The sequence below is a fragment of the Dermacentor silvarum genome, chromosome 5, assembly GCF_013339745.2.
Source record: "Dermacentor silvarum isolate Dsil-2018 chromosome 5, BIME_Dsil_1.4, whole genome shotgun sequence".
Classification (NCBI taxonomy): Eukaryota; Metazoa; Arthropoda; class Arachnida; order Ixodida; family Ixodidae; genus Dermacentor; species Dermacentor silvarum.
Genome location: NC_051158.1, coordinates 147063925 through 147136013, shown reverse-complemented (window position 1 = coordinate 147136013; position 72089 = coordinate 147063925). Strand labels below are relative to the sequence as shown.

The window sequence follows — 72089 nt, the reverse complement described above, 5'->3', positions numbered from 1 at the left end:
GAAACGGAAGTGGAAACGGAACAGGAACGCCATCTAGTGAACACTTCATAAAACTACAGGTGGCTACATCCTACTATGACTACTACTACTACAGAGGATGGAACGACCCACACCCTAAGGAGCTTCGCCCCTAAAAGAAGTTTTACAATCAGAAATATCGTATTTGTTCGGTCTCACTTTACGGAATCTCTATATAAGGGGTAAATGAAAGGTCACTTTCGCGGATTTCATGACCTCCGTTGACAACAACAAACTGACCGTGGCCCAAAACACTTTGAACATACGCGTAGGTCTAATGAAAAAAAGAAGATATAGAATCGAAAATATCGTTTTTGTTTGTTCGGTCACAATATATAGAATCTCTATATAAGAGGACAATGAAAAGGTGGCTTTTGCGGATTTCATTACCTCACCTGACAACAACAAACTGATCGTGGCCCGAAGCATTTTAAACATACGCGTAGGTTTAATGAAAAAAGAAGCTATTGAATCGAAAATATCGTATTTGTTTGCTCGGTCTCAATATATGGAATCGTTATATAAGCTGTAAATGAAAAGGTGGCTTTTCCGGATTTCATGACCTCTGCTGACAACAACAAACTGACCGTGGCCCGAAATATTTTGCACATACGCATAGGTCTAATGAAAAAAGAAGATATAAAATCAGAAATATCGTAGTTGTATGTTCAGTCTCAATATATGGAATCTCTATATAGGGCCAAATGAAAAGCTGGCTTTTGCGGATTTCATGACCTCACCTGACAACAACCGAGTGTCCGTGGCCTGAAACATTTCGAACATACGTGTAGGGCTAATGGAAAAGGAAGCTATACAATCGAAAATATCGTAGTTGTTCCTTCGCTCTTAATATATGGATTTTTTATACCACGGCAAATGAAAAGGTGGCTTTTGCGGATTTCATGACCTCACCTGACAACAACAAACTGACCGTGGCCCGAAACATTTTATTCATACGCGTACGTCTAACGATAAAAGAAGCTATAGAATCGGAAATATCGTATTGGTTTCTTCGGTCTCAATATATGGAATCTCATTATATAAAGGGTGAATGAAAAGTTGGTATTGGCGGATTTCATGACCTCACCTGAGAACAACAAACTGATCGTGGCCCGAAACATTTTAAACATACGCGTAGGTTTATTGAAAAAAGAAGCTATTGAATGGAAAATATCGTATTTGTTTGTTCGGTCTCAATATATGGAATCTCTTATAAGGGGCAAATGAAAAGCTGGCTTTTGGAGATTTCATGACCTCACCTGACAACAACAGAGTATCCGTGGCCCAAAACATTTTGAACATACATGTAGGTCTAATGAAAAAAAAAGCTATAGATTCGAAAATATCGTACTTGTTCCTTCGTTCTTAATATATGGATTTTCTATACCACGGCAAATGAAAAGGTGGCTTTGGTGGATTTCTTGACCTATACTGACAAGAACAAACTGACCGTGGCCCAAAACATTTTGAACATACGCGTACGCTTAATAAAAAAGCAAGCTATAGAATACAAAATTTCGTATTTGTTTGTTCGGTCCCTATATATAGAATCATTATATAAGGGGTAAATGATAAGGTGGCTTTTGCGGATTTCATGACGTCACCTAACAACAACAAACTAACCGTGACCCGAACTATTTTGAACATACGCATAGGTCTAATAGAAAAAAATTACAGCGTATCGAAGAAGTGATTGATGATGAGTGGGCGAAGCACCGGGGGATCATTCGGGCAAACCACAGCTACGAACGAGAGATAAAGAGAGCGCGCGTCGGGAACGAGAGAGAAAATTACACCTCAGGTGAACCCTGAGTAGTATGCGAAGCAGCCATGGGATCGACTCAATGTATATTTTTATCAGCTGTATAAACTTGGACATGCAGCAGCACAAGCAACGCGCAGAACTGTTGTCGACGCCGTCGACGTTTTGCCCACGCTCACAAAAGAACGCGCGCAAAGTGGAACGGGAACCGGAAGTGGAACCGGAAGTAGAACCGGAAGTGAAACCGCAACCGGAAGTGGAACCGGAAATGGAAGCGGAACGGGAACGCCATCTAGTGAACACTTCATAAAACTACAGGTGGCTACATTCTACTATACTACTACTACAGAGGATGGAACGACCCACACCCTAAGGAGCTTCGCCCCTAAAAAGAAGTTTTACAATCAGAAATATCGTATTTGTTCGGTCTCACTATATGGAATCTCTATATAACGGGTAAATGAAAAGGTCGCTTTTGCTGAGGTCATGAAAACCGCAGAAGCCTCCTTTTCATTTGCCCCTTATATGAAGATTCCGTATAATGAGACCGAACAAACAAATACGATATTTCCAATTCTAAAAATTCTTTTTTTTATTAGACCTATGCGTATGTTAAAAATATTTCGGGCCACGGTTAGTTTGTTGTTGTCAGCTGAGGTCATGAAGTCAGCAAAAGGCACCTTGTCATTTGCCCTTTATACAGACATTCCGTACAATGAGACCTAACAAAGGAATACGATATTTTCGATTCTATAGCTTCTTTTTTCATTAGACCTTCGCGTACGTTCAATATGTTTCGGGCCATTGTCAGTTTGTTGTAAGCTGAGGTCATGAAATCCGCAAACGCCATCTTTTCATTTGCACCTTATATAGAGATTCCGTAAAATAAGACCGAACAAACAAATAGGATATTTCCAATTCTAAAACTTCTCTTTTCATTAGACCTACGGGTATGTTCAAATTGTTTCCGGCCACGGTCATTTTGTTGCTGTCAGGTGAGGTCCTGAAATCCACATAAGCCACCTTTTCACTTCATCCTTTTTTTGAGATTCCATATATGGAGACCGAACAAACAAACACGATATTTTCGATTCTATAGCTTCTTTTTGCATTAGACTTACGCGCATGTTCAAAATGTTTCGGGCGATGGTCAGTTTGTTGTCGTCAGCTGAGGTCATGAAATCCGCAAATGCCACCTTTTCATTTGATCCTTAAATAGAGATTCCGTATAATGAAATCGAACAAACAAACACGATATTTTTTATTCTATAGCTTCTTTTTTCATTAAACGTACACGTATGTTCAAAATGTTTTGGGCCGCGGTCAGTTTGTTCTTGTCAGGTGAGGTCATGTAATCAGCCAAAGCCACCTTTTCATTTGCCGTGGTATAGAAACTCCATATATTAAAACCGAAGGAACAAGTACGATATTTTCGATTCTGTAGCTTATTTTGACATTAGGCCTACGCATATGTTCGAAATGTTTCGGGCCACGGTCAGTTTGTTGTTGTCAGGTGTGGTCATGGAATCTGCAAAAGCCACCTTTTCATTTGCCCTGTTATAGAGATTCCATATACCGAAGAAAGAAATACGATATTTACGGTGCTATAGCTTCTTTTTTCATTAGACCTACGCGTATGTTCAAAATGTTTTGGGCCGCGGTCAGTTTGTTGGTGTCAGCTGAGGTCATGAAATCCGCAAAAGCCACCTTTTAATTTACCACCTATATAATGATTCCATTATATATTAAGACCGAACAAACAGATACGATATTTCGGATTCTATAGCTTCTTTATTCATTGGACTTACGCATATGTTTAAAATGTTTCGGACCACGATCAGTTTGTTGTCAGGTGAGGTCATCAAATCCGGAAAAGCCACCTTTTCATGTGCCTCTTATATAATGATTCCATATATTAAGACCGAACAAACAAATACGATATTTAGGATCCTATAGCTTCTTTATTAATTGGACCTGCGCGTATGTTTAAAATGTTTCGGACCACGATCAGTTTGTTGTCAGGTGAGGTCATGAAATCCGGAAAAGCCACCTTTTCATTTGCCCCTTATATAGAGATTCTGTATAATAAGACCTAACAAACAAATACGATATTTCCAATTTTAAAACTTCTTTTTTCTTTAGACGTACTCGTATGTTAACAATGCTTTGTGCCGCGGTCAGTTTGTTCTTGCCAGGTGAAGCCATGTAATCTGCGAAAGCCATCTTTTCATTTGCCGTGGTATAGAAATTCTATATATTAAGACCGAACAAACAAATACGATATTTCTGATTCTATAGCTTCTTTTCTCATTGGACGTACGCGTATATTTAAAATGTTTGGGAACACGATCAGTTTGTTGTTGTCAGGTGAGGTCATGAAATCCGCAAAAGCAACGTTTTTTTGTCACTTATATAGAGATTCCGTAAAATAAGACCGAACAAACAAATAGGATATTTCCAATTCTAAAACTTCTCTTTTCATTAGACCTACGGGTATGTTCAAATTGTTTCCGGCCACGGTCATTTTGTTGCTGTCAGGTGAGGTCCTGAAATCCACATAAGCCACCTTTTCACTTCATCCTTTTTTTGAGATTCCATATATGGAGACCGAACAAACAAACACGATATTTTCGATTCTATAGCTTCTTTTTGCATTAGACTTACGCGCATGTTCAAAATGTTTCGGGCGATGGTCAGTTTGTTGTCGTCAGCTGAGGTCATGAAATCCGCAAATGCCACCTTTTCATTTGATCCTTAAATAGAGATTCCGTATAATGAAATCGAACAAACAAACACGATATTTTTTATTCTATAGCTTCTTTTTTCATTAAACGTACACGTATGTTCAAAATGTTTTGGGCCGCGGTCAGTTTGTTCTTGTCAGGTGAGGTCATGTAATCAGCCAAAGCCACCTTTTCATTTGCCGTGGTATAGAAACTCCATATATTAAAACCGAAGGAACAAGTACGATATTTTCGATTCTATAGCTTCTGTTTTCATTAGACCTACGCGTATGTTCAAAATGTTTTGGGGTGCGGTCAGTTTGTTGTCAGCTGAGGTCATGAAATCCGCAAAAGCCACCTTTCCCTTTACCCCTTATTGAATGATTCCATATATTAAGACAAAACAAACAAATACGATATTTCTGATTCTAAACCTTCTTTATTTATTGAACCTACGCGTATGTTTAAAATGTTTCGGACCACGATCAGTTTGTCGTCAGGTGAGGTCATGAAATCCGGAAAAGCCACCTTTTCTTTTGCCTCTTATATAGAGATTCCGTATAATGAGACCGAACAAACAAATACGATATTTCCAATTCTAAAACTTCCTTTTTTTCATTAGACCTATGCGTATGCTAAAATTATTTCGGGCCACGGTTGGTTTGTTGTTGTCAGCTGAGGTCATGAAGTCAGCAAAAGGCACCTTGTCATTTGCCCCTTATATAGAGATTCGATATATAGAGACCGAACAAAGAAATGCGATATTTCCGATTCTATAGCTTCTTTTTTCATTGGACCTACGCTTATGTTCAAAATTTATCGCGCCACGGTCAGTTTGTTGTTGTCAGCTGAGGTCATGAAATCCGCAAATGCCACCTTTTCATTTGATCTTTAAATAGAGATTCTGTATAATGAGATCGAACAAACACGATATTTTGGATACTATAGCTTTTTTTCATTAAACGTACCCGTATGTTCAAAATGTTTTGGGCCGCGGTCTGTTTGTTCTTGTCAGGTGAGGTCATGAAATCAGCAAAGCCATCTTTTCATTTGCCGTGGTATAGAAATTCCATATATTAAGACCGAAGGAACAAGTACGATATTTTCGATTCTGTAGCTTATTTTGACATTAGGCCTACGCATATGTTCGAAATGTTTCGGGCCACGGTCAGTTTGTTGTTGTCAGGTGTGGTCATGGAATCTGCAAAAGCCACCTTTTCATTTGCCCTGTTATAGAGATTCCATATACCGAAGAAAGAAATACGATATTTACGGTGCTATAGCTTCTTTTTTCATTAGACCTACGCGTATGTTCAAAATGTTTTGGGCCGCGGTCAGTTTGTTGGTGTCAGCTGAGGTCATGAAATCCGCAAAAGCCACCTTTTAATTTACCACCTATATAATGATTCCATTATATATTAAGACCGAACAAACAGATACGATATTTCGGATTCTATAGCTTCTTTATTCATTGGACTTACGCATATGTTTAAAATGTTTCGGACCACGATCAGTTTGTTGTCAGGTGAGGTCATGAAATCCGGAAAAGCCACCTTTTCATGTGCCTCTTATATAATGATTCCATATATTAAGACCGAACAAACAAATACGATATTTAGGATCCTATAGCTTCTTTATTAATTGGACCTGCGCGTATGTTTAAAATGTTTCGGACCACGATCAGTTTGTTGTCAGGTGAGGTCATGAAATCCGGAAAAGCCACCTTTTCATTTGCCCCTTATATAGAGATTCTGTATAATAAGACCTAACAAACAAATACGATATTTCCAATTTTAAAACTTCTTTTTTCTTTAGACGTACTCGTATGTTAACAATGCTTTGTGCCGCGGTCAGTTTGTTCTTGCCAGGTGAAGCCATGTAATCTGCGAAAGCCATCTTTTCATTTGCCGTGGTATAGAAATTCTATATATTAAGACCGAACAAACAAATACGATATTTCTGATTCTATAGCTTCTTTTCTCATTGGACGTACGCGTATATTTAAAATGTTTGGGAACACGATCAGTTTGTTGTTGTCAGGTGAGGTCATGAAATCCGCAAAAGCAACGTTTTTTTGTCACTTATATAGAGATTCTGTATATTGAGACCGAACAAACAATTAGGATATTTTCAATTCTAAAACTTCTCTTTTCATTAGACCTACGCGTATGTTCAAAATGTTTCGGGCCACGGTTAGTTTGTTGTTCTCAGATGAGGTCATGAAGTCAGCAGAAGCCACGTTGTCATTTGCCCCTTATATAGAGATTCCGTATAATGAGACCTAACAAAGAAGTACGATATTTCCGATTCTATAGCTTCTTTTTTCATTAGACTTACGCGTATGTTCAAAATCTTTCGAGCCATGGCCAGTTTGTTCTTGTCAGCTGAGTCATGAAATCCGCAAATGCCATCTTTTCATTTGCTCCTTATATGGAGATTCCATTAAATGAGGCCGAACAAACAAATACCATAATTCCGATTCTAAAACTTCTTTTTCAATTAGACCTACGGGTATGTCCAAAATGTTTCGGGAGAAGGTCATTTTGTTATTTTCAGGTGAGGTTATGTAATCCGCATAAGCCACCTTTTCATTTGCCCTTTATATAGAGATTCCATATATAGAGACCGAACCAACAAATACGATATTTTAGATTCCATCGCTTCTTTGTTCATTAAACGTACGCGTATGTTCAAAATGTTTTGGGCCGCGGTCTGTTTGTTCTTGTCAGATGTGGTCATGTAATCCGCGAAAGCCACCTTTTCATTTGCCCTGATATAGAGATTCCATATACTGTAGAAACAAATACGATATTTCCGCTTCTATAGCTTCTACTTTCATTAGGCCTACGCGTATGTTCAAAATGTTTCGGACCACGGTGAGTATGTTGTTGTCAGGTGTGGTCAGGTAATCTGCAAAAGCCACCTTTTCATTTGCCCTGATATAGAGATTCCATATACCGTACAAACAAATACGATGTTTCCGCTTCTATTGCTTCTATTTTCATTAGGACTACGCGTATGTTCAAAATATTTCGGGACATGGTCATTTTGTTATACTCAGGTGAGGTCAAGAAATCCGCAAAAGCCACCTTTTCATTTGCCTTTATATAGAGATTCCATATATTGAGACCGAACAAACAAATACGATATTTCCGATTCTAAAACTTTTTTTCGTATTAGCGCTATGCGTATGTGTTCAAAATATTTCGGCCAGAGTCAGTTTGTTGTTGTCAGGTGAGGTCAGGAAATCCGCAAAAGCCACCTATTGATTTGCATCCTATATAGTAGAGCACTGCACGGGCCTGATTTCTCGGCCCGAGCCCGGCCCGGGCCCGCTTTACGAGGCCCGAGCCAAGCCCGGGACCATAATACAAAGCCCGAGCGCAGCCCGGGCCCGGGCGTACATGACCGAGACCAGCCCGGGCCCGGGCGTTCATTACTAAGCTTAGCTAGGGCCCGCGTGTGCATGACCAGGCCTGCCTGTAATAAAAAAAATCTTTTTTTACTTAGAGATTGTGCCGTATCTGTCAGCCTCACCTTCTGGAGGTTTAATAAGCTGCAGTATATAAGCAATAAAAGGCCGAAATCTTTGTTTCTCCGACGGGAACATAAGTAATCCGGCCCTTTGCCTGTGCTACTATTTTTCTGGTGGTGCGCATGCACTTACCTTGATTTGTACGATATAGTTCTATGATGTAATTTAGCATGCAAATATACAGGGCGTTTCATTTTAGCTGAACCAAATTTTTAAAGATTGCCTCTGGCAGATAGCGCAATTGTAATCCTTGATCTAAACTACTCGATGACGTGGCCATTATTTCCACGAGAAATCAAAGCGCCTAATTGAAGAATTAACATTACTATGTTAATTACGTTTCAATTATTTATTTTATGGCACATCTTTCAATCTACGAATTATAGCCGCCGAGTTCGCAAGGCATATCCACCTGGAACAAATTCTCAGGACTAAACCAGTTTTGAGATAATAATTTTCAAAGTGTCCGACGAAATCAATCGAATCAAATCAAGTTATTGTCCAGTTTACATGCTGGACGCTCATTTTGGACTAAAAGCTACATATGTAGCTGGGCACGCCATGTATTGCGTAGGATGGATAACCGGTGGACCATTAGGGTCACAGAATGGATACCTAGAGAAGGAAAGCGCAGTCGAGGTCGGCAGAAAACCAGATGGGATGATAGAGTTAGGAAATTTGCAGGCGCAAGTTAAAACAGCTAGCGGAAGACCGGTGTAAGTGGAGATGACAGGGAGAGGCCTTCGTCCTGCAGTGGACATGAATAGGCTGATGATGATGATGATGATGTAGCTTGACGTGACCCAAAAGACCAGGCAAGGCAATAGTACAGCAAACAGTGTGCACTCATGTCCAAGAATTCACATATATTTCCAGCTCTCGCTGGAATTCCTCATAGACGAAATAGCTGTGAACGGAAAGACAAAGAATATTTGCGTCACGGCGAGTTAACAAAATTGGAAAAACTTTTAACACAATGCCTTTTAAACAACACTACAATAACAATACTAGCTATACAAAACAAAGGAACACCACCTATACAACATAGCATGAGACTGAATTTTACAAGATCAACATTTGCTAAGAAAACGAAACAGGATTTGCATTATACACTGAGAGCCATACACAAAGGCAGAATAATAATCACATCAGATACACTACAAGCGACCAAAATGTCAGCTGAGTTCTTTCTTACTGAAATTACCGCCATTTTTGTATCTGTTTAAAGTGAATGGTAAGTAATGTATTAACGACTGAAGCTTATAGAGTGTTCTGAAGTATGAAATGGACCATATCTCAGGATTTCTTGTGTTCGCATTAATGCGACGATGCTCTAAGGATGCTAATTGTTTTATATAGTTCCAAGCTAATTTTGACATTAATGGCCTAATTTAATATTGAACAATTATGCGAATTAATTTTTAATTAATTATTTTACGGCACATCTTTCAATCTACGAATTATAGCCGCTGAGTTCGCAAGGCATATCCACTTCGAACGAATTCTCAGGACTGAACCAGTTTCAATATACTAACTTTCAAAGTGTCCGACGAAATGCATGGGCGTTCCAGTTAACCTTTTGAGGAAAACGCTGTTCTATGCATTGAAGCACAAAAGTAACTGGCCTTAGCGCTAAAATAATGCCATAGTATTAAAACTGGTAATAGTGCGATCGCAAAAGCGGTAACATGGAAATGGTTTCAGGAGTAGTTCTTTGTATAATTCTTTCCTTACGCGGAAACAATGTTCGTTTTTGCAGAAAAGAAAAAAAATTAGCGTAGCTTGCACTGGCGGCGCAATGCTAAAGAGACAGCAGAGATGATGGGCACCTAGCTAGTCCTGGCTTCTGGGCTAGGCTAAGCACTACCAAGTCATCCCCTGTATTTCCTGGAGTTGATTTATTATTGATTGATTATCGATTAGCTATTGATTGGCTATCGATTGTCTATTGCAAGATATTGGCCATGTATTTGGCATACGTTAAGCACTACCAACTTATCCGAATTTATTGATTATTGATCAATTATCGATTAGCTATTGATTGGCTGTCGTAAGGTATTGGCCACGTATTTGCGCTAGGCTAAAGTCATCCACAGCATGTTCGGGAATTTATTGATTATTGATCGATTATCAACTAGCTATTGATTGGCTATCAATTTCCTATCGATATGCAATTAGTCCCCACCAAACTTAGCTAGACTTAACCAGGCTCAGCTTCGCTAGTTCACAGGTGTATGTGCTAGTGCGCTTGGACCCTTTCTGCACTGCTGCCAGGATCGGCCGACATTTTTGGATTCAGCGGACACATTAGACCCGGCTGAAACACCTCCGCTGTTAAAAATGAGAACTCCATCTGTTTTACTATTTTCCTTCATAAGATATAGTCATCTGATAAGATATACAGTCAAGAGAGCGGTGTGGATCTGAGAACAAACGGGGATAACCGATATTCTAGTTGACATTAAGCGGAAAAAATGGAGCTGGGCAGGCCATGTAATGCGTAGGATGGATAACCGATGGACCATTAGAGCGACAGAATGGATACCAAGAGAAGGGAAGCGCAGTGCAGGACGGCAGAAAACTAGGTGGGGTGATGAAGTTAGGAAATTCGCAGGCGCAAATTGGAATCAGCTAGCGCAAGACAGGGTTAATTGGAGATCGCAGGGAGAGGCCTTCGTCCTGCAGTGGACATAAATATAGGCTGATGATGATGATGACAGTCATCTTGCACGTGTCACTTCTGCTTGGCACAGAATGCATTGAAACATGCAATGCATAACGGTCGCGTGTGTTCGAAGGCCTAATTAGGCCCTTCAATGAGCGGGCCCAGTCTGGCCCGGGCCCGTGGCTTCAAGCCCGAGCCCGGCCCGGGCCCGCCGCCTCAAGCCCGAGCCCGGCCCGGGCCCGCTCTTTAACGCTGCTTTAAGCCCGGGCCCGGCCCGAGCCCGCCGACAAACGCTTCGGACGGCCCGGCCCGCCCCGCGGGCCGGGCCAGGCCGTATAATGAGACCGAACAAACAAATACGATATTTTCGGTTCAAAAACTTTTTTTTTTCATTAGACAAATGCGTATGTTCAAAATATTTCGGGCCACGGTCAGTTTGGTGATGTAGGTGAGGTCATGAAATATGCAAAAGGCACCTTTTCATTTGCCCCTTATATAGAGATTCCTTTTAATGAGACCGAACAAACAAATAGGATAATTTCGATTCTAAACCTTCTTTTTTTATTAGCCCTATGTGTTTGTTCAAAATATTTCGGGCCACAGTCAGTTTGTTGTTGTCAGGTGAGGTCATGAAATCCGCAAAAGCCACCTTTTCATTTGCCTTTTATATAGAGATTCCATATACCGAATAAACCAACACGATATTTCCGATTCTATAGCTTCTTACTTCTTAGACATGCGCGTATGTTCAAAATGTTTCGGGCCACGGTCATCTTGTTGTTCTCAGGTGAGGTCATGAAATCCGCGAAAGTCACCTTTTCATTTGCTTTATATAGAGATTTCATATATTGAGACAGAAGAAACAAATACGATATTTTCGATTCTAAAACTTCTTTTCCATTAGACCTATTCGTATGTTCAAAATCTTTCGGGACACGGTAATTTTGTTATGTTCAGGTGAGGTCATGTAATCCGCATAAGCCACCTTTTCATTTTCCCTTTATATAGAGATTCCATATATAGACCAAACAAACAAATACGATATTTTCGATTCCATCGCTTCTTTGTTCATTAAACGTACGCGTATGTTCAAAATGTTTTGGGCCGCGGTCTGTTTGTTCTTGTCAGATGTGGTCATGTAATCCGCAAAAGCCACCTTTTCATTTGCCATGATATAGATTCCATATACCGTAGAAACAAATACGATATTTCTGCTTCTATAGCTTCTACTTTCATTAGCCCTACGCGTATGTTCAAAATGTTTCGGGCCACGGTGAGTATGTTGTTTTCAGGTGTGGTCAGGTAATCCGCAAAAGCCACCTTTTCATTTGCCCTGATATAGAGATTCCATATACCGTAGAAACAAATACGATATTTCCGCTTCTACTGCTTCTATTTTCATTAGAACTACGCGTATGTTCAAAATATTTCGGGACATGGTCATTTTGTTATATTCAGGTGAGGTCATGAAATCCGCAAAAGCCACCTTTTCATTTGCCTTTATATAGAGATTCCATATATTGAGACCGAACAAACAAATACGATATTTCCGATTCTAAAACTTTTTTTCGTATTAGCGCTATGCGTATGTTCAAAATATTTCGGGCCAGAGTCTGTTGTTGTCAGGTGAGGTCAGGGAATCCGCAAAAGCCACCTATTGATTTGCATCCTCTATAGAGATTCCATATATTGAGACCGAACAAACAAATACGATAGTTTCGATTCTACAGCTTCTTTTTTCATTCGACCTACGCGTATGTTTAAAATGTTTCGGGCTACGGTCAGTTTCTTGTGTTCAGCTGAGGTCATGAAATCCGCAAGCGCCACCTTTTCATTTACCCCTTATAAAATCATTCCATATATTGACACCGAACAAACAAATACGATATATTCGATTGTATAGCTTCTTTTTTCATTAAACCTACGCGTATGTTCAAAATGCTTCGGGACATGGTCAGTTTGTTGTTGTCAGGTGAGGTTATGAAATCCGCAAAAGCCACCTTTTCATTTGCCCCTTTTATAGAGATTCCATACATAGAGACCGAACCAACAAATACGATATTTCCGATTCTAAAACTGTTTTCGTATTAGCGCTATGCGTATATTCAAAATATTTCGGGCCAGAGTCAGTTTGTTGTTGTCAGGTGAGGTCAGGAAACCCGCAAAAGCCACCTATTGATTTGCATCCTATATAGAGATTCCATATATTGAGACCGAACAAACAAATACGATAGTTTCGATTCTACAGTTTCTTTTTTCATTCGACCTACGCGTATGTTTAAAATGTCTCAGGCCATGGTCAGTTTGTTGTGTTCAGCTGAGGTCGTGAAATACGCAAAAGCCGCCTTTTCATTTACCCCTTATAAAATGATTCCATATATTGACACCGAACAAACAAATACGATATATTCGATTGTATAGCTTCTTTTTTCATGAAACCTACGCGTATGTTCAAAATGTTTCGGGCCATGGTCAGTTTTTTGTTGTCAGGTGAGGTTATGAAATCCGCAAAAGCCACCTTTTCATTTGCCCTTATATAGAGATTCCATACATAGAGACCGAACCAACAAGTGCAATAGTTTCGATTCTAAAACTTCTTTTTACTTATTTATTTATTTCTATTACAAAATACTGCAGGCCCATGCGGGCCCAAGCAGGAGGGGTAAAATTACAAGAGCACTCATGACTACAATACAATACAAGCGTACAAGCATTCAAAAGAAAACAACCCAACACGTCACATCTCTTGTGATAATAAGAGATTAAAAATTGATCAGGTCTATTGAGTCAGTGCTCTTTAGCAATGATAATGGTACTGCGTTCAATTCTTCAATAGTACGGGGGGAAAATGAAAATTTAAAAGTGTTAGTTCTTGTTTGATAGGGAGTTACAGATTCAAAGTTGTGATGTCTGGTTACTCTTGTAGTTAATGTGCGTACATATGGAGCAGGATCAATCGACAGTTTGTTATTTTTGAGGAGGAAAAGAAATTTAAACCTTAGAATTTTCCGCCGTAGTTGTAATGTCTGTATACCTTGATTGCGCATGATAGTGGTTGGTGAGTCGCTTATACGGTACTTAGAAAAAATAAACCTAACTGCTTTCCGCTGAATCATTTCTAGTGCATTATTACTGTGTTTATTATGTGGATCTCAGACTGTGCATGCGCATTCCAATTTCGGCCGAATGAGTGATTTTTTTGCATGAAGTTTAGTTTCCGGGGGCGCTTGTTTTAGTTTATGATGCAGAATACAGAGTTTACGAAATGAGGGAGCACATACATTAGAGATATGTGAATTCCAACTTAAGTTGTAAGTTATTGTCACACCTAAATATTTATATTCATTCACTTGAACGAGATGATTAGTAGGAAGATTATACGGAAACTTACACCTATGTTTTTTCTTGGTTATTTGCATGTATACTGTTTTTTCTTCATTCAGCTGCATGTCCCATTGTTTACACCATGAATAAATGCTGTGAAGGTTAGTATTCAAAAGTTCCTGATCCTCTTGGAAAGCAATCACATGAAACAAAATGCAGTCATCCGCAAATAAACGAACTTGTACTGGTTCAGTGACAACGTTAACAATATCATTAATAAAAAAATCACAGCATATCCACGAAGTGAATGATTATGAGTGGGCGAAGCACCGGGGGATTATTCGGGTAAACCACAGCTAGGGACGAGAGATAAAGAGACCGCGCGTCGGGAACGAGAGAGAAAATTACACCATCTTCCCGTAGGGGAACCCTGAGTAGTATGCGAAGCAGCCATGGGGTCGACTCAAGGTAGTTTTATCAGCTGTATAAACTTGGACATGCAGCCGCACCAGCAACGCGCAGAACTGTTGTCGACGCAGTCGGCGTTTTGCCTGCGTTCGCACAGAAGGCGCGCAAAGTAGAACCGGAACCGAAAGTGAAACAGGAAGTAGAACCGGAACCGGAAGTGGAAGCGGAACCGGAACGCCATCTAGTGACTTCTTGTCCGTGAACTGGAGTTTGTATGTACTTCTATGAGACAGCGCCATCTATTGCATTATACGGGAGATACTGCCGTTTACTGCCGGGAGATACGCCGGACAACGGACACGTGACAAGGTTAGACTAAGAGGAGCTTCGCCTCTAAACTCAAAAACAAGAGTGGTCCCAGTACGCTACCTTGTGGTACCCCGGAAGTAACTGGCAAACTACGCGAGTGGTTACCATTAACAGAAACCGACTGTGCGCGGTTTGGCAAGTATGCGGAAATCCAGTTTAATATGAAAGGTCAATGTATCTTAGCTTGAAAACTAATTTTTGATGTGAAACAAGCTCGAATGCTTTTCGAAAGTCCAAAACAATTACGTCAGTTTGACCAGACTTGTCGATAACACTTGGAAAATTGTGAATTACTGTGGTTAGTTGTGTGACTGTAGAAAAGCCCTTCCTAAACCCATGTTGAAATGAAGACAGAATGTTGTTATCTGTTAAAAACGTGATTACGTGATTAGCAATAATATGTTCAAGCATCTTACAGCATGAAGATGTCAGAGATATAGGACGATAATTTGAAATCAGCGCAGTGTCACCTTTCTTGTGTATGGGCACCACACGCGCCGTTCGCCAGTCAACCGGTAGATCCCCAGAATATGTCGATGCGCGAAAAATGCATGCAAGGAATGGGGCGAGCACTTCAGCGTAACGACGAAGGAACGCATTCGGAAGCCCATCACGACCGGGTGATGTTTTACTTTTCAGGTTAAGAAGCATAGCCACAATACCTTGTGGCGACACAATATCTTCGAGATAAGAGCAAGATACAGGGGTAAGACTGACACTTTCAGAAGGGATGGAAAAAACGCTGTGGAAATGCGACTTAAAATGTTCCGCAATGGCCTCCTTATCAACAATTTGAACACCATCAATTTGTATCTCGTCAACCGACTTTTTATTCTGATTCAAGAAGTCCCAGAACTAACTGAGGGGATTCTTTTAAAAAATTTGGTAGGGTATGTTGAAAATAATGCCATTTGGAACGTTTCAACGCCTCATTAAATGCCGTTCGAGCGGCCTCAACAATGGTTGCGGCTGCTCCTCTTTTTCTGATGCGCTTAAGTTTTCTTTTTAGGTGTAAGACCTCTCTCGTGATCCAGGGATTCGATTTTCTAGTTTTCTTTGTTTTGTTTTGTATGAAATTGTCAAGACAGTAAGTGCATATCTGTTTAAATTTATCCCAAAGTATATTAACATCCGAGCCTTGAAAGCTGTTGAATTTTATTTCAAGATAGTCCAGAACACTTTCATCCCGGGCACGAGAAATGTCTTTTACAGAAACTATTTCGGAGGGAACAATACAAGGTTTTTCAAGGTTACATGATAACAACACCATTGCATGATCAGAAATACCGGGATTCACAGAGACTGTACATTCCTCAATTGTCCTAGTAACAAAAGCAAGATCTAATATTGAAGAGGACGCATCACAAACACGCGTAGGCTCTGTTACAACTTGTTGCACATCCAGGTTTAGCATAATGTCAAGCAAGAATCCAACATCAGAATGTCGATCTGTATTTGAGAATGGATAGCGCCAGTCAACAGAAGGTAAATTAAAATCGCCAACTATCATTACTTCTTTACAAGAAAATGACCCTAAATGATCGCGTAGATCTTTCAGAAATCGAGGTGGTGCATCCGGTGCTCTGAAAAAGCAGACAACAATAAAACGCGCCCTGAACAGAACAATTTCAAGGTAAGACTTTCGTGATTTTCTGTCTGACGTAGCAATGATGTTCGAATGCCATATTTTATCAAGACAGCCACGCCGACGCCTCTAGTAGGACGGTCACGGCGAAAAACCTGATATGAGGGCGGAAAAACATCAGCATCATCGATATCGTCACGAAGCCAGGTCTCCATGATAACAACAACATGGGGATCATAATCTAACAGGATGACTTCAAGTTCTGTTGATTTATTAACGACGCTACGCGCATTTACGTTAATAATCTTCAGTTGACTACTAGAGGAATGTACATGTCAGTCCATTCTAGAATTACCATGAGACAAGGGAGCCTTTATTCTGATTTGCGCGTCATCGTCCCAAATGAAGAGCTCCCCATTTACTCGCAGCTTATCATTAATGAGCGAAACAGTCTTTCGCTGTTGTTTTTCCCCCTTAGCACTTGCCCATAACAACTTTCTTTTCTGCAATGTCTCACGTGAGTAATCATGTTGAATTGATATTTTTGACCCTTTAAGCTTGTGTACGTTCTTAAACACTGCATGCTTCTCATTATAGTCCTGAAACTGAAGTATAATTGGTCTAGTATTGCCTCGTCTGCCTAAGCAGTGAATTCTACCTACAGATAGGCAGGATACCTGTAGTTTTGTTGAGAATAAGTTTACAACTTTCTGCTTTAAATCCGAGTCTTTCTCATTGGGATCTTCCTGCATGCCTAAATAACCAAATTTGATCGTCTACTGCGGTCTTCCAGATCGGTTAGTTTAGACTTCAAGATCTTCATAGATTTTTCGAGTGATTCGACCTGGGCAGTCCGTTTTTCTATTTCAAGAAAGCGTAAAGCGAGATCCGACATGATTTTTTCTATGCTGTTCTGTTGTTCCCTTAGTGCAGCCATTTCTTCAGCTAGTTTATTTTGCCCTGCCAACAATTCCTTCAGCATTTCTGCTGTTGAAGGACCTGGATTAGTCTCCTCATCACCACACAAAAGTAGTGCACACACAGAGAATACGTCATATGCAATCATAATACACTGTTGAGGGCACGGCAGGACCAGAAGGCTACGATAATCACTACGAAAGCTCTTGTAGCTGGGACTAACCTGCACGAAGTAGAAAAGGTGATTTCGTGACCACATGCCGCCTTCCGGTCCGCCGTACCCAATGAAGGTGTAGCTCTGCGGATGATCCTTTATAGGCAGGTCCGATGACGTAGTTGCAGTAGATGGCGCTGTCGTCCCGATTTCAGCGAAGGCAGGGGTTGCACCGTGAACTAGTAGAGATACCTTAGCACACGTGTCAGCAGAGACAGACGTGTTAGTGACGCGGCAAGATTCCGGATCGAGCCTTCTGGCGAGACCGAGCAGAAGAGCCTGCACGAAGTAGAAAAGGTGATTTCGTGACCACATGCCGCTTTCCGGTCCGCCGTACCCACCCTCGGCTACGGGAGGTTGTGGGTTCAATTCCCACTGCCGCCGGGCACCCACTGGATCAAATGGGTACAAGCGTACCCCGGCCTGGCGTTCGGCTTCCTTCAGGGGTGATACGCTTGGGAAAGGAGCCTGCGCCCTGAATTCCTGTCGAAACCCTCGTGAGCACGGAAAAGTGATGTCTGGGCCGCTCCTAAGGACCTTTGCGTGTGCTCAAAATAATTCGGGCCATGGTTAGTTTGTTGTTGCCAGGTGAGGTATAGAAATCTGCAAAAGCCACTTTTCATTTGCCATGATATAGAGATTTCATATACCGAAGAATCAAATACGATATTTCCGATTCTATAGCTTCTTTTTTCATTAGACCTACGCGTATGTTCCATATGTTTCGGGCAACGGTCTGTTTATTGTTGTCAGGTGAGGTCATGAAATCCGCAAAAGTCATCTTTCATTTGCCCCTTATATAGAGATTCCATATATAGATACCTAACAAACAAATACGATATTTTCGATTCTAAAACTTCTTTTTCCATTAGACTTATGCGTATGTTCAAAATATTTCGGGCCATGGTCAGTTTGTTGATGTCAGGTAAGGTCATGAAATACGCAAAAGCCACCTTTTCATTTGCCCCTTATATATAGATTCCGTATAATTAGACCGAACAAAGAAATACACTATTTCCGATTGTAAAACTTCTTGTTTTATTGGCCCTATGCGTATGTTCCAAATATTTCGGGCCACGGTCAGGCTTTCGTCTTAATAAATTCTTGTACGCTATCCCACTGCATCGAGGCTGTCAAAGTCAGGGTCGTCTACCATTTGCCGGCTCCTAAGTGCAGGTATTGGCTAATAATTTCGGTGGAAGCCCGCAAGGTGAAGGAGCATTCACGAAAGGAATATTATCATCAACCTGAATATAGCACAATGTCCCTGGTTTGATCCCCAGACCAGGATATTTTTTTTATACTACGATGCTTTATTTCCGAGAAACCCATATGGGTTTCTAAAGAACTGTTTTAGCTGAGAAGCACATGAAGCCATAGGTACGTACGATTGTTAACACACAGTCACTGAGGACTTCACAATCCATGCTTCTCTTGCGTATGCTCATCCAGTACATGTGTAGAACCAAACCATCAGCATGTCGCAAGCTCACGTCAAATCACGCCATCACTGTCACATGATCGTGGTCACTGTGATGTTATTGGGTGGAGGATCACTCCAGAAAAAGGTAGAAGCAGCACGCAGAAGCACAAACACACATCAGACTTGTATTGGACACAAGTAATACATTTTCACTCACTGTTAACCAGGTTAACCATCACTGTTAACCAGGTAGGTTAACACTCGGGCGTACACCCAGCCAAGCTGCTGACTGCGGTGATTCTTCCTGGTTTCCTTTGAGGACTACACTTACGTTGGAGACCACGGGAAGCCTTACACTTCGACTTGTGTCTCTCCTCAATCAGGCGAACCCTCGGTTGTGTAAGTTCCCGCTCTTAATACTTCTTTAGCATATTTATATGAAACATTTTGTTCTTTCCAGAGACTGCAATGACCTAGTCAACGTCATTGTTTCGTTCTATGACTGGGAACGGCCCTTTCCATTGCATTAAAAGCTTGTTCGAGTCAGTTGGCAACAATATGAGCACTTAGTCGCCTGGACATAATTTCTTAGGGCGACTTTCCCTGTCATAGGTTTTTGTTTGTCACGAGCTTCCTCCAGCTATTCATATGCGATCTTGCATGTCTCCTCCAGGCGATTGCGCAAATCAAAGACATAAGTGTATGTCGTTCGCGTTTCTCCATCTAGCTCCTCATTTGTCCACATTCCCTCAATACCGTCAACGGTCCTCCAACGAGCCGGCCGTAAATGAGATGAAAGAAAGAGAACCCGAGGCTTGCCTGTGCAACTTCTCTATATGCAAAAAGCAGAGAGGCAAGGTATTTGTCCCAAGATCGCGGTCTCTCTTGGCACATTCTCTTTAGCATCATCTTCAGGGTGCCGTTGAACTTCTCTACGAGACCATTCACCATCGCATGGTAGGGTGTCGTCTTGAGTAGCTTCTCCCCGCAGGGGCGTCTGCGCAAGCAGGCGTTTGGTGTGTTGCGACACCACGGACCCGAGCACATGAGGGTTAGTGTGGTGGTTCGTGGGCCCAGGGACTGAGATACAGGAAGCAAAGTCATAGACAGGACAAATATTTATCGTTTACAGACGGCAACAATTACACTTACAAAGAGCTAAAAGATACTGTGCAATTTTCTATAGTGTCCACGCATTCCAGGACTCACGCGAGTTGTCACCGCGCGTGTCTCACTGACGATACGATGAGTCTGAGTATCTTCGTAAGGTCACTCACAATACTTGATGTCGGAGGCGTCGGCACTTGTAGACTTGAAGCGCCGTTTCTACGAAGGAATCGTACAGGCGACCAGCAAACGTGCAGACGAACTGCTCGCGTGACAGCATGGCAGGCCCACGCGGTCAGCAACGCGGCACGGTGGCCACGACCCCAGCAGGCGGTTGTGCCGGACCCTCTCACGTGGCTCGCCCGAGCATCGCACTCTCGACCAAAGCCATTTAGAACTGCTGGGCTTGAACGCTTGTTCACCGCAGGAACAGCACCGACCCGTTCAGAATGGTCCGAATGTCAGCTCTGGCCGGAACACAGGTTCAACGTAGGATACGTCAGTCTCGTCCCGGCTGGTCTGGTAGCACCGGCTCGGTCCGTGTTGTGCCTCAGGTCAAACCCGTACACGCCCAGGCTAGCCTGGCAGCGCTAGCTCAACCGTTTTCGTTCCGAAGGCCCCGAGTTCCCATGCACGTTCATCACGAGCTCGCGCATTCACTTCTTCGTCGTGGCTTCCGTTGGCTTCTTCCAAGTTGGAATACTTCTTTCTTACTACACTTCCCCCAACTTCAGTACGTTGTACACGCATATGCAGCAGTTCCTGGACGTGCGACACAAGTTGCAACATAAACTAACAACACATTACAATGGACCAATCACCACACCACCAATCACTTAAAAAAGAATGAAACAGTGTGTGCACAACGGCAATACGTCACAAATGTTCAGTAAATGCCGCGCGACTATAGTCTGCGCCGACATTGTTCGCACCGGCTTAAATTCCTGATTGTATAAGACACTCGGTGCGACGACCTTGATGTTTCTGGAGCAGTCCTGCCCCTAAGCTTAGTGAAAACACATCTGTGCGTAAAACAAATGGATTGTGTAAGTTTATGGATTTCAGCGCAGGCTGCGTCTTTCCTGGTGTTACATGTGGTACGTCACTGGCGGAATCCTGGTTTGAGGCACGATCAGTCGGCCGAGCGGTGATAGTGCCGGCAACCATTTGTTGGCTTAGTGATCTGCGCTCTTCATATTTATTTAACATATTTATATGAAAGAGTGTGACCTTATTTCTAAGGTTCACAAGGTAATGAAGTTTACTACGTTTCTCGACAACTGGAAATGGGCCTTTCCAAGAGAGAACCAGTTTGTTCTTATCGGCTGGCAATAATACTAGCACCCGGTCACCTGGAAAGAGTTCTCGCTTCTTCGCCTTCTTGTCATAATAGCCTTTCTGCAGCTTTACCGCCTTCTCTAGCTCTTCGTGTGCAAGTGCACATGTGCGTTCCAGACGTCGCCGAAGCTCCATCATGTAGGTATATGTCGTCTTTGTCTCTTCGTACAGGCGAGCGTTTGTCCACAGCTCCTTGAGAACAGCTATGGGCCCTCGAACATGTCGGCCATATAGTAGCTCAAACGGAGAGAACCCAGTGCTACTTTGTGGAAGCTCTCTATAGGCGAACAGTAATGGCCCAAGGTAGCGGTCCCAGCTTTTTGGACGCTCTTGACACATGCGCCCTATCATGCGTTTTAATGTGCCATTAAAGCGCTCGACCAGAACTTTAGCCATCGGATGACAGGGCGTCGTAGGCAGTTGCTTCAACGACAGTAATCGAGTAAATTCTGTCATGACTGTCGACATGAAAGAAGAGCCGCGATCACTGATGATCTCCCTTGGTATGCCGACGCGGGAGAACATTTATAGGAGGCCCTCTGCAACCTGCCTCGATTCAATTGTGCGTAGTGCAACTGCGTCGGGGTATCGCGTTGCAAAATCTACCATAGTCAGTATATAACGATTCCCTTTGTCAGAGGTTGGGGACAATGGACTGATGATGTCGATACCAACTCTCTTGAAGGGTATGTCGATGATAGGTATGGTGCCCAAGGGAGCGCGTCCCACCAGGTGACAAGGAACCGTCCGTTGGCATACGTCACAAAACTTCACGAACCGTTTTGTGTCCGACTGGACACCGGGCTAGTAGAAGTCTCCGGTTACCCTGCTTACTTTTTTCGTGATGCCCTGGTGACCGGCTAGGATGCCTTCATGTGCTAATTTCAGCACTATTTCTCCCAGTTGTTGTGGCACCACGAGTTGCTCCAGTTCTTTCTGACAAGGTAATTTGTGTTTCCGGAATAGCATTCAGTCACGAAAGAAGAACACCGTTTCCCGATGGTTCGACACGATTTTCTTGCCAACAGCCTCGAAACAATTTCGAAGCGTTTCATCGTCCGCCTGATATTTTTTAAGCGTCTCGCTTCCTACAAGAAAAGCAGGGAGTGACATCGCAGGTAAGGTTGTGTCTTCCACGCCCATCTTCCCGCTGCCCCTCCGTATGTTATCGCTGGTTCGGCAATCGTTTTTAACGCGTAATCTTGTAGCAACTCCTTGGATTTTGCTTGCGTCACTGTACGATCACCGGATACTCTCTGCGCCCCGTTATCACGATCATCATTCATGCAGTTAATTCTCTGTCCTTGATCGATCTTCATGCGAGCATTGAAGTGAAGTTGTGGCTCATTCAGAGGTAACGTATCCGGTAATGCCACGCCTTTGATGTTTTCCAAAATCACGTAATACACTGGATCTGCCATGCATTTCACAAAAGCCTCACCTACAGAAAACTGGCTCCGTAAAAAGACTTTGGCTTCCGGGAGGTACCGCACACTATGATCCAATAAATACACTGGGCTTGTTGTTCCAGTAAATTTCTCCTTAGGAACTAAGGCTTGTCGCACGACAACCCTATTACAGCCGGTGTCCCGTAGCACTCTAACTGGGCTATTTTCCAGAAACCCTTTGGCAACGGGCAACTTCCGGTTTCCACCAGCTGTTACACCTCGGCCCACCGCAGTGTTCACGACGGGAATCTTCTCTCTATCTTGTAGAACTACGTAACCCTTGTTGTCTGTTGAGCTTGCATATGTTTTGCCTACAGAGACCATGCATGATGCTTCCTTCTTGTCTACCCTTCCGGTGGAAGACTTATCACGGCTTTGAGGTAACATGTCGTTTCGCTCATGCACTGGAAAATATCTTCTGGTCCGCGACCAGCAGTCAGCTGCTCTATGACCTTTCTTGTCACACAGGAAACAACGGCTAGTGGTCTTCTCTCTTTTCCTCGCCGGCTCCGACTTCGACGCTGACGGCCCTGTTTCCTTGGGAATACGTTATTTACTTAGATTCCAGAGCGCCTGCGCTTCCATAAAGCTGTCAGCGGTCTCACACAGCCAACACAGCATCTTGCAGTTTCTTTCCTCGAGAAACATTCTGAGTGCGGGAGAACAGCCTTTCATAAACTGCTCGCTTATTATTAATTCTCTCAAGTTAGAATAGCTTTTCTCCGTCTTGCCCATTTCTAGCCAATGGTCAAATTAGCCGGAAAGTCTAGCAGCAAACTGCAGGCCGGACTCTTTGTCATCTGGCTTGGTTTGGCGAAATTTCTCCCCATAACCCTCTGCGGTGTACCGGAACCGCTGCAGTAACGCCGCTCTTAGCTGATCATAATTCAGGGCAGCTGTCGGATCTAACTGGCCTATCACGGTAAATGCCTCTCCCGTCATGCAAAGGCTCAGTGAAAGAGCCCACTTCTCACGAGGCCACCCTTGACACGTTGCGACTCGTTCGAACCAGTGCAGGTACGCGTCGAGGTCATCGCGTGCCTCATTGAAGAGAGCTATCAGTTTACGAGGACTGCAGCCATCCCATACACCTGTTGTGTTAATGCGAGATCCTCCTGGTTCATCAGCCTCAGTATACTGTGACCTGTTCGCACCTTCCTGAAGTCGAAACTTCAGCTCTAGCATCTCCAGCTCCTGTTCTTGAACTTTCTGTTGCAGCTCCAAAAGTCTCTGTTGTCGCTCTGCGTTTTCCTTCACGACCTCGCGTTCCTTAGCGCGCTCATCGCTAGCTTGCACGCACTCTCGCTCTACCCAGTCTCTGAGCTCAGCATTCTCAAGCCCTAGCTCTCGGCCGAGTGCAAAAAAATTTTTCCTTTTCCATGACCCAGCTCCGTATCTGAGTAATGACTTTGGATGTTAATAAACAATCCTGGCAAGCTCGCCAATTGTGGTGGTTTGTGGCCCCAGCGACTCAGATACAGGAAGCAAAGTCATAGACAGGACAAACATTTATTGTCGACAGAGGGCAACAATTACACTTACAAAGAGCTACAAGATACTGTACAATTTCTATAGTGTCCAGGCAGTCCAGGACTCACCGCGCGTGTCTCCCTGACGATACAATGAGTCTGAGTATCTTCGTAAGGTCACTCACAGTACTTGATGTCAGAGGCGTCGGCACTTGTAGACTTGAAGCGCCGTTTGTACGACGGAATCATACGGGCGACCAGCAAACGTGCAGATGAACTGCTCGCGTAACAGCATCGCAGGCCCACGCGGTCAGCAACGCGGCACCGTGGCCACGACCCCAGCAGGCGGTTGTGCCGGACCCTCTCACGTGGCATGCTCGAGCATCGCACTCTCAACCAAAGCCATTTAGAACTGCTGGGCTCGAACGCTCTTTCACCGCAGGAACCGCACCGACCCGTTCAGCCTGGTCCGCATCTCAGCTCTGGCCGGAACACAGGTTCACCGTAGGGCACGCCAGTCTCGTCCCGGCTGGTCTGGTAGCAGCGGCTCGGTCCGTGTTGTGCCTCAGGTCGATCCCGTACACGCCCAGGCTAGCCTGGCAGCGCTAGCTCATCCGTTTTCATTCCGAAGGCCCCGAGCTCTCATGCACGTTCGTCACGAGCTCGCGCATTCACTTCTTCGTCGTGGCTTCCGTTGGCTTCTTCCAAGTTGGAATACTACTTTCTTACTACAGTTGGACCCTCCCGCGTTTAACCGTGCGCGGCTTAGCCGTGTCTGGGGAAAGGGGGATCCTGGAGGTTGAGCCGATACCGGGTGTTCGGACCTTTAAGGCCTCCCGGCCGAGCCAACACGCCTCTTCGGCCTCTGCTTCACATAGACGGCACCCCTGGGCTGACCCACCAAGGGGAAATCGCAGTTGTCTTTTCCTGTCCTCCTCTTAAATCTTCCTCTTTCTCTCTCACTTTCAATCTATCCTGTCTTCTGTTCACTTCCTTTTGCTTCCAGTTTCCCAGGCAGCTAGGGTTAACCTTGTGCGGGTAGCCAACCTTGAATATTCCATATTTGCTTATAGGGGTGACGTACGGCTGGCGTCTGCAGGTCTTGTGTTTACAGGCCCTGTAGCGTCCCCTTGTTGGGCTCCATGGTGGGTGGCTGGCCTTGCCGCCGAAAATCTATATATATTTATGGCAAGTTCATTCCCCCCCCCCCTCCCTGATCGCCGTCTGAAACGAGGGCGCGCCGATGAAGTCTTCCACTTTTTTGGCCGCCAAAGAGAAACTTTTCCCCGATTCCATGTAATTCACTCAGAAAAAACAGACAAATCAGTAAGAACAATCTCACCTTTCCTTGTGTCAAAGACTTTGACCGATATTTTTGGACCAGGCTATAAAGCATCCAAGATGGGAAGCGGGGATCTTCTCTTGGAACTCCGTGTTGTGAAACAACATGAGAAACTGCCTAATCTAGTGTCATTTGGAGATACCCAAGCAACAGTAACTCCGCACCGTACTATGAATACCTCCCGTGGCGTTATCTCAGATGATGATCTCTTGCAGCTGAGTGAGGCTGAACTCCTGGATGGTTTCAGTGAACAGAATGTAATCAATGTTAAACAGATTAAGATGAGGCGTGACGGCAAGGAAATCCAAACCAAGCACCTAATACTTTCAACCCAAGTGTTCTGCCCGAGTCCATCTTCGATGGTCAAATCCTCTTCGATGCTTCAAATGCCAACGGTTCGGCCATAGTTCACAGAACTGCCGATGCCGCCAAACTTGTGCGAAATGCAGTGCTCATGAACACTCCTCTGAGTCTTGTGAAAGTTCTCTACATTTTATTAACTGTGATGGGGAGCACGCCGCATACTCGCGGTCGTGCCCATCCGGAAAAAAAGAAAAGCAAATTGTCACAATTAAGGTAAAGGAAAACATAACTTTCAAGGAGGCACGCAGGCGGGTAGCGTACCTGCCGAAAACCAGCTTTGCCGAAGTGGCGCGTCAGGGGGCAGCGCCACAACGGCCCCCGGCGGCTGTCTGGCACACGCGTAGTGAGCCAGCGGTGACGCCATCCGCCCCCACGGCGGCTGCAGCTAGCGCTGCTCCGCCACCCCAGCAGAAGGGGCCATCCACCTCCGGGCTGGTGGCCTCCAAGGTCTTGCCCCTCGAGACGAGGCCTTCACCGCGAACAAACCGCTCTCAAGAGCGGGTGTCTAGTGCTCCGCAAGAGCCGATGGACACATCTTCCGGCCAGACGGCGCAGCCAGTGCCAAAGGAGCGCCGAGAAACTCTCGACCGCTGAAAAAAAAGAGAAACCCCGCATCACAGGGCCCGACAAGGACTCTGTGAAGTAACTGTTCTTTCTTAAACACACAGCACAAAAACCACATTCAACATTGATACACAAATATAACAGTCAAATGTCCGAGGACACCTCCACAACTTCGATGACATCAAAGAACTCCTACATAAATATAATCCAAAAGTCTGTGTGTCAAAGAAACACACCTCAAACACACGCAAACAAATTTTCTGCGGCAATATGCTATTTTTCGCAAAGACCGCGATGACACAGGCGTGTCTTCCGGTGGTGTGGTTAGCGTGGTCGACAGAGGCGTTGCCTGCGGGGAATTAAAACTTCGTACGCCCCTAGAGGCAGTTGCTGTCCGAGGGGTGTTGTTCGAGAAGCTGGTCACTATCAGCTCTATATACATTCCTCCCAATTATCAACTGCATAAAACCGAATTCTAAAACTACATAAATGAACTTCCGCCACCATACATAGTTGTCGGAGATTTAAATGCACATAACACTTTGTGGGGAGACTCGCGTTGCGATGCAAGAGGTCGCCTATTTGAAAACTTTCTTTTTTTCCTCGGGAGCATGTTTACTTAATAAGAAATAGCCAACGTACTACAGCGTGGCACATAATGCATGCTCCTCCATAGATTTAACTATCGTGTCGAGTATACTAATTCTGGACCTGGAGTGGTCCGTTCTCAAGAACCTCTTTGGGAGCGACCACTTTCCAATTATGATAAGTCAACAAAACAAGATGGATGCTCGCCACAGGCTCCCCGATGGAAGGTTGACTCGGCTAATTGGGAACTTTTCCGAGAAATAACATATTTATTAACCCTGTAATGCCGAAACAGAGTTCCACATCAATGAAATTTGAAACAAATTGTTCACGTTTATTTCTGGCCATGGTGTGTACATCATTAGAAAAAGAAACAAGAAATGTTTTTCAGTTACAATTTAATTATCATACTAATTATAATTAACAAATGGTTTCTTGCACTGTCCACTGCTACAACTTCACTCCAGATAATTAAAAAACTGCTATGAATTTTGTATTAGGAGTAACCGAATTCAATCGGCATTTTGAGGAATCATACTCAGCGTAAAATATATCCAGGCAGCACGACAGCACTGGGCCAAGCATGGTCCAATGCTCGCAGAAATTGGTGCGAACTTTGGCCCAATCCTGGCATCATGGTAAAGTGCAACCCGATCCAAGGTCCACCCACTGTTCGAGCCAAGATTGGCCGTACAGTTTGCCATTGTAGGATCCAGTGTAGTTCGAGCACTAGAGCCAGTGTTCAGCCATTTCGTATCCAACGCGTTTCCAGAATATCCAGTGCTCAGCCATTTTGTATCCAACGCGTTTCCAGAATATCCAGTGCTCAGCCATTTTGTATCCAACGCGTTTCGAGAATATCCAGTGCTCAGCCATCTTGTATCGACCGCGTTTCCAGAATATCCAGTGCTCAGCCATCTTGTATCCAATGCGTTTCCAGAATATCCAGTGCTCAGCCATTTTGTATCCAATGTGTTTCCAGAATATCCAATATGTTTCAAGCATAGCTTGTACTCAGCCATTCTGTTGCTTGTATGCTAGCTTACTGTCAATACAATTAGTAGCGAAGGAAACGTGATAGAAATAAGTGCGGGAAGGAAACTTCCTGCAGACACACGCAAAGCATAAACAAAATTATAATTTATTTAGAATACTATTTACAATACAATTCTTGAACTGATGCACGCATCAGTAGGGGTGCTCAGTTCCAGGGGCAGCAGCAGGAGGAGGGGCAGGGGCAAGGGACTGCAGGAGCAAGGGCAGCAGCAGCCGGACAGGAGGGGCCGACGGTGGAATGGCCAGGGACCTGAGGGCTAGGGTGGGGCAGGGAGAGGGCAGCAGTGGGCCGGCAATGATTCCTGCCCCGAAGGGAGGGATCATCGGGCTGCTCTGCTTAAAACGTTTCTGTGAAACGCCTCTTCCTGCCACCAACCCTGTCCACAGACCCTGGAAACCACCTCTTAATGAAGTCCTGTGTTTCTATCAGGTCGGCCCCTCGCCTTTCGGACAGATGACAACTGCACACAACCATAAAAAGACCACAATTAGTCCATACAACATGCACCGTAAAGATCACCCACAATAGAGCAGGCAAACACATTCAACAAAAGAAAACCTTAACATGAACTCAAGAGACTTAGCAAAATAAGTTGCAAAGTCTTTAGCACACAGTTTATCTGACAGAATTTGCAACCGCAGCTAACCTTATTGAATCGAGGTTCACAGCATGCTCAGCGGCGAAATGCAGGATACGCAACGTATTGCTGTGGATAATTAAATGCTGCTATCGCCTTCCCCGCCATGAAAATTCTTGATCCATTTACAGGATCTTCATCCCTGTTGCCTTCGTTGACATTCCTGTTTTATTGCGATAGCAATTATATGGACACTTCAACCGGATTTCTGCCGTCGGCGTCGCCAGTGAGGTTCCGTATAGATAAAATCTTCGCCGCGCGCCGTATGCCCCAGCGGAAGCGTGCGGGGAGGCGCGCTATCACGGAGAGCGAACGCACTCAATCTCCCACGCGCAAGCAAGCAAGCGGAAAGCCAGCGCCGGAGGGAGCAGGGGGGGGGGGGGGAACTTCTCTGCCAACAACCGCGCTCGTCGCTCGTCCGCACAGTCTCTTATCTCTCCCACGCGCAAGCAAGGAAGCGGTAAGCCAGCGCCGGAGGGAGCGGGGGGGGGGGGGGGGGGCGCACTTCTACGCTGCCAACGGCCGCGATCGTCGCTCGCTCGCACCGTCTCTTATCTCCACACGGCTCTGACCTTCATGCGCTCAGTTTCCGTTGCAGCGATAGACCGCACGTACGTTCGCCGCTGCGGCGTATCCGCTTGCTGCCAGAGTTTTGACGGTCGTTGTCTGCAGTCATTCAGTGTGAGCTATTCATGTTTGTTTGTGCGCGCTCACACCACGCTTGTTCATTCAGTTAGTAATAGTCGGGCCACATTTTCCAACGCACGCTACACATGCAATGCTGCCCGGATCGGCAGTGCAGCGCTACAGATGTGTCCCTTCGCACGCGCTGCCCACGGGAAGCGCTTCTCATCAACACCACCGTTTCACACGCGCCTTCTCGTGGTCATCGAGTCTCTCTTCATGTCGGTCTACTTACGCCGCAGCACACCTGCTTACTTAATCAGCTCATGTTTACTACAACTCATATTGCTACCAAAGCCGCTCACCTTACTTCGTATGACATTGCTGTGTTGCTATCGCATTCATTGCTTCGCCCTTAGGGCGAAACTGTGACATTTTTTCCACCCTAACACAGCGTTAACGTCATCAGTGATGATCACACCATGTCTTTACTAACCGAGACATATTCAGCTGTCTCACCCGCTGATGCTAAACGTGTAAGCTGCCTGGTGTGATGCAATTCATCGGCATGCTCGTCAAGCAATTCACCTTAGCTGCCATTGGTGCTAGTGCAGAGCACACTTTTGCAATTTCTGCAAGGGCAGGGGTGGCTGAGTATGTGGCTTTCTTAATAAAAAATTAAATCAGCCAATAGGGACGCCCAAATTTCTTCGTTGTAGAAGTTGACAATTCATATAAAAGACAGGGTTTTGGCAAGGACAATCTCTTGTTATGCAAGCCATTTCGCTGTAGAGATGTTCGGCTGTATACAAAATACTTCAACAATGCAAAAGGATGACTAAGGAAGCTTTACCTGTGACTATCCGGCATAACTTCAAATTGATGAATGCCCTCTTCCCCTTCCTGCTATGAAGGCTGTAAAGCACTTGGACGGGGTGCGCCGTTACAGCCTTCATGGCATTTGATGCCACCTCGCGCAGCGACTTCCTTCCTATTTGCAGGAGGTGCTTGCGCTGCAAAAGACAAAAATTGCCAGAGATTTCGAAATGAGCATTGTATGTGGTAATGTTTGCAAGTTGAAAAATCTACCCAATACTACCAGAATATAATTTATTGCCAAGAGAAGTGAATTTTTAGCTGAGTGCAAAGCAAAACATATATGCTGGAAGGGGTTTGTGACGCAATGCCCTTTCATTAGAAATGTGCTCCACAACACCTAAGCGTTACTGGAAGAAACACAAACACGAAGTGCATCAGGTCTTGTCTGTTCTGTGCATTTGATGTTTGTGTTTCATACCCCTTAGCACAGTAACTATGTTTCATAGTAATTACCTCTCCAAACTTTCACTATCATTTGTAAGTGCACCAATTCTACTTCCATGCAAATTCCCTATGCATATTTAAGGGATGTGACATTACAGTGCAGGAAAGTCAGATCTACATACGTGTGGCACAAAACAGCTTAAAGGCATACCAACATATTTTCAGACCTTCACATTTTGCATTAAAGGGACTGACAACCAGTTTTTAAAGACCTAGTTTTATGGTAACCAAAAGCTAACCCTCAACAATGTTTGCACCTGCAGCTTCGCAAATTGTGAAAGCAGCCTATCATTCTGCTTTCACAGGAGTGAGTGCAACTGCAGTTAACTGCCTACATTTTGGCCTTTTCAACAACTTTTTAAAATACAAAGCTGGTACAATAAGTTTGCATTGTCGCACAGACCTTCTTACATTTGTACAGCGTTTTCCCCCAAACACACATCCACATCATGGCTACCTGGCCCCCGTTATCATTATTCTGTCAATAGACTTACCAAGCCAACTCATCAAGTACAAAGGCAGTGCCACTTTCACTACAAACGAAAGCTTATCAGCATATTGTAAGGCAAAAAAATAACAGAAAAATGGACTGCGTTTGATTCTAATAAGAATACCGTGAACTCCATACAATAAAATAAAGCCATGTAATAGGCCTCTTATTCATGGTAAATGAGGAACAGTGTCCTGAAAACGTAGGGAGACGTAGACACACCACAAGTGTGGACTTTCAACTGGTAAGTTTTTCTTAAATGAACGAGTTATTGAGCAGTTGAACTGCACATGCACCTGGAAGGCAGTGAACAATTTATGACATGCACTCGTGGTAAGATCAGGTGATACTAAACAATAATGAATTAACAAAAATAAAAACCATCGCGCTGCTCCACTGTCAACGATTTGCGTGGTCTAAAAAGAAAATTTCTTCTTGGAAGACTATTGCAGGCTGACTAATGCAACCTGGTCCGGCTTTCTGTATTCTATAGGCCTCACAAATTTCATGCATCAATTGGTCTGTGGCGAAAAAGAATCTTGGTCCGAGAGAATTCTGCAGTGCACCCGCAGTCATGGCAATGCATTGCGAAATGCGAGGCACAAACAGTGCATTTTGCTGCTCCCTGAGGCGCACATTTACACACCGCCCCGAGTGTCCCACGTACACTCGGCACATGTGAGGGGGATGCTGTACACGATTGCAGTGGTGCAAGGCACACACATGTTAGTGTGCGTTACAGGGCAGACGCTACCTCCTTTCTTTCTGGCTGAAAACAAGAAAACAAATCTATGCCATGCCATCATCCTGCCCCCCTCCCTTCAACCTGTGCGAACGATAGTGGATGTATGGCTAACGGCTTGCTTCTTGGTGCAGCATCTTTACTCGCCAAACTTTACTCTTCGCACAAGCTTTCCACAAGACACCAATAGCATGCTGTTTTGTGGAAAGCTCGTGCAAGAATTGAAGCATGCTATGGCCACTAGCGTTCGCACAGGTTGAAACAAAAAAAGGGGGGGGGGATCGTGGCATGGCATAGATTTTTTTTCAGCCACAAAGAAAGTGGGTAGCATCTGCGCAGCAGTTACACAATGTGTGGAGGGAGAAAGATGCAAATGCAAAACAAAAATGCCTGCCCTGTAAGGCACACTGATATGCATGTGCCTTGCGCCACTGCAATCGTGTACAGCATCCCCCTCACCTGTGGCCGAGTGTACGTGGGACAATCAGAGCGGTGTGTAAACTTGCGCCTCGGGGAGCACCAAAATGCACTGTTTGCGCCTCGCTTTTGGCAATTCGGGTGCACTGCAGAATTCTCTCGGACCGAGATTCTTTTTCGCCACATAGACCAATTGACACATGAAATTTGCGAGGCCTATAGAATACAGAAAGCAGCACCAGGTTGCATTAGTCCGCCTAGAATAGTCTTCCAAGAAAGAGAAATTTCCTTTTTAGACCACGCAAATCGTTGACAGCCGAGCAGTGTGATGGTTTTTATTTTCTTAAATTCGTTATTATTTAGTATCACCTGATCTAACCACGAGTGCATGCACAGTTCAAGTGTTCATAAATTCGTTCATTCAATAAGTTTTCCAGTTGAAAGTCAGCACTTGTGGTGTGTGAAGTCTCCCTTCGTCTACGTTTTCAGTGCGCTGTTCCTTATTTACCATGAATCAATACCAAGTACGAGTTTTCCCTCCCCTTCGGGCCACTTATGCAGCTTCATGTTTTTGCCATGTGGGGCGCCAAGGGTCATTTTTCGCAACTTTTGGGGAAGAATAAAAAATTAAAATCTACATTTAATGAGAAAAACTTGGCTTATTTTAACCAGTAGGACAGGTCATTTTTCCACAAGCGGTTTTCTCAATTCATGTTCTGAGCAGTTGTCTGTCCCTTTACGTAAAGGTGCCGTACTTTAAAACCCCAGAAATATACTGGCAAACCTCAGAGTGCACTAAATACCTAATTTATACAAGTTTTTCTACAGCCAGGTTTCGTTTAGCTTTCTCCCTCTCATAACATCATGGCACAGAAGGCAACCACGTAAGACATCGGAAGGTTTGACACTTGCTTCGACTTGCTTGTCGAAAGGATGTTTCGGCTTCTACACTGAAGCCTTGTTCACTGACTAGTATTGATTTCATTTAGCTACAACAGGCATATGGCCAACCACTATGTCAGTGAACAAGGCTTCATGGGGAAGGCAGAACATATAACCCCTTCAACAACACTATTTTGGTCGGCATTACATTTATTGTGGGCTTAAACTGGGTGAGAAAAAGCATGTCAAAAAACAAAACAGATGGCAACCAGGGTGAAAAAATATTGAACAATGCTATTTCCCCTTCACGGGGACCGTGTTCTCTCTATGGCCAGCATCTGTTTTTGCCATGAATGTTCAATGCAATGGCTCGAGCTGTTCACAATTTGACTGACTTTCCCAACCCTTGTCATTTAGACATGGAAAATGGGGTACCCCCATTACAATACTGTACTTACTCGCATTATGAACGCACTTTTCTTTCCTTGAAAATATGCGCAAAGTTCGTGGGGTGCGTTTATTATGCAGGGTAAAATTTTGAACGATTTGTTTTTCCGCGGCCACCTCTAAAGAAAGTCGCAGTTTCGTCCGAAAGGCAAACCATCGATTGCGATAGCAAACGCGCAGAGAGCTATACAACGTAAGGATAGTAGTTCTATCGGCCATATAAACTTCCAAAGTAATTTAACCAGAATGGTGTCAGCGCGCACAGGCAAACATGAACCAATCACACTCGATGACCGCGGACACTCACAGTCGAAATGCTGGTGTGAGGAAGGGCTGCAACAACAGCGCGTGAAGTGACCTTCATGCCGTGTATCGCTCCAACTAGAGTGTACTAGAATATGGTCGAGTGGGACGAGCGGCTGGGGCGGCGCATGCTTTGCAGTGAGGCGCCCGACGTGGAAAAATACTGTCGCGGCGCTGCGATCGAACTGGATTGGGCCGCATCAAGGTCGCGCCGTTGGAAACTGCTGGCGATACTGCTCGGCAGGGTCAATCGCACTACTTCGCGCGCTGGTATTTGCGTTCAGACCTCTCAAATGGTGTTCATAATCGAATATGATATGTATATATGTCTTAAGAACAAATGCCTTTCTTTCTCTTCATTTTATTTTTTAATGCCGCTCGGTGATTGCCCGTGCATTGCGGCCGCAGTGTCGGCTTTCATTCTACTACGTTATTGTACGGTTCCCTTTGGAGAACAAATATTTTTCTCGTTCTTCAAGCAGCATGTATCTCTCGTGTGTATTGTTCCGCATATAGTTTTCCATCAGTAGGTCTTGCGGAACGCAAACGGAGAAACATATGTAACGTTCCTGCTTGCCGCTTCAAACAAGTAAAGCATATCTGCCCCATCCGGCACCTTGTACTCAAATTTCGTTCTTCTTTTGGGGTTTTTTACGTGCCAAAACCAGTTCTGATTATAAGGCACGCCGTAGTGCAGGGCTCCGGATTAATTTTGACCACCTGGGGTTCATTAACGGCCACTACAACGCAAGCACACGGGCTTCTTGCATTTCGCCTCCATCGAAATGCGGCCGCCGCGGCCGGGATTCGATTCCGCGAACTCGTCCTCAGCGCAACGCCTTAGCTAACTGAGCCCCCGCGGCGGGTACTCAGATTTACGGGAAGCATCGTTATTGAAAAAAAAAAACTGCAGCACAACATTCTATTCAAGTTTCCGCCTTACTCGCGTAACAGAATGCGGAGTAATGGGCACGGGGTCATTTATCGCGGTCGGTGTCATTCTAGTGTCATTCTGGAAATTCATTTCAAGTGGATGCGTTTTGCAACCTCACCGGCTACAATTCGTAATTGCAATATGTGTCGTCTTTTTGCTAGGAGTGTAAACAAATAAATTATTCTCGAGTATGATTTCCGAGAAAAACTGTTACGCTTATCCTATATTTCATACATAAATGTAATGCCATTCCCAAATGTCTGTCCGCTCAACTAAGCAGCTTGTATATTATAAACGGCTGCTTTCAGTTATTCGACGCACTATCATAACGACAATAATGAAGCAATTAGAGAAACGGCATACCTCACATATACGTACAGATATGTGTAGATCTGCTGCGTTCGTTCAAGAAGATAAGTGTGGTACCACATGGGGCACCCAGTTTTAATGGGTTGCAAAGATGGTGAGGACTGTCAAAAAAAAAAGTTTTCCTTGCCTGAATCAAGTTAGCAGATTTACAGGCTGCCCCAAAACGGGGCATTTATATTGAATGACAGCTTATTACACTTATTAGCAGCGCTTATAAGCAGCTTATTAGCCGGACTTATTAACACCCCTGCGTTAATTTTCTCAGGAACTGCGCCTCTGCGCAACAGTCACAACTCTCCGGCAGCACAATCATTCGGAATAACAGTCCGCACTTGCATCGGTCTCTCACCTTTGAGACTGCAATAGTGCGTTATGCGTTACATTCGTACGGAAACGACTGTTCGGCGTCGTACAGCATATCAATAACACTTTCGCATATATATATATATATATATATATATATATATATATATATATATATATATAGTTTTAATTGCTGCTATGAATATTATTTCTGCGAATGAGAGTTTTATGTGCAGTATTCACTAATACGTGTGTTTCGTATGCAAACGTGCACGGTCGGGAGTTCTCACTGTACCATTTGTACCATTCTCAATGTACACTTTGATTTAATTACGTAGAAATACATCGGTCATTCTTCGCGCCGCACAGCTAATAAACCTGGTTTATTTCAGTTTAATATTTTTTCTTCGATCATTGTTCCTGATCAATATCCACCCACAAGAAGCGCGCGTAAAATGACACGCTATCAATAATAAAATTTTCGTACGTAGCTTCATGTTGCAGAGATGCCAGTTGCTTTTAGAAGACAGTGTTAAAAACAATGGTTCACTTGACTGAAACTACCTTTGGTACCCGCCGTCAAAAGTCATGAGCGCACCAAAGCAACTAAAACATAAAAACAAATGTACTACAGAGACGTTCTGCGAGAAAAACTGGGCGCCGCCAGCGTCCGCGTAGCGAACGCGCGCTCGCTAGCAGACGACGCGCTTGACAACGACAACAAAACTGAAGACGACGCGTTGTATAATCCATGCCTCAAATATATATGTTTGGCAAGATGGTGTAAACATAAATTTGCAGTTGAAATAAAGCACTATTTTAAGAGCGTACTATGCGCAATCGGCCTCGGCGCCCGCAGCGAAAGTGCGTTGAATATGCCGCGGAGCGCGTCTCCGCCCCAATCCAGTTCGCTCGCAGCGCCCTCGCAAAATTTTTCCACACGCGGCGCCTCAGCGGGAGAGCGCCGTTCGGCCCACTCAACCATTATCTAGTACACTCTAGCTCCAACGCAAACTGAGCGGCAATAACGGAGTACGCACAAAAGTATAAGCCGCCATCGCACTTAGACTCAGCCTCCGACGCAGATCGTTTTCAAGATAAGGCGCGCGCGGCCGTGCAATGTGCAGTTGCTGTGCCGCCTCCCTCCCCTCCCAGCGGCGCCATGCACACGACGAAATACGGCGCGTTTCCTACCCGCTTTCTTCCCTCGAACGCGGGATAGAGCCGCGATCGTTGGCGCCGACTTCAAAAATGCACCTGGAGTGTCCATATGATTGCTACCGTAATAAAAGTAGGAGACACGTACAATTCTGCGTCCTATACAATCGTACCCACCAAATGCCATATCGGACACCGAGTCGTACTGTGTCTCTCCTACTTCACGGCATCAAGTTCAGGGTGCGTTTATTAGGTGGGAGAAAAAGAAATTGAAATTTTGACGACGAAAGTTGGGGGTGCGTTCATTATGCGAGCGCGTCCATTACACAAGTAAATATGGTATTTCACTTATTCAATCTGAAGGGCATAAATTCTCTTACATAATGTAGCATAGTAGCAGATAAAACAAAGCACATAAAAATCAGAGTAGTGCAATAAAAAGTAACAGGGGCCACAGAGTATGTGGGTTTACATTCTTATAGTAATTGCTAGTGCTCTAGAAAATGCTTTGAACCATTGCATGAAACTGGATAGTTTAGGAGTTTGTTTCATGAGCTTGTAGCACAAGAAAAAAAATATGTTAGTGCAATGAGTACACAACAGGTACACTAGACTTGCTGCAAATGTGGTTTTCATTACATATCCAATTGCAATGCAATTTTTAAACTCAATTATTTAGAAAACAAAACTGCAGATTAAAATGAGGTAAATACAGTATATACAGAACATCATTGCACCCCTTTTCCTGTACTGTGTCCCACTTGTTTGCACTGCTATTTATCATTCGCGAAGTGCCAACTCGTCCAACAAAAAGAACTTATTCACAAGTGCTCTGCATTGTGTCCTTCTATAGAAAGCTGCCACAGTTTGCATTTTATATCGGCAATGGATGTTTATTAACTTAACGACTTACTCCTGCTTCATGAATGTATCTCTACGGAGAGCTGCTGGAAATCACCGATTCAGCAAGCCACTGTGGTAGCTCAGTGCTTAAGGCGTTGCAGTGCTGAGCTGGAGGTCAAACATTTGATTCTGGCAGCCATGGTCACATTTCGATGAGGCCTCATTGCAAGAACGCTATGTACGTTTAGATTTAGATCCATCTTAAGGAAACTAAGGTCCAGTCCCAATATGTCATTAGAAACTATACATCAGGTAAGAAATTATTTCCATGAACTCTTTAGTGTGTGCTATGCAAAGTTCCTTCACATAGAACCCACAGCATGTTTCATGAAACAGCACAGAACTTCCACATGTTACATAGCCTTATAATTAAAAATAAAAGGGCAGTACAAACCAAGGGGGCAGCCACAGCCTCATCCCGCACGGCTTCCCCTAATTCTTCAATACTGTCGGCAGGTAGCCGAGGAAGAACTGGAGGCACCGTCGACAAGGCAGGCTCATGCCTCATGCCGTACCTCATTCCTCAGCTGCTGCAGCTCACGCAGGACGTCCCTGTTCTGCTGCCACACCTCCAGCTGCACCCGCAGCAGCGCCGCTGAAACACAAAAGTATTTACTTCACAGCAGAAATGGTACATTTATGGCATATTTGGTTGTTTCAGAGCACTTTGGTAAATGTAAAGTATCAGGATTTGTACAGGTCTCGGTGACAAAAATTCATAGGTATTTAAAGACTTTCAAGGGTGCTTCCAGCAATAGAAGGAGAGGTAATGTGTCTAATGGAGAGTACCGTATTTTCCGGTCTATAAGTCGCATCTTTGTATAAGATTCACCCCCTCAAACCAGCAGCTTTTCCAGAAAAAAAAAACGTAAATAAGTCACACCCGGTGTATACGACGCACCTCTTCGTTCGTTAAGCGATTAAAAAAATCGTCACGTTTGTTTCCGTGAACGTGGGTCACGCGCAAGCGTAAGGGTGCTTCTAGTTCACTGTAGTAAGGGTTCCATATATTTCCTCTCCAAGCGTATTTCTGCCGTCGTGATTGCCGCGATGTTCCGTATGAAGTCCAAGGGCGATAACATCCTATTCGCGCGCCATACTCTGTATGTGCGAGTGAAAGCGTCCGACGGTGAGCCGAATCGCACACAAGGGAGGAAAGCTGGAAGGCTGTTTGTACGCTGGTAGCAACTGGGCAGTTTGCACAGCAGCGCGCGCTGTATCTTGACAGCCATCTGCAGATGCGACAAATTCGGGATCAGCCGACTCACGGTCGACCTGCCGCCGCTTGCGTTCCTGCTCCGTCTTCATCGCATGGCGCTCGGGAACTCGATCACGAGAACTTGGCACCTTGATAGCATGCACAGAACACGGAGCAATTAAGTCAACCAGCGCGCTTCGCGTGGCCATAACATCGAATGCGTTTTCGACGGCAGTTTTCCCGGAAAAAAAAAACGTACATAAGTCTCACCGTTCTATTCTAGCTACTCTAGAAATGGCATTACACACAATATGGTGAGATATTAAAGGAAAGTTACTTGAGAACTTCTAAGTTCTGTACAGTGATCTGGTGGTAGAGACCAGGGAGTTATAAAAAAAGGGGACTCGGTTAGGGTAGGCTGTCAACCTAATGTACAATAGAACCCAAAAGGCGTACCAAGAAGTTTGTGTTTTGGGGGATGCTCCTTCTAAAACACACTAATAAATTCATCTTCCAAACTTGCGTATGACTAAGGATCACAGCTCAGCATACGATGGGCCATTCTTCAGATCATAGAAACTCTCCAAACTTCTTGCGAACATTTCAAACTTGAACTTGCCTACCTGGAAGAGTTCTAGCACATAGCCTCTTTGATAATTACTTTTAAAGGGGCCCTGGAGAGCCCTTTTCCAAGATTTGAGAAACACATTCTGCTGTTGAGTGCACCCTTTTTCCAAGGAATACAATTTTAAAAATGTTTGAAAAGGCCTCATAAACGAAGGCATTCGGAGCATAATCTTTACTTTCCGTATTACCCCTCAACTCATTGGTTCTCTCAAGTAGGGGCAGTGCCAGTGGCATTTGACAGGCCTATCAACCTCACCTTATTTTTTCGAAGGAAACTTATGGTAACTTTTCAAGATGGGTATCAGACAAAACTTTTAAGAATGATAAAGGAGTGGCGATGCATTGGCAATTGTCGATTACCCACTTGCTAATTCTCTCTAATAAATCTGACAGGGTATAAACACAAGTAATTTGTCAAAAGAATTGACCACATAATGCCTACTGGAAGCTAGCCAGCATTTAAAAAAATGGTGAGGAGCAGCCCTCTGGAAGGCTATCTTTAAGACTGCTTCTTAGCTCCTCCCGCTACATGTAGAATGTGTTTGCTTGCCAAGATCAAGGGGTGGTTCAGTGCTGCTTTAATGCACAAATAGCACGAAGGTCTCGGTTTATTTTTCAGTGCCATCTGCTTTTAGAAATTCATTGCTCAGATAGGCCAAAACAAATGCCGATTTGTGCATATTGATCTGTACAGCAACGCATTGACAAGCTTTCCAGCCACATGCAAAATAAAAGTGCTACCACAGCCTACTTCCTAAGCTGACTCCAGCATATTCGATTCCATTCAAAGGTTGAAGCCTATAGATTTCAATGGGATTACCTTTTGTTATACCAATCCTAAAATTAATTCAAACTTGGCTGGTCATCGCACACGTGTTCGACCCTAATGGTGACCGCATTAGCTTCGAGAATCCTAAAAAGACCAGAGTTGGGCAGTTAAACACACTGAATGGTTATTTTGTGGAAAGCTCACGGGGTGCGGATAGGTCCAGTCGAAGTGAAGCAGCACACCCCTCTTCATCATAGCCAGCTTCAATGCCTAAATAGAACGTTTATGCATGTACATTTATTTTTGAGCCACTATATTCTAAATCAACAATTCAGAAATTTTCCAGGCAAAGATATAGTCATAAAAGAAAAAGTGGGCTGTTTAACTAGCATGGATATTTTTTAAAAAAGAAAAAGAATGCAGCTACCTTAAAAAATGTTCTCCAGTATAAGAAAGAACATTTTGGTCCAATATACTGAACCACACACCACCATTTTTGGGGGACAGATAGAGAGCTATGCAGGAGGCAAGCACATGTCAACACAAGATTATACTAATCTAGAAGTGACTGAACGGTATCCTGGTAACCTTTGTTGCAGGCACTTCGACTTGCCACTTTAGCCTGATGCTGTCACCTGCTAGCTTCCTGGTCAGCCCAGTTAGCACAGCGACTGCTGTGTAAATGTAACCCTGCTCCGAGTTTGCCTTCCGCTTTCACATAAGCATGAGCATAAAAAAACAAAAAACACAAGAAATTACCCCACAGCTCCGTGGTGTCCACAGCCGACTCGCATTCCGCCTTGTCATAAGTGCCTTTGAACAAAGTAAAGATATTCAAAACAGATTATAATAGACACTAGAACGACAAGCGACCTGTTAAGCTGTGCAGGCTACATTCAACAGACAAATGTCATGAATAAGATATTTGTGACCTCTGTGAATGCCCACAGCAAATTGCGCAGACATTGTGAACAAGCTGGCACAGCTTTGATGACGTCAAAGGATTAGTGGTACAAGTTAACATAACTCAGGAACTGTAGAATGACACTAAAGAATTAGTTTGTCATTGTTTTTATATTGTTTGCAAGTTTTCAGTTGCACCCACTGCTACCAACAGTTAGTGTTATGACATATCAGAGACAGTCAAGCACCTGCAAATCTCAATAAACAATGAATCATTTATTATTACAAGCCCCTATCAACGCAAAAATGCAGATTGCATTTGGTATAACTTGGGATCGCAACGTTCAAACTGGCCAAAAGGTGCAAGCCCCTTGGTGCACAGTTTTTAAAGTCAGATGTTTAACAAACTATGCAACCTTCTAAGGCAGTTTTATACCTGCAAGATATCAGCCATAAAATGACAAGAGTGCTGTTAACATTCAAGCCATTGCTAATTTTACAAATTTAGGCATTGCAAGCAAGGCGGGGGAAAATTATGCAACAATGGGGCTTGTCAACAATAATTGCAACATTTTCAACAGCTATACCAGAGTGCACCATACACAAAAAGGGAAGGGGGGGGGGGGGCAAACGAACTGTGTTGGTCTTGACCACCGTGGTCGTAAAGGGACACTAAAGAGAAAAGTACTTCTGCATCAGTAAATTACTGTTCAGTCTACACAAACAAAACAAAGTGCATGTTCTTTGGAGTTTGGTTGAAAAAGCGCTAGTATTCATGGTGCACGTCATCCAAGTAGCAAAACAAAGTAATGAGCCAACTTTTTATTTGTTCTAATTGTCAAGATGTTAATTTGGGAGTTGAGCATCATAAGCGACACCAAAACAAGCCGTTTCCAGCGAGGAACACATTGTGTGCTTATTTTTTCCAGCAATGAACCCCCAACCCCATGAAATTTGAAAAAGATAATGTGCATGGAATTTCAGGGCCCTGAAACTGTCTTAGTGGGTAAGCAAGCTGGCCCTGTCATTGATAATAACATAAATATTCTTTACACAATGCACCAACAGCTCCCCGGTATTATCAAATACCAACATAAAAGAAATGCACTGTTCCGAGTGGTTAGCCTGCGACGAGCAGTTTACTTTCCCGCGTGCCTCATAATCAGAACTGGTTTTGGCACGTAAAACCCCAGAAAGAAGAACAGTTAACTTTCCCCGCTGAGACTTTTGGATGGCACAGCAACCTTTTGCACACGGGTGCATTGACGCATGGCAGTTTTCATACTTGCAGGCTTCTCTCCACGAGAAAAAGAAATATGATGTGGACCTTGCTAGAAGCATGTCACTCTAATATATCATACAACTTCCTGATCAACACCCTAACAGATAGATGATTAAATTATAAGACTTAGCTATAACTAATTAGGCGCCAAGGGCTCATAAATTACTGGCCATTTCTCAACTGGACTCCGAATAACATGCACTTGGTTTTATTTGTGTAAAATTATCTGTGTATTTTAAAGCTTGTTACATAACAGCTGGGACACTATATTTACCATCAGGGTTTTTTTGTTACAGAGGATAGTGGTCACAGGTACAAGGATTAGGTACAACACAATGTCATTCCTACTTATCCAATGTTAGCTGTTGCAATATTACGAGAAAAAAGAACCGTACTAATGCAACACAATATTAGGTCACAACAAAAGGAAAGCATGGTACAGTAATTGGTACATTTAGCATAAGAGCACTTAATACAGCCATGAGATAGTGAAAGGGCTACAACAATACATTGCAGTTACTGCCCTCATAAAATCATGATCTTGAATTTGAGCTGTTTGGAAGAGATGACAATACTACTCTTTTGATTTACGTGGTATATAGAAGTTCAAGGTACAAGTTCAACAGTCGGTTAAGGTAGCCGAGCATAAGGTTAGCCGTGATATGTACGTCAAACTTATACAGGGTGCTGAATAATTTCGCTGCGCCCGTTCGAAAAAAGGTTTTGCACTCATCACTGCACTGTTCTTGCTCAAATTTTGCAGAACGATCACATTTTGGGGTAACCTTCATTGAGTATGACACTTACCCCAATTAATTGCCTGGTGTTTTTAGAAAAAAAAGTGAAAACTTGCCTTCACTTGTGGGGATGTGACCTGCTGCAACGAGAGCACTAGCATAAACTTGTGTCGCTGCCTGCTGGCAGTTGCAGAAAGCAGCAGGTCAGGGAGGTTTGCCACATGTTCCAGGAGCAGGCAACATGCGGCAAACCTCCCTGACCAGCTGATTACGAAACTTAACACCCATGAATTTTGTATACGTAATGAAATGTCGGTCTCACGAAGAACAAAAATCGTTTGTGTGGAAACGCGACTCTCACGAATAAGCAATTGGTGCACAAGTTAGGTGCAGAACTATTACTACTGATGTAAACCACCTCATGACTTGCCGAGAAGCGTGTTGACACTGCTGCACATTATCTCATAATTTCTGCCTAAGGAAGCTAGCATGACATCAGAATCGCCGCGCGTATAAGGAGCCATTCTGCGCCTAGTCTCCGCGTCGAGTACGGGGGCACGCTGCAATTGAGAAGTTTGTTTTCTATGCACCGAATCTGTTTTAGAGGTTTTGCTAAAGATCCATTGTGTGCCACAAGCGCTCCGCTATTTACATGCGCCGTTTGATTCATGTGGTCGATCCACTGCATAAGGCTGGAGCTTTCTGTGCAAGCATACGAAATCGGCGGTTTCATTAGAGCACGTATCCTTTTGCATGAGCTACAATTAAGCTCGTCTCCCATGGAGAGCAAAGCTAGCGGAAGCCGCTGAAAGTTTACGCTAAGTTGTGAACAACACGTGGCTGAAGCGAAGTGTTACATGCTGGTCTCATATTGTGGAACTAACACGCACCACTCGTACTGGACGAACAGGGAGCCATTAGACCACGCCGAGCGCTAAAGAAGCCTCTTAGATGATTTTTATGTGGTTTAATGTTCGCATAGAATCCACATGGCTTTGTTTGGCACCAGCCGCAGCAGTGACGTGGTAATTTCTCGCGAAAGCGGCTAATTTATTTCCTGGCCGGCACGGTTGCGTGTAGACTCCGCTGCTCTAAACGATGCTTGTGGCCGGGTAACACGTGCCTAGATCCCCGACAGACCTCATTCAAGATCTATAGTGTAGCTATAACGCGCAAGTCGTGCATGAAATCTACGCCCAACGTCTTTCTGTGCATCAAAAAAGCGGTCTAGTCAATACCATTCCGGAGTGCGCGCATGCGCGCATGATTGAACTCATCTCGTGCGCACGTAGTACGCGACCGATCGCCTAGCCACACGTGCGCTCGCTGCATATTTGGCACGTGCCATTAACTACGCAAATACTCACACACAACGTTGACCCGTAGATGAGAATGCACATAAGGTACAATCACGACAAGAAAACTCTCGTATGGAAAAAATGCATACTCATGCACACAGTTGACTTCGGTCTCTGCGGTTACCACGTTGCGGACAAGGCAAAGCTGTCGTCGATGGCGATGGCGCAAATTCCGGGACGAAAGGCGAGAGAGGAATTCGAGGACCCGACGCTCTTTTCTTTTTTTTTTCTTTTTTTCGCGCCACCTCTCGAATCGCCAGTACAAAACTACATTATTATTTCATTAATTACGGCGTATGATACGCAATAAAAACAAGCATACCGGGAAGCGCGTTCAAGTCGCGCGGGTAGCACCAGAATCATTGAATGAAAAAAACGAAAAAAAAAGAAAATGTATATTATTGTTTGTATAAATCCGATGCGCAATCCAGCTTTCCGTGGCTGTAGAGTGTACTAGTGGCTGCTTCGTTACGGTTTGCAGGTGGTGTAGGTGAATCGAACGTACCTTTGACACGTTCGATTCACCTGTATTAACAGCTCATTCATTTCAGCGGTGCAGCAATGGTACGGTGGCTAGAAGGGCAATGGCGCCTTTGAACATTATGAGAAACCCGCCGTTCGTTTCAGAATGTACAGGAAAGGTGCAGGGCTGGTTCGCGATTTTGCTTCACCTTTGCTACTGTCGGTGCCGACTTGGTGCAGTCGTGCAGGTCGTAGAATGTACACACCTTATATTCTAATACACTGTGGTACAGGTGCGTAGCAGCAGCGCAGCAGACGACACAGCACACATGCACAAGCGCCGTTAAAACCCAGCTCACGGGTATCTGCCGCGTCTAGGCAAGTGCGGGTATGTTAGCGTCTCTGAAGCCGATTACACCAACAGCTCAAGAACTATTTAACGCACGCCGTGCACATTATTCGGACAAAACACACACCTGCGCCGGGTCTGCACCTCGGTATTCGTTTCGTCTGCCGCGCTGTGCCTGCGCTGCAGAAATCGAGCTGCATAATTTCTGAACTTTTCGTGAATCGGTGCGCAAACTGGTTCACAGCGGTGCAGGCGAATCGAACGGGCCTTTAAAAAATGCGTTCAATTCATGGAGGAAGGAAAAAAAATTTTCGGAGTAGGGATAGTAGTTTTATCGGCTGCGTGAAGTTGGACACATTCACTTACTAAGTGAATTAACAAGCGTGGTGTCAGCGCACACAAGCACGCATGAATAGATCACACTCGATGACCGCAGACAACCACTGTCAAAACGCTGGCAGCAAGCGCAGCGAGCGAAGGTTCGTGCGGTTTATCGCTTCAACGGAAAACTGAGCGGCCGAATGCACAGCGCAATTACAAAGGTCAGAGTCGTTTGGAGGTCGCTTGCAAGATACGGCGCGCGCGACAACACCGGCAGCCCGTACCGGCGCAAACATAATAAAGAAGCAAGCGCAAAGTACATGAACGCATTTGTTGGCAGAGTAGAAGCCGCCGCCCCCCTCCCGCTCTTCCTTGCCGCTTTGCTCCTTTCGCGTGGGAGATTGCGTCGCCAGTTTCCCTAGCACCCGGTTCCAAGATTTTATCGCCCTTGGACTTTATACGGAACCACACGCCGATGACGACGGCAGAAATCTGCTTGAAGTGTCCATATAATTGCTATTGCAATAATGCGGGACTTTCTTTCTGCCCGACGACACTGTGCGAACACCCCTCCCTTCGGACCGTGCGTCATCTAGGGAGCTGTGCAGAACAGTGGCAAGAAGCCTCCGTGACCGGGCTTAGTTCATGAATTAGCTGGTCAATTAATTGCCTTTTGTCTACCATCCTCCTCCCCTCTCCTCTGGGTGGATGGCTGGCAGGCGCTCCGCGTACGGGTTTGTACCTATCTGCCACGCCTAGCACGCCACCCAGGGCGATCCCCCTCTTTATCTTTACTCCTCTACCCCCCTCTCTCTCTTTTTTTTCAAGTGCAAATAAAGATTATTATTATTATTATTATTATTATTATTATTATTATTATTATTATTATTATTATTATTATTATTATTATTATTATTATTATTCATGGAGGAAGAAATTGTTCTTCCAGGAAAAAAATTTTCTTCCTCCATGATTCGATTCGATTCGGCTCATGCGTTGGCAGGTCGGCTGCTCCTTGCTGTGACCGACTGCCTCACTGCACTGCTGCTGTCCACGCTTTCGACTCGCCGTCGTCTTGCGTTTTTTGCCACGGGCTACAGCGTTGCTGTTTCGGCATCTGACTCGTCCCTCTCGCTCATCATGCCCTCCAAGTGGAGGAAATGTCGAGTCGTATGAAAGGAATACAACAAGATAATGAATGAGCTAGGACTCGCGCAGCTTGTTGGCCTTCCTTGTCCAACGACGAAGCTGTAAGCTTCACCTCTGCAGACAGTTCTTGTGTAGAGCGACTTTCGCCTCCGAAGCCGGGAACCAGCAGACAATCGCGAAGTTCAATTTCCACGGATGACGGTGGTGAGCCTCCGTTCAAACGGTTGAATGAGTGGTCGAGAAGCGAAGCCTTTGTCGACGACGTCTGCACACACGAAGCTCCTTTTGTAGAATGCCAATCAGATAGTGCAGGTACGTCCTCATGTGAGCACAGAGACTCTGATAGCAGCTCAAGTGACAAAGGACGTCCCCAAGGTAGCGATTCAAGTGATGAGTCTGATGACTTCCTTGCTTCAGACAGCTTCACAGGGCCAGATGAGGGAATAGCCTTCACTTGTAGTCCAACGCTCTTTCATGTACTTTCCGAACAACTGTCTGCAAGTGAAGAGCTTGCTGTAAATGCTTCCAAACATAATATGACGCATGCATGCATTAACGATGACCTCGATTTCTGCCGGCGAAGAGGCATCTCTGACCTTCCAAAAGATGCTAGGACAGTTTTGAAAACTGAGCGCAAAGCTCAGGTGAAGCAAAATGCTTCATTTGTGCACTTTGGCCTTGCAGAAGGAATTCGTCAAGTGTTGCAGCCGGGGCAAGTAGTTGCAAGTGAACTGAAGCTACAAGGCAACATTGACTTTTCAAAAGTAGCCAGCTTGCCTTTTGGTTCATTTTGTGCCGCATAAAAATTGTGGAGGCATCACCGCCATTTGTTGACAGTGTGTACGGTGGTGCAGGGAAGCCACCATGTCTGCAGGATTACCTAGAGCCATATGTGCAAGAAGTCTCCGACCTAACCTCTGAGGGGTTAAGCATAGGAGATGTTCATGTTCGGGTGAGCATTGGAGCCATGGTTTGCGATGCTCCTGCAAGGAGCTACGTCAAATGTATTGTTGGCCACACTGGTTATTATGCGTGCGAGCGATGCAACCAAAAAGGGCAGCACATCGAAAACAGGGTGACATTTCCCAAAGTTCATGCAGCACCACGGACGAATGCATCATTTCGATCTCAAGGGAAGAAGCGCCACCATTCTGGTGTTTTCCATTGATAAGTGCCCTGTTTGTGCTAGCTTAATGTATTCTCAAAACCGACTCAAATATATTCTCAATTCATTTCTGTAATTGGCATGCTTTAAATAGAGCTGCTTTGTTTTAGAACAGAAACCAGCATAAAATCCAGGAGGGCAGAAGCAAGATAAGTGACAGCACAAGAGTTAGACTTGGAGATAATAGTTTATCTTCACAATGCCCCAACATGGAATTTTTGACACACAAGAGTTCGGCAGCTCCAAATGCTGATATAAGTGTGGGAAAGTTTGCGAAAATCACGCTAGTGTCTTCGACACACTGAACCTTTGTTTAAATTGTAGGTAACTCAGATAGTCAATGTATAAATAATTACTAAGATATACATACTTTTTTCAGGTGGGGGGAGGATACAAATGTGCTTTCTAGGTGATAGAGTTTAAGTTGTTTCTGAACCTTTTTTTATTATTTGTTTGTTTTTGTTTTGTTTTAGCAAAATGGGTTTTAGGCTTTTTAGAGTTATTCAAAGAATATATCAGGACTAAATGTTTTTATGTGTGTGATCCCTGCAGCCACATCTCACCTTAACAAGGTTCATACGTTATTATAAATGTCTGCACTCGCCTAAACAAGGTTCACATGTTATTCTAAATGTTTGCATTTTTTATCAGTAAGAAAAACAGATGTCATGCTTGCATGTCGGGAGCTGTGTTTCTTAATTAGTACATTTCCAGATGCTCACTTTCAAGAGTTGTACATGCCTTTCCCCTCTCATGCACATCAATAAAACTGGAGGTATAGCTGCATTCACAACAATGAAAGAATAAATGGCCACCTGTGTGCCCATGGGCAGCAAAGAGCAACATTCACGCATTCTATCATTGATGCGCTGATCAATGGATGTGAACCCTGCCACATGTAAAAGGGCTCTGCCAATAATTTCTGTGGCATATAAACTCTGTGGCATATTTTGTAATGTAGCCACCCTTGAATTGGTTTGCAATGTGGCTACAGAAGCCATCAAGCTTGCTTTGTGCTTAAAACAGTCGATTCACATTGGGCCCCTTCTCTACTTTCTTGTGCAAAAATGCACAACTATTAGATTATTTCTTTGTTTATTCTCTGTTGTGATCACCTTGACGTGCATATTGCTGCCCATCTCATTTTTTTCACAGTCACTGTGCCACCACATCAGTGGCACTACTGCTTCCCATCAGCTTCCAGGCAACGCATTCCTTGCTGACAGCTTTATTCGTTTGAGAGAATACGGCACTCTTTCAAGGCATTAATAACAACAAGCCTAATGCTTGAAAAATGAGCTGCAGTGAGGTGCAGCGATGTAGTTCTGCCTAGATTGCAACATATTTGGGACTAAGCCTGACAGTGACTACACAATAAAGCAGGTTGGCCATCATTTAGCCCCTTGCCTATCTAAGCCTCGCATCTTAATGGCAGCAGCCCTGGCTGCTTCTACACATGTGGAAAGCTAGCGTGAACACAGTATATAAATCTGCATCTATGCACGCAGCATGCACATTGTCACTGGAGCAGCCTTTTGGTGTGCTGCTAGCACAATGGAAGCACCACATTAATCCACACTCAATTTTACATTATCTCAACCTGTGCCATGGAACATAAGAGATGGCACGATTACTGTATCTGTGATGCGTCATGGCATGTCCTTATAGTTGTCATGCACATGTCATCTTCGACATGATGCCCCTTATGAATGAAGCATCAGCTTAACCACTGCCTTGCAGTACAGCATAGGGACACTAAAGACCAAAACTAAGTCAAGTTAGACTGACTTAGGTTGACTTTTACTGCAGAATAGAAAGGCCAAATGGTTTTTTTTTCTTTTTTAATGTCGTACTGGTGCATCAATGTGGTAGTATGAAAGATTTCAGTGTGTTCTCTCATATTCAGGATGTTTTAAGACAGGGGAAGTACTTAAAACTTCCTAAGGTTATTGTTTCGCTTTTTAGAATGAAGTCATTCTTGACCAAATAAACAAGTAGACCCGAGTAGGTCTTGTCAAAATTCAAGACATCACAGTGAGCCTGGTGCTAGAACTTCACCGCAGCACTACCACTCATCTTCCAATTTTCTTTCTTCTCGGACTTGCCAAGCTGCCTCTTACGTTAACAGTAGCCATTTTGCTATTGCAGTGCATAATTTACTAATACAGCCTAACTTGGTAGTCCCCTTTAGCACACCTATAATGTAAAGTGCAAAATTGCTGTTACAGTTGAGCCTTATCTGAGGTGAGTACATCGTTATGAAAACAGACACCAGAACCATGAGAATTTTCTTGTGTGGATTGGCATGGGAGATAATGACGATTTGGTTAGAGTGAATGCAATAGCCACTTGGGCTTGCATTTCTCAGGTCTAGTTACAATCACTACCACAAAGTGTATGTTAATTGCAAACACCTACTGCACGTCCTTCAAGCAACTATTAGCAGCATTTTCACACATAACTTGTACACTGTAAACAGTTTAGAATGTATGCATAAGTAAGAACAGATGATGTTTGGTGTGGTAATAACATGATGAAACAGCACTGAAGATGAACACAAAAGAAGAAACAGATAATGCTGTGAGCTTTGGAGAGTGTTGAACAGAAACAACATATCAGACAAGCAGGCACAACCATGCCGGCACCTTTTGCAAAGCTAACATCGTCTTTGTATACTAATAAAACACTGACTCACACTAACACTCGCTCGCTCATGCAGCATTGCTCAATCCGCCATCTAGCTCACCCTATCCACAGCAAAGTAAATTTCAAAATTTTTTATCACTACCACAAAGTGTATGTTAATTGCAAACACCTACTGCACTTCCTTCAAGCAACTGGTAGCAGGATTCTCACACATAACTTCTACACTGCAAACAGTTTAGAATGTATACATAAGTAGGAACAGTTGATGGTTTGGTGTGGTAATTAACATGATGAAACAGCACTGTAGACAAACACAAAAGAAGAAGCAGATAATGCAGTGACTCTAAACTAAAGTTTACTAGAAATGTGTGTGCCATTTCATCAGGTTACAACATGAACTTTCCAGTTGTCATTAGTTTTGCAGATTTCAAGCTGTTTGCAGTGCTAAACATGAACACCACACGAAGAAACAACAAGCTTCTTAATAAACTGTAGTTCACATAAAAGGGCATTTAGAAGCCTAGTTGGTGCATATGAAACATGATTTAAGAACCCTCTCCCCCCCCCAAAAAAAAAGCAGACATGGCACGAAAGAAAGATTAGACAATGGACAAGCGCTTTGAGGGTTCAGAGTTGTGACTACATATGTGTCAGATGGTACAACAGTTAGGAAAAAGGCCTTCTGATAGATAATTGCCATGGAAGTTTACATTGCCTTTCGGTATGTATAACACTGAAAATACTACTCGATCCTACCAGCAATGGCCACAATGCAATGAATGTGGGCAAAATGAAAAATAATGCTTGTGTATAATGCCCTTTGGCTGCATGTTGGACTCCCAGGAGGTCAAAATGAATCCACTTTCTTCCACCACACCATTTATCGCAGCTACTTACGCGCTTGTTGCTTAGGGACATCAAACTCCATGAATGAAATCTTTTTATGCACAGCATTTGGTCACTTGTATGAGCTGTTATTATTGTGCACAGTGTAATGGATGACTGTGGCATTTTTTTAATGATGAATTCAAAAGTCTGTGATGACACGTGAGTATGTGTATGTTTCGTGTTATATGCTTTGTTGCCATAGAAGCTTCTAACATGTTTTAATCCAGGCACATTAGCCTCAACCTCACTTCACCAATGCTGCTATATAGTCGCCTGTTACTTCGACTAGTTAACTTTTGGTGAATGCACGGAGAGAACCATGACCACAATGTACAGCAAATTTGCAATAAATATGGTAAATAGCCGCCTTTAGAGAAATAATTATCTCTCACTTGCGTGGATCATGCACAAGATCAAAAACCTCAGTTTATTAACCATCCTGAGTTGTGTATAACGTAAGCGCTAAATTGCTATATGGCACGATAAACTAAAACAAATTACTAAAGTTATAGTAGAGCGAGTACATCGCTAGCTTCAACTCAGGGAGGATCCCAAGGCAGCTTAACAAGGAGGGAAAGTTATCAAAGACAGGGGGCGGCCTTACTGCAAGCTCACCCTCCGCTAAGTACAAAATAACTTATTAGTCACGGCTAGGTTGCGTGTGCCGCCACCCGATTTAAAGGGTGCAGCCTTATCCACCCATCCATCCACACTTTTCTGAGCATGTCTCGGAAGTCCCCGATCGCGGGATCGAATCCCGGCCACGGCGGCCCATTTCGATGGGGGCAAAATGCGAAAACACCCGTGCTCGGTAAAGAACCCCAGGTGGTCCAAATTTCCGGAGTCCCCCCCTACGGCGTGCCTCATAATCAGACCGTGGTTTTGGCGCGTAAAACCCCATAATTTAATTTTTTTTCGGAAATCTCGAGAAATGCTAGCACTTCAGTGGCATTTCTCCCAGTAACCGCAGATTAATCGGCGTAAAAACGCATGGAATTACAAACGGTAAACGCGCATTAATAAGCAACTTAAAAAAAGGAAAAAAGAACAGGAAGAAAGAAGGAGGTTGCGAACACGCCTTTTGTCGAGAACGGTGATAAGGTAACCACACCCCCACGCGCACGACCACCAACACAAAGTAGCCGACATCGCATTATACATACTCATATATACATATATCGGTTTACTTGGGTTTACTGAATCAGTCAAGCTTAAACGTCTCTTTAAGGTTCGATTAGATAAGAAAGACATTGCATCGACATGCCGTCGACACCGATGATCGAGTCGAGTGCCTTTTCTGCCCACAGCGCCAAGAAAAGGACTTTGCTATTCCTACACGTCAGGTCATCCGCTGTCGTGCGAAAACTTCGAAGCATAGCATTCTAGCGAACATTGCAAGGTCGCACTGAATTTTGTTTGCTTCTGCCCAAAGCGACGCGACACAAATTTTGAGTGCTTATGTACACGCTTCAAGCACTCGGCAACCCCCATACATGGAGCCACTTGCGATTACTGTACTACGAAATCCTCTGACAGTAATGCAAGCATACGTTCCTCGTAAATAATTTTTGTCATAAGGTCATTCACAAACCATTGCTTAATTATCACCTGTGGAGCACACTTAAGCGGCAGGCGCCAGTATATACCCGTGCCCTGCTGTGAACAACCCGCGGTCTGTCACAGCAAGTCGATCAGCCCTTCCCCCGTGACAGATAAGCATATAAGCGAAGCTGTTATTAAATTTCAACGAAAGTAGTATCGTCAAGCGAACTACTTAATTAACCAACGTGGTCTCGGCTAGCTCTGTTGAAGGGGTCACAGCTTGCAAACGTATTTCTGGTTCCTGCGCAGTGTGCCTGGGATCAGGGCATTCAAACATGCTAAATTATTTAACCTTAGCAAGTCGTACCAGAAAGTATTATAAATTTGGAAATATTATAAAATGGTCCTTGCATCAAAGGAGATGCAAGGACCAATGTAGCCCAAAGAAAGCCAACTTAGTAACCCATGTTGGCAAGTCCACGTGAAAGTTGGTCCAATAATTCCCGCCTTGTTGAATGGACGAGCTAATATTGTTTACTGAATGTGTAATGCAGGCCAGCGTTGGATCTCTATCAGAATGGTAAAGCCTATATTCGCGCCACACTGTTAATCTTAGGCCATCATTCGGCCAGGAATTAGAATGGCCCAGCCAATATTGGAACCACGCTGTTAACCTTAGGCCATCGGCCAGGAAGTGCCAATACGTATCGAACGTTGGTCCAAGGTGACGTGCCGCCTGGGATGATACGTTGGGCATAACAGGGGTAAGCCGGGATGACATTGCATCTTTTAACACAGACGATGCTGTGGCGTATATAACAGGTTTTATCAATGACGCTGCAGAAAGGTGCATACAACAATCTAATGGACTGGCTAATAAGCGTCGCCGGCCTTGGTGGAACGAGGAATGCCAAAAAGCACGTAAAAATCAAAACAAAGCCTGGGGACTGCTTCGCAACTCCCCAAGAGCCGAAAACCTGATAAATTTTAAACAAGCAAAGTCGCAGGGCAGAAGAACGCGTCGACGTGCGAAAAGAGAGAGTTGAAAAGGTATATTTAAAGTATTAATTCTTACACGGACGAGACCAAAGTCTGTAATAGGGTAAACAAATTATTAGGACGGGAATCACATCCCGTACCCTTAGTAAGTAGCCAAGGCAACAGCCTGGAAGACCAGGCGGATTGTCTATGAGAACACTTTGAAAATGTATCGAGTGCATCGCACCATACACAAACCTTCCTGATGTTCAAAGAACGCGAAGAACGCCGATCCCTAAATCGTAAAGGCTCGTCGAGTGAGGCCTACAATTGCCCATTTAGCCTTGCTGAACTTAAGGAATCTTTTTCTTGTTGAAACAACTCGGCGCCAGGTGGAGATCGTATCATATACGAAATGATTAGGTACTTACACCCCGAAACGCTAAAAACACTCCTGTCTCTTTTTATTGCCATGTGGGCGGCTGGCTGTATTCCATTTTCATGGAAAGAAGCCATAGTCACCCCGATACTTAAACAAGGCAAAGACCCGTCCTTAGCCAGCAGCTACAGGCCAATTGCTCTAACAAGCTGTCTGTGCAAGCTTTATGAGAAAATGATAAAACGGTGCCTAATATGCTTCCTAGAAAATAACAAAATACTAGACCCCTTCCAGTGTGGCTTCCGAGAAGGTATGTCTACAACAGACCACCTTGTCCGCATTGAGGCATACATTAGACATGCTTTCATACATAAGCAGTTCTGTCTGTATTTCTAGACCTAGAGAAAGCTTACAACACCACATGGTGCTTTGGAATTCTCCGAGATCTTTCGGCGATGGGTGTTAGTGGCAATATGCTAAACACAGTGGAAAGTTACCTCACTAATCGCACATTTCGCGTTAGGGTGGGCAGAGCTTTTTCTAGGTCATTCACACAAGAAACTGGATGTCGCAGGGGGGTGTGCTTAGCTGCACACTATTTATTGTGAAAATGAATTTCCAGGTAAAAAGTCATCCCACGCACAGTGTATTATTCTGCTTATGTCGACGATGTGCAGATAGCCTTCAAGTCATGCGATATTGCCATCTGCGAACGACAAGTGCACCTGGGAATCAACAGATTGTCCAAATGGGCAGATGAGAACGGTTTTAAAGTAAACGCCCAGAAGAGCACTTGCATACTCTTTACAAATAAGAGAGGCATAACGCCTGTCCCATGTATGCAAATCAAAGGAGATGCGCTCTCTGTGAGCAGTGAGCATAAGTTTTTAGGCAATATTTTAGATTCCAAGCTTACATTTATTCCTCATATTAGGTATCTGAGGGCGAAATGCCTGAAGACAGTAAAACTTTTAAAGCTTCTGTCGCGTACGACTTGGAGTAGTGATCGAAAGTGTCTGCTTAACCTGTATAAAAGTCTTGTCTACTCCCGCTTCGATTACGGAGCTATCGTTTATATTCCGCAACGCCAAGTGCACTAAAAATACTACACCCCGTTCACCATCTGGGTATCCGCCTCGCGACCGGTGCTTTCCGAACAAGTCCGATCCCGAGCATCTATCTAGAGTCGAATCAGTGGTCACTCCACCTGCAGCGTTCATGTAGCAGTTCTAATATTTTCTGAGCATACGCGCGAACACTGAACATCCTTCTTATTCCACCATAAATGACGTGACCGCTACCACACTTTTTCATAATCGACCGGCAGCGAGAAAGCCCTTCTCATTGCGTGTGAGGAACCTTAGTGAGGAAATGGGTGTTCCAGTTCTTGAAAATTGTCTTATGGCTCCAGCGAAACTGTTACCACCGTGGCAGTGGCAACTCAAAGATTCCGATACATCGTTTGTAGAGGTCACAAAAAACGCACCAGAAGCGCACATTAAAACGCATTTCCAAGAGCTTGAATCCAAGTACTCGTGCACAGAGTTTTACACAGACGCTTCTAGGTCACATGCCGGCGTGTCATATGCCGCCGTCGGCCCATACTTCTCTGAATCCGGTGTAGTGCACCCGGAAACAAGTATCTTCACGGCTGAGGCCCATGCACTATTGTCGGCTGTGAATTATATAGGGAAATCAAAACATCAAAAAGCAGTTATATTTACAGACTCCCTAAGCGTCGTGAAAGCCCTGATGTCACTCTGCAAACACAAAAATCCTGTAATGACTGAGCTCTATTCCACCCTGTGCAGAGCGTATATATCAAACCGACATATCATTATATGCTGGGTGCCGGGTCATAGAGGCATTGAGGGTAATGTGCGAGCAGACCAAATGGCCACATCAGCTATATCGCACGCTACTAATCATACAGTTGATGTTCCTTCAACAGATCTGAAACCCTACTTGAGAAAGAAACTTCGAAGCCACTGCCAGCGCTTATGGGACGCCGAAACGAACAATAACCTCCACTTCGTTAAGCCACAGATACGTCCCTGGCATCCCGATACGAAAATACGAAGAACTAACGTCCTATTCTCTCGTCTGAGAATAGGACATACATATGGCACCCACAATTTTCTCTTAACGGCAAATGATTCGCCAACCTGTGGTAGATGTGGAGACAGGCTTACCGTGCTCCACGTCCTCGTGGAGTGCAGGGAAGCCGAAAGAGAGAGAAAAAAAGCACTTTCCTCTGCGTACCGGTACCGTCTCCCTCTCCATCCCGCTATGTTTCTTGGCGACGAACCTCTCTTTAACGCTAAAGCTGTCCTGGATTTTCTGAGCGATGTAGTATTGCATGTTATTTGCCCAATGGTTTCGTAGCGCATCCTTTCTCCAGAGGAAGTCGCCGCGATAGTAGTTATTGCATAGCATGCGCCTCCAGGCCCTTGCGTTTCAAAGGGTCTGTCAAGGCATTAGTGCTTTGTGAAAAGTTTTATCTGTAATATATTTTCGTTAATCTTCATTATCTTGCAATTTGTTCTTTCGTGTTCATAGTGCACCTCACTGCCCTTGCCATAATTTTATTGCATATATATTTTACGCATTTTACAGCGATTGTTTTTAGGCCCTTTTACAGCCACGATGCATCTACCTTTCGCAATTCATTGCTCCATCGTCAACTCATGAACAGTGGCCTGGTGCTCTTAGGCCATACCTGGCCCTTGCGCCAAAAAACACCATACATCATCTTGAGTAGCTTCACTGAGAGCAGCCGACTAATATCTTTCATCAATTCAGATGTAAAGCTTGCTCCTTGGTCAGTCACTATTTCCTTTGGCAAGCCGACGCGAGAAAAGATCTCGATCAGTGCTTCGGCAACATGAACTGCGTCTATTGCGGGGAGTGCTACAGCATCCGGATAACGAGTGGCAAAGTCGATTAACGTAAGAACATATCGGTTCGCACAGTCCGAATTTGGTGAAAAGGGCCCAAATAAATCAACAGATACCCTTTCAAAAGGTGTACGGATCAGAGGCATGTTACCCACTGGAGCGACTCCTACTTTCCCTTTAGGGGTTCTCCTTTGGCACTTGTCACACGACTTCACGAAGCGTTTTAGGTCCCCGTTTACATCTGGCCAATAAAATTCTTGTAGGACACGATCGGTTGTTCTCCTTGTACCTTGATATCCTGTCATGATGCTTTCATGTGCCGCTTCTAATATGCCATGTCTAAATGCTTTTGGGATGAGCACCTGCTTAAATTTTCTGTCAGTAGCTAGGCGGCAAAGGCGATACAGCAAACCTTTTTCATCAATGAATTCGTAGCTGTGACCCTTTCCGGAGTTAAAGAACTTGATCACTTTGGCAAAAATATGTTTCAGCGTCGGGTGTTTCTTCTGTTCTTCAATGAGTTGCCCTTTAGTTACGTCACGTAAGACAATTGTCGGAACGCACATGGGATGAATCTTGCCTTGTTCTTCCTATTCAGTTTTGGCTTTAGCCATGCTCGACACAAGCTGAGGCTTCATAGACGCCTTAGTAAGCTTCATTTCTATCGACGACGACTCCTCATTGGGAGCAGCTCAGATCTCACGTTGCCTCTTGTCAGCTAAGCGCGCTAATTCAGCAGCCTCCTTGATGGCCTCTCGATCCGCAGCTATCTCGACCCTTTGTTTTGCCTGTTCGGCCTCAATCCAGTTGTGAAGTTCTGCGCCTGACAATCCTAGTTGGAGACATTTAGCGGTGAGTTCCACTAAATCCACGGTGCCCTCTACTAATGCTTGTCTGCGCTCCAGCGAAACTGCCCTCTTTCACTGATTTTACCAGTGAATCTTGGCAGGCTCGCCAGTTTGTGATGTTATTGAGTGCAGGATCACTCAAGAAAGAAGTAGAAGCCGCACGCAAAAGCACAAGCACACGTCAGACTTGTATTGGACGCACAGCAGCACATACGCAACAGTTCCCCAAAACACGTTCTAGAAGATATGCTGCTAATATAGGTTAGTCAAATGTAGTAGGCCTACAGTTAATGTAGAAGCAGGTGTCGCCATGTCGGAGACGTCGGGGAACCGGTGCTGGATAGCAGCATCGGACAGCAATGTCGGACAACAGGGTCGGACAGCAGGGTTGGACAGCAGGGTCGAACTGCAGGGTCGGATCACCTCGTGGAGCTCAGGTGGCCCTGCGCCACAGTCGATGTACCGGAGCCTCCACGTGCCCGGTTACCCGATGGCGGGGTTTGCGCCCCGGAGAACACTGCGGCAGCCAACCGGGTCACGTCCACAGCTGGCGAGGTAGGCCTATGGCCACTCACCCGAATGCTTGATCAGCCAGGCTCAGGAACGATAACCCTCCTGGACTAGTTGCCCAGCGGAAGAACTGGACGTGGTAGCCCTGTGACCGCTCACCCGAACGCTCGATCAGCCAGGCTCAGGACCGCCAGCCCTTGTGGACCAGTTGCCCAGCGGCAGAACTCGACGAGGTGGCCTCTCAGCTGGTGATAGCTTTGATTGGGGTGCAGATGTAGTGACGCGGGCAGCGATAGCTCCTATGGGCCGGACGCCCAGCGAGGAAGCTCTGCCATCGAACGCCGAACCTCGCGCACTGCTCACGCCACGGGCCACGCTCACTCGAGCCACGCTTTTCGAGGCGCCACTGTCAACCCTCACCAATCGATGTCCATGATGATGATGACGACTTTAAAGTACATACCCACTCATGGGTATTGGCCAAGAGTCGCTGTCCTATTCGCCACCGCATGGCACACTGTCTTCTTATGTTTATGTTCGCCACTCTCGCGTGCAATATATTGTCACGAAGATAATTAATACGAACTCGCCGAAAGAGAACAGCCTTCTTTAATGATGGCCGACACTCAAGAGAACGCGCGCACACCTGCGCCCTTCGTAGTCTTCTCTCTGGCGATCTTGTGCCTCTAGTGGGCAGCTGACTTATGACGATCGGTGCCTGTAGTGGGCAGCTTACTTCGCGTCATTACTCCCCACGTGAAAAGCGACCGTCCCAGTCGCCGGTTGGAGAGGGTAGAGGGCGACAGAGGGCGTGGGAGAGAGTTTATCAGAGAGGCACTTCTTCGCGGGCGTAGTACGGCTTCATTCGTACTACGTGCACAATCTCGGCTCGTGCTTGCCGTCGACTCGGGCTCATATTAGTACTCTGAGGGACGACCTCATAGTTCACGTCGCTGAGTCGCCTGACGATCTTGTACGGTCTAAAGTATCTTCACAGTAATTTTTCTGACAGCCCCTGATGACACACGGGTGTCCACACCCAAATATAGTCGCCGGGTTCGTATTGGATGTTCCTTCGGCCACTGTTGTAACGGCGGGCGTCGGCACTCTGCTGGTTGCGGATGCGGTTGCGAGCAAGCTGTCGAGCTTCTTCGGCTTTCTGGATGATGTCGTCAGCGTTGTCACTTCTTGTTGTTCCGTTGTCTATCGGGAGCATGGCGTCTAGAGGTGTTGTCACGGAGCGCCCGTAAACCAGTTCAAATGGTGTGAATCGGGTGGTTTCCTGCACAGCCGTATTGTATGCGAATGTCACGTATGGTAGAATTTGGTCCCATGACTTGTGCTCTACGTCAACGTACATCGAGATCATATCGGCCATAGTTCTGTTGAGGCGCTCGGTTAGTCCATTAGTTTGTGGGTGATAGGCCGTCGTTTTCCGATGATTGGTGTGGGTCAGCATGACGATCTCTTGCATTAAGTCAGCAGTAAACGCAGTTCCTCGATCGGTTATTAAGATGGAAGGGGCCCCATGATGTAGTACGATTTCATGGACAAAAAACATCGCGACTTCTGTAGCGGTTCCGCGGGGCACAGCTTTGGTTTCTGCGTACCTCGTTAGGTAGTCCGTTGCGACGACTATCCATTTGTTTCTTGTGGACGACGTAGGGAACGGACCGAGGAGGTCCATTCTCACCTGTTGGAACGGTGCTGGAGGGGGGTCCAGGGGTTGCAGAAGACCAGCAGGTTTCAAAGGTGGAACCTTGCGCCGTTGACAATCACGGTGCCTTCTCACGTAGCGTTGAACGGACGAGAATAGTTGTGGCCAGTAATACTTCTGGCGTATGCGCGTTAACGTCCTGGTGAAGCCCAAGTGTCCGGCACACGGGTCGTCATGACACGCCTGCAGCACTTCTTCGCGCAGTGAAACTGGGACGGCAAGAAGGAACGTTTCTTGGCTATTTTCGAAGTTCTTTTTGTAGTGCACGTCGTTCCGGAGGCAGTAAGAAGTCAGACTTCGTGACATCGGTCGCGGGACAACGACGTCGGCTTCCTGAAGGTATCTGATGAGGGAAAGCAATGTACTGTCTGCACGCTGGAGGTCAGCCATCTCGACAGTGTCCACTACACCAAGAAACGGGAAATCTTGCTCTGCGTCACAGGGCTTCCAAGGTATAGGTGCACGTGAGAGGCAGTCAGCGTCACCGTGCTTCTGTCCGGATCGATATACCACTGTGACGTCGTACTGCTGAAGGCGGAGGCTCCAATGAGCGAGGCGGCCTGAAGGGTCCCTAAGACTCGCAAGCCAACACAGTGAGTGGTGGTCACTTATTACGCGAAAAGGTCGGCCGTAAAGGTAGGGTCGAACTTGACGATGGCCCAAACGACAGCTAGACACTCCTTTTCAGTCATGGAATAGTTGACTTCCGCCTTTGGGAGACTGCGGCTCGCGTAGGCTAGTACTCGTTCGGCGCCGTCTTGCCACTGAACGAGTATAGGACCGAGCCCCACGTTGCTGGCGTCTGTGTGGATTTCTGTGTCAGCCTTGTCGTCGAAATGCGCGAGTACAGGGGCTGTTTGCAGTCGCTTCCGCAATTCTGTAAAGGCTTCCTGTTGTTATTCCGTCCACTCAAAGGGTACATCTTGGCGTGTTAGTCTCCTTAATGGTTCGGCGATCCTTGAAAATCCTTCGACAAAACGACGGTAGTAGGCGGAGAGACCTAAGAATCGCTGAACTGCCTTCTTGTCTGTTGGACGCGGGAACTCAGCGACGGCAGCTAGCTTCTCGGGGTCTGGCCGAACACCGCGGGGGCTGACTACGTGTCCGAGAAACTTTAGCTCCTGAAAGCGAAAATGACATGTCTCAGGCTTGATAATCAGATTTGATAATCAGGCTTTGCTGATAGCGAGGAGTACATTCTTGGGTCGTTCGAGGTGTTCATCAAACGTTCTGCAATACACCACAACGTCGTCTAAGTAGACTAAGCACGTCTGCCATTTCAGTCCAGAGAGAACAGTGTCCATCATCCGCTGAAATGTGGCAGGTGCGAAACACAGGCCGAATGGGAGGACTTTAAATTCATATAATCCATCAGGAGTCACAAATGCTATTTTTTCGCGGTCACGCTCATCTACTTGGATCTGCCAGTACCCAGACTTAAGATCCAACGAGGTGAAAAATTGGGCGTGGCGTATACGGTCCAGAGCGTCATCGATCCGTGGCAGAGGATAAACGTCGCGCTTGGTGACAATATTAAGCCGTCTGTAGTCTACGCAGAAGCGTAGTGTGTTGTCCTTCTTTTTTACTAAAACGACGGGTGACGCCCATGGACTTATTGACGGCTGAATCACGTCATCATCTAACATTTCTTGAACCTGGCGCTTTATCACCTCCCTTTCCGTAGGCGCAACGCGGTAAGGATGCTGACGAACGGGGCGTGCTGACTCGTCCGTAGGAATGCGATGCTTCGTAATGGAGGTGCGCCGTACTTTACACTCGGTAGAGAAACAGCCAGAGAAGTCATTGACAAGGTCCAGTAGCTGCTGTTTCTGTCGTTCCGATAAGCCCGGGTTAATCTGAATGCGATCGCTCAGGTTGGCCTATTTCGATGAATTAGGGGAAGCAGTTTCTAGCGAGGCGACATAAGTGAAGGCAGCAATTTCATGGAGGAAGGCGACATCTGTGCCTTGCGGTAAGTGCTGATATTCGTTGCTGAAGTTTGTCAGCAGGACTAATGAGCGTCTGTGCTGAAGCTGAATGAGGCCCCGTGCAATGCAGATGTTTCGCTCAAGCATTAACGGGATGTTTGCCTCGGCGATGCCCTCATAGCCGTCGAATGCGTCGCACGTTACCAGGGTCAGTAGGCTGCTTCTTGGCGGTAGAGTTATGCTGTCTTCGACAATGCGCAAGGCGTTTTCGGTGCCATTATCGTCGCCAGCGTCGTTTGCTGTGGCTTTTGCCGTAGAGAACGTGACGCTCGATTTTTCCAGGGTAATTATGGCTCCATTCGCCTGTAGAAAGTCCATGCCGAGTATCAAGTCCCTCGAGCAGCTGGGCAGAATAATGAAGACCCCGACGTACGTAAATCCACGAATATTTACCCGAGCGGTGCATCTGCCCACGGGAATTAGCAGATGCCCTCCAGCAGTACGGACATGCGACCCAGTCCACTGCGTAGAAACTTTCTTTAACTTTGACGCAAGCTCTCTGCTCATAATCGAGCTGTCCGCACCAGTGTCAATTTAAGCGGTAATTTATTCGTCGTCTATGGTAACCAGTATGTCTGACGTTACCACTTGCCGTTGGGCACTGGAGTGTGACTGAACGTCGGTGCTTTGTCATCGTTGTCGTCGTGATGGAGGATATTCGAAGCGCTCGGCGTCAGCGGCCTCACCTCCGGAGGTCGCTGGACTCAGTTTTCCGGGTTTGCAGGGCTGGGTGAACGACGCCTACGAGCATCTCGATGAAATGAGGGACTTGGCGATCGGTATCGAGCAGGCGATGCAGAACGGGGCTCGTGCCTTCGCTGCTCGAATGAACTGTCGCGACTCGCGATGAAGTTCTCAATCTCTATCGGGCGCTGACCAGGTCGTGGACGAGGTGCACCTGGAGGGAACCCGCGGAGGCCCACGCGTCGATAGGGGCACATCCTGTAGACGTGGCCAGCCTCTCCGCAATGAAAACATAGGGCCTGAGGTCAGGAGCCCGCCAGACGTCACTTTTTCTGGGCCTCGACTCTTCGATGGACGGTGGACTGCGACGCCTGAACGCTACTTCAGTCTATTCGGAGGGGCGCATGACGTTTGAGGGGCTGTACAGCGACGGTCGTCGTACGGCGTCCGCATAAGTCATTCGCACTGGTTCCCGCTGTTGTACCTCGTAGCGTTCAGGGGCTTGGACGGCTTGCCTAATCTCGTCGCGCACTATCTCCGCCACAGAAATTCGGGCTGTCGGCGCGTCGGTTACCTGCATTTTGTGGAGCTCTTCTCTTACCACAGCGCTGATCAATTCGCGTAAGTCCTTGCGGTGGTTTTCCGAGGTCATGCTAGAGGGGCTGTGTGAAAGTTCCATCACGTTGCGGTTGTATTGTCTGGCACGCTGTCAAAGGGCCCTTTCCATTGCTGTCGCTTCAGCAAGGAAGTCTGCAAGTGTTGTGGGCGGATTCCGAATAAGTCCAGCAAAGATCTCTTGCTTCACACCTCGCATCAAATGTCGCACCTTCTTGTCTTCGGCCATTGAGGCATCCGCACGTATGAAGAGTCGAGCCATGTCTTCAGTATACGTGGTGACGCTCTCGTTCGGAGCTTGGAACTTTGCCTGTATGGGCAGCTCCGCTCGCTCCTTCCTGTCCATGTTGAAATATGTGGCGACCAGCTGCTGTCGAAATTCGTGCCACGAAGTCAATGTCGTTTCATGGTTATGGAACCCCGTCCTCGCGGAGTCTTCGAGCGCGAAGTACACGTTGCGCAGCTTGCGGTCTTCGTTCCATCCGTTGCATTCGGCGACCCGCTCGAAATGGTCTAGCCAATCTTCCACGTCTTCAGTAGCATCTCCGTGGAATGCAATCGGCGTCTGTGGCTGGTTGAAGATGATCTGCGCCGGCGAAACAGCCGCAGCAGCAGGAGGCTGTGGGCTCAGGTTCATCGTCCGTATACGATCGGGCAACAGACCGTGCTCAGGCCCTTGAAGACGGCGGCTGTTGCGTACGTGCACAGGAGTAATCTCTCCCGGACTACTCACTGGGGATGAGTCAGGGGTACGCTGCGTCTCCGGCAATGGTATCATATACCCCGCACCTCCACCAGTAAAATGTCACGAAGATAATTAATACGAACTCGCCGAAACAGAACAGCCTTCTTTAATGATGGCCGACACTAAAGAGAACGCGCGCACACCTGCGCTCTGCGATGTCTTCGCTCTGGCGATCTTGTGCCTGTAGTGGGCAGCTTACTTAGGACGATCGGTGCCTGTAGTGGGCAGCTTACTTCGCGTCAATATTATCACAGCCACTGCCGTCTTGTTGCTGTCGTTACAAGCATTGTTGTTCATTGTACACAAACAATGCTGGGTAGCCAGTTACCAGCAAAAGGTTTCCCACATTTATTCCCACAATGCATGGGAGCTGCTTCATTTTGATTTCAAACTTATATAATTGCTTAACCATTCTGCCTAAATGCCCATTCACAAGGCTTCATGGTAAATTACTTGACTGCAATAATGACTCGCAGGCTAATGCAATGTTTTGTGACTTGTGACGGAAGCATTGTGAGCAGAGGCGTATGTAGAAAGAAGTCTTAAACGTGTTTAATGCTTGAACATCTCTGAATTGCATGAGCTATTAAATTCCCCCATCACACAAGTGCAGAGACCTTCCGCTAAGTCTATCTGGAAGGAGTACTTTGTCCTGTAAATGCTCATGTTTTCTCTGTCCATTGTACAGCTGTATGAGAGAGCCCCCGCTGCGTCTACTTGGTGAGAAACCGACGCTAACCTCGGAGGAACAAACAAAGCTAGATCCACATTGAGTACCTATAACGTGATAGCATGGTTATGATTATCAGCATTCAAGATTGGCTCTCACTGCAAACCACATTTAAATTCTTGTGTGGAACCCGTACTAAAAGACGAAGCGCATACTTTCTGATTAGCTTACCCTGTTCATTTCTCATTCTACAAAGCTTCGTGAATATTTTTATTGTAGGTTTTATCTTCAACATTAGGAACAGCGGTTTTTTAACACATGGTCAAAATATATTTACACATGAACTAAACTTTGTTCTAGTTAGTGCTGACTCGGCCAAATTTCAGTTTTTAATGTTATATGTCTTCTTGCTTTTTTGTTCTACGTGGCACTTAAGATACCCCAGTTGACATTTACACACAAATCAATAATAATATGTGTATTACAGATTTTCAACTTTAAAATTCTATAAAATACTATTGCTGAAGACAGGAAACATTAAATTTGGCAAAAAATACTGAAAATTGTTGTTGGCGAAAGACTTGCATTGTATATTTAAAAACAATTGGTTGGCTTTGGGCAAGGCTCTAAGAAGTGTTGCCTAATTCTGTTCCCTAAAGTCAGTTTTCCCGCGCGACAGTACTGTTACGCGGTTAATCACGCGAAAAGGAGCCGTCGCCACCGGACGTGTGTGTTCCTAACACGCGCGAACCTGTCGTCTCCTGTCGCATTACGAATACCGAGACATGTAATAATTGTACTGGCAGCCATTCAAAGCTGTTTTTGTGGCAATTTACGTTCCATGTTCTGGGTGTCAAATGTGTGGACCTAGCTGTAAGAAAGTAATCTTTTGTTTATCAAGTTGAAGTTCATGCGATTCGCGTTTTTTGATGTGTTATTATTTATAGAACATTAGCTACATCCTTGGAAGGTGGTCAAAACAAGTGCTCAAATCGCCATAGCCACGTCTCAAGTAGCTCAGAACGCCTGCTACAACACTTAATCGGTGTCCTGGTGTTTTACTGACAGGTGACGGTGGTTGTGCACTTGTATAATTAAGGAGCACTTATTATATGTCCTGTCACAGTGGCCCCTTTCCCCTGCTAATACGCTTCACAGTTTAACACAACTGTATTGCAGTGAAGCTGGCTTTAGGAAACCGAATTATGCATTGCTTTTCGGACCCTTACCTGAATTTAGTCTTTACATGCCCTATGAAAAGGCATTCTACTCTATGGTCGCAGAAAGATAAGCTGCGTCACAGAAAAACCAATGTTCGTGGTATTTATTCGCAAAATATTCATGTAGCGTCAGCCAAAATTTTACCTGCCCTTTAACTTGTGGCACTGCTGCCAGTAAGTCTAAATAATCTAGCAGGTTAGGATAGTCCAGGTCTAAATTGCCCAATGACTGTATTTGCATTCTGTTGAGATCAGTTTTGCACTTAATATGATCCAGTGAAAAAATCTTAAAGTTATTGGTGTCAATACAACAATCGTAAGCAACCGCTATAAATCTGACATTTTGTGATAAAATTGCAATATTTAACAAGTATGTATTATGACATCATTTGCTGTAAAACAGCAAATGATTCAGGACCTTAATCGAGAAAGTGTAAGAATTGGGTTGAAGATCAATATGCAGAAGACAACGATAACGTTGAATAGCCTGGCAAGGGAACAAGAATTCAGGATCGCCAGTCAGCCTCTAGAGTCTGTGAAGGTGTACATTTATATAGGCCAATTACTCACAGGGGACCCTGATCACAAGAAAGAAATTTACAGAACAATAAAATTGGGTTGGAGTGCATACGGCAGGCATTACCTAATCCTGACTGGGAGCTTACCACTGTTAGGGTTACAGAATGGGGTTGTAACCATTAGGGTTACAGAAAGGATACCAAGTGAAGGGACGCGCAGTCGAGGTCGGCAGAAAACCAGATGAGATGATGACGTTAGAAAATTTGCAGGCGCAAGTTGGAATACGCTAGCGCAAGACAGGGGTAATTGAAGATCGCCAGGGAGAGGCCTTCGTTCTGCAGTGGACATAAAATATAGGCTGATGATGTTGATGATGACATCCAAGCAGGAACCAATTATTTTGTAATGAAAAAAAAGTCATATATGCATTTCCTTTTTCACCTTTTGCGCTGGTGCTTTTATTGGTCTACATTGTGCAACAAGTAAAATAAAGAATTGAATAACTGAAGACAAAGAAAATCCTAGCCTGTTAACATACCCCTTCTCAGTACACTGTCGACACGTTGTGATTTACTTCTGCGAATACACAAGCGTGCTCATCTGTCAAGTCAGTCACAGAAGCACTTAACTAAATCTTCAGTTCTTGAGCTGCAAAATATACAACCATGCTTACACAGGAAACAGCTTTCAGGCGGCCAATTGTTGCCACACACATTGCAGGTAGAATTGTACATCCAGCATGGAGCTGACCACAATGCCCTCAAACTCTTTTCAACATACATCTACTGTCTAGCATCCTGGGCCAACCTTCTGGCTATGCTTTGAAGCTGCTGTTAGGTTTTGAACCAAACCCAATCACTTTCTTGCTTTGTTATCTCCTCCTCACCTTGTCATTTTACCTTTCATTTATGTTTGTCATATTGATGGAAATATTTGATGTTTTTTATTCCTGTGAAGTTTCGACAAGATCAATTTTAAAGAATACAAGAGTACAAGAGTAGCTAAGCAATTTGTCATAACCCAATTTTTTACCCCATTCATTATGCGGACCTTCCCGCACTGGTGCGACATCAGCTGATAGAACCAATGTATATGGGAACTGAGTCCCTGACGAATGTTACGTGAATGTTTCAGTAAAAAACGTCATCAACATGTCTGCCTGTCTACGGCACAGACCCATTGCTGCTGCGACTATATTGGGCTGCATGGCTGTTCACAGAACCATTACAGAACAAAATCTGCAAGTTTTTACTGAATAAATAGTGAGCGTATTGAATAATCGAATAGTGTTTAGTATTTTCATTATATTTAGGTATTTTTAGCTTCTACTGTCGTGTTTTCCTAATTTAAAGGTTGACAGGCCTAAAAATCTCAACAGACCATTTACCAATGTAGAATGATTTTTTAACCAAGCACATGTTCACTGCTTTTATCTGCTTTTCACATGGCTACCGATTATCAGTCGCTGTAATGCAGGTTTTTTATGTTTGGAATGGCTTACTTAAGGAAAACCTCAGAGCACCCATTTATTGCACACATAGAAGAGAAGGTAAATAGTATAGACTTAAGAAGCTGAGAGTAAGAGGGCATCTTAAGCAGACGTAAATTAACAGCAGACTACAATAAAGTCGTAGCACAAGACAAAGCAAATTAGAAAAAAAAGTCACAGCATATACACGGGGTGAATGATGATGAGTGGGCGAAGCTCCGGAGGGAATCATCGGTAAACCGTGAATCTTCCGCGTAATTCGCCCAGTCGATCGTGAGAAACACTGTGTGTATATATACACACAGCGCCCTTCATTATAATTGCACCATTTCCCGCTTAAGGGGAAGCTAGCACAAACGCGTTAGAAACGTGCAGTACTCTCTAGTAAGGGGGAGAGGTCACAGCGTCTTACGCAGCCGTTTACACATGCCGGAACTTGCACCGCGTTTGCCGACGCCATCACATGACTGCTGAGAGAGTATAACCCCCGTATTCATAAACGCTCCTCGACTTGAACTTGACTTGCCACCGCCTTCAACGCGTTTCGAACGCGCTGCCCAAGGCGGTGGCAAGTCAAGTTCAAGTCGAGGAGCGGTTATGAATACGCGGGTAAGGAGGAGAGGCCACAGCGTCTTACACCAGTTTCTTACACGGGCCGTAACGCGCTAGCACAAACGCGTTAGAAACGAGCAGTCTTTCGTTAATGTTTGGGTATTTATTGTCATCTTGGTGCTTGTGTCCATGTGAGCTTCGTGGCGTAGTGGGCTAGCGCCGCGCGTTCGGAAGCGAGGGCTCCCTGGTTCGATTCCGCGCTACGGACACAGCTTTCGGAATTTTTTTTTCTCATAAAACAAGACGTGACTACCTACTACGACGCCGACTACTACTACTACTACTACATAATACAGAGGAGGGACAGACCCACATCCTAAGGAGCTTCGCCCCTGAAACATGGTTCAGCCAAATAAAGTTGTTCACCGTTGCATGACTGCCTTGGTGAGATGAGGAAAGCAGCGATATGCTCAACCGAGCAGCTGCAGACTTGACAGAACTGTCCAAAACATCATGAACATAATGTCCACACTTGACCAAAGAAACGGGGGCCATATCGGGAACCTTGAACAGAACACTAGGAGGAGGTGTCCTGGCCAGGCAGCTGTCTGTAAGTTCAGACCCAAAACAGATGCGTGACAGAGGCAACAGTCCTTCGAAATGATGTCATACAAAGGAAGTTGCGTAATTATAGAGCGATAAAAATGGGAACATAACTTCCTGGTTCATACTAGTCTTTCTTGACTATGACATGCCAATATTATTTGGCCCTAAATATATTTTTATTTAAAATTATAAATTTCACTTGACCGCATTCCTCTCCCCTGAAATCAGCATCATAAAGGCTAGGCATGCAATAATTCAGTTCAGAGCCAGGTCATTCAATGAAATATGGCGTCGGTATGTGTAAGACAGCAATTCCAAATTTCTTTATAATGTATGTTTAAATCCGTTCTTTGTAGTAGTAATAAAACTTATAGCTGGGTAACTGCGAAGCATATTTCTAATAAAGTAATTTGGAATTATGTAGTTGTGTACAAAGGGCGAAGCACTAACATCAATCGCAACTTTCAGCGTTCCACTAAAGCTTCCCAAACCATGTTCTAAATACATGCGAGTGCGATACAACGGCTGCTTTACAGCACACAAGCGAAATGCTACAGCGCTGAAGGAACACTACCACGGCGGCCACGCTGCGATTCAGCCCCATTTAAGTGTTAAATAACGTTGTCTTGGCCTGAACTGTCTCTACCACTCGTACGAGTGCATACTCATTTATGTTTAGCAGGAACGCTAGCGTGCTTAAAGTGCGCGCGCGCAACGGTCGTGTTAGCAGCAGAAGCCAGGACCCTTTTCTGGCTCTACCACCAATCCCTTCTTGTTGAAGGCCTACAATAAGTATTGCTTGAACCGACACGACACACCGTTACATAAAATATTTTTGTAAGATGTACTCTTGTGCATATACTGTATTGCTATATAGGATCAATGGTTCCTATGAACTTCATTTATTTTGTCGTCTTTGTGGAATCATCGCTGTAATGTATCATTTGACATTCACGTTAGCGATGTTTTAACATTGTTCACGACCATTCTTCCCATTCTGTGCGTATGATCTATCGGGGGTATTTCTCATGTTTGCTATTTTCACCAGCATGTTTCGAAAAATGCACTGACTATTGGTGCTTGAGTAACAAATTTCGAGTTTAGGGATGACGGACTCAGACGTATTAAAACTTCACATGTTCGGAAATCTGAATATTTATTAAGAAATGCTTTTCCGGCTTTTCAAAAACGATTTCTAGGCGCATAATATATCATTCTCGCCCACTAGAGCATTGTTCAATTTGGCTTCGAAAATACATCAGCAATCTAACCGACAGTTTCCCAGCGAAGCTGCATATGACTAGGTTCAGGCGGATCGCGTGTGCGAAAAAAATAGACGCGTAGAAGAAAAATTTTTGGCGGCTATCATGTATCGGTTGCTGTATAAATTGCCTTAGCAAAACGGATGTCAGCTTAAAGAATGTAATATAATTTACAGTGATTCACAACAATATAATCAAAAATAAGGTTTCCCAATTTGTGTACTAGACATGCAAACCGCGCTCAAAAAGTACATTGAGCAAGGCCTGAGGCTTCTCAAGGTAGCTTTTCTTAACGGCTCAGCACTTCTTCATTAGCGAAATGGAAGGTAGGCTGCTAAAACTGTACAAGTGTCAAAGCTGTATATGGCAAGATTCTGATCACGGTGTGAGATATATCTTACACCGTGGTTCTGACCAGAAATACGTGCATCGTCAGGGTGTGTAGAACGCAGTCGCGTCGACAAAATTGAATCCACAGGAGCCTCCTGCGCGTCCGCGGTGCGCCTTGGCTCCGGAGTGGAGGCGGAATAAGAAAACTTCATTGTGTACCCACCAATGTCAGTGCCTCATTTTCCTGCGACGTCGTCGTCGCTGTAGCCACGGTATCAGCAGTTGTATTTTGGTCTCGCTCTGACCAGGACACGCGTAGTCCCTGCTAAAGATGAAGAACGCGCTACCCCAGAACGTGTATGAAAGAGCGCCGGTATGAGCAACACGTGAATTGGCGCAAAGGTGACGGGAACCCGCTATAGCCGAAAGCGTGTCGTCCGAAGGACCCGTACCATCGGATAACCGCTCTGTGACCGATGAACAACAACAGCAAGCCCGTCAGCATCGACTTCGCGAACAGAAGCTGGAGTGGCCGCGAAAACATAGGTAACCAATTGCATACATCACAGTGACCACAAAGCAATGGTTAACATAATGACAAAGTAAAGAGAAAAGAAAAGGCGATAACAACAATAAAGTAATGTGCATGTGTCCTTATTCGATCAATATAGCAATTATTCATATATAACTCAATATAGTTATCAACAAGTACAGCTTCGCTGGTCTACTATCTTCCCATTGTGGAAGGGCTCTGAATTTTTTTAGTAATGTTTCAACCAGTTTTCAGACATGCGCGCTGATTGGTTACGCCTGCAGCAAGATATGTAGGCGTTGCCACTGCCTCAGTGCTGTAGAGACGCCGCATTATCGCTTTATCATACATAGGCGTAAGGTTTGAGTGCAACAGTGTATGGTAATTCTGATTATGTTCC

At 44.8% G+C, this 72089-nt stretch overlaps 1 long non-coding RNA gene across 1 annotated transcript; it reads right to left on the bottom strand.

The window, feature by feature from the left end:
- Positions 1 to 29936: 29936 nt before the first annotated feature.
- Positions 29937 to 41161, bottom strand: LOC125946057 (uncharacterized). Its single transcript, XR_007467364.1, has 3 exons — positions 41106 to 41161; positions 38147 to 38347; positions 29937 to 30494 (listed from the first exon to the last, which is right to left on the bottom strand). It is a non-coding gene; the product is annotated as an uncharacterized LOC125946057 (long non-coding RNA).
- Between the last annotated feature and the right edge of the window lie 30928 nt (positions 41162 to 72089).